At 40.8% G+C, this 72,089-nt stretch overlaps 2 protein-coding genes and 1 long non-coding RNA gene across 3 annotated transcripts; all 3 read right to left on the bottom strand.

Moving 5' to 3' along the window:
- Nucleotides 1-26,123: 26,123 nt before the first annotated feature.
- LOC307001569 lies at nt 26,124-27,654 on the bottom strand. Its single transcript, XR_013798267.1, has 3 exons — nt 27,551-27,654; nt 26,542-26,615; nt 26,124-26,190 (listed from the first exon to the last, which is right to left on the bottom strand). It is a non-coding gene; the product is annotated as an uncharacterized lncRNA (long non-coding RNA).
- Nucleotides 27,655-28,467: 813 nt separating this feature from the next.
- On the bottom strand, nt 28,468-47,956 carry LOC307010415 (uncharacterized protein; the record flags this gene model as incomplete). The annotated part of the gene is made up of 17 exons (XM_079635053.1): nt 47,836-47,956; nt 45,832-45,894; nt 41,595-42,419; nt 40,780-40,874; nt 40,574-40,615; nt 39,993-40,344; nt 39,734-39,886; nt 39,294-39,395; nt 39,047-39,211; nt 35,723-35,773; nt 35,289-35,416; nt 35,108-35,152; nt 31,290-31,626; nt 31,126-31,203; nt 29,698-29,756; nt 28,636-28,716; nt 28,468-28,521 (listed from the first exon to the last, which is right to left on the bottom strand). Exons 1-17 carry the CDS (start codon nt 47,909-47,911, stop codon nt 28,468-28,470), a joined length of 2,706 nt encoding a protein of 901 aa, XP_079491179.1. The 5' UTR covers nt 47,912-47,956.
- A 2,353-nt stretch (nt 47,957-50,309) lies between these two features.
- On the bottom strand, nt 50,310-57,091 carry LOC307010405 (inactive serine/threonine-protein kinase 19-like; the record flags this gene model as incomplete). The annotated part of the gene is made up of 6 exons (XM_079635043.1): nt 50,310-50,499; nt 50,925-51,072; nt 52,348-52,445; nt 52,562-52,797; nt 53,662-53,810; nt 56,935-57,091. The coding sequence occupies 6 exons, from the start codon at nt 57,089-57,091 to the stop codon at nt 50,445-50,447; spliced, it is 843 nt and encodes a 280-aa protein (XP_079491169.1). The 3' UTR covers nt 50,310-50,444.
- Between the last annotated feature and the right edge of the window lie 14,998 nt (nt 57,092-72,089).

Below are 72,089 nucleotides of genomic sequence, written 5' to 3'. Positions count from 1 at the left end.
TTCGGATCAGTGTTTCGAAACATCTACGCTTGTTTCGTGTCAGCCATCCCTAGTATTAGCAAACAATACTACAAACTCAGAGACAAGTGGAGAGCAAGGGCATGTGAGATACTGCAGAAAACTGGTTGAAGAGCACGATTCTCAGACATTGAGCGCCAGGTCAGAATCATTTCAGATCCAGTCTTTGGTGACATACAGGACACTTCACCTGTTATCAAAGGAGCTACAAAAGCAAGCAAGTCACAGGTGAAACCTCAGTTGGGAAGAAATAGCTTTGCAACACAGGTGGTCATTGAGGATGGATACAGCAAACCAGATAGTAACAAGAAGGAAAAGGCTCAGAATAAAGTGACATCCTTTACCAAGACTGATTCTACTTCCTGCCTGTATTGTGCTGCTGGTAATCATGTTTTGGTACAATGTTTTAAACTGGGGAAAAAGACACACAGGGAGAAACTGGACTATCTAAAGGAGAAAGGTCTGTGTTTCAGTTGCTTGTGCACAGGACCCTTGAGTAAGAATTGCGACAGACGCATCATTTGCAACAAGTGCAACCGAATGCAGTCAAGGTGGGGAGAGAACACCTTCTCTCCCCAGTGTTTTGCACGTAGGAGAGAAGGAAAGGGTTATTCAAAAGGATCAGAAGGATGGTGAGCAGAAAATTACCGAGCAGTCAAATACTTCTGACAGCTGTACAACATCCTCCGCTTGTTGTCTTTGGCTGGCCACTGCGATGGAATTCTTCCCATTTTGCCTGTTAAGGTGAAGTGCTTAAAGGGAAACAAGGTTATTGAAACCTATGCTTTTCTGGAGCCAGGGAGTACAGGAACTGTCTGCACCAGGAAGCTCATTGACAAGTTGAACATGGAAGGACGCAAATGCAAGATTCATATCCGCACTTTGGGCCATAATAACGCAGTTGAAAGCTACATTGTTGATGGTCTGGAAATTTCAGGAGTTTCTGGTAAGTGCTTTTATCCACTTTCTAAAGTGTGTACCCAGAAAGAGATGCCTGTCTCTACAGCCAACATAATCAGCGAAAGGGAGCTGAGAAAATGGACATATTTAGAGGGTGTAAATATTCCCCATATAAATGCTGATGTTGACCTATTAATTGGCACAAACGCCTCCAAGTTGATGGAGCCTTGGGAGGTGATTAACAGTTGTGAAGGTGAAGGACCCTACGCGATCAGAACCCTACTGGGATGGGTAATAAATGGTCCGTTACAGGGAAGTAGCGACTGTGGGAGTGACCACCCTTTAGTTTATGCCAACAGAATTGCCATTGACAGAATTGAAGAACTGTTAACCAGCCAGTACAACTATGACTTCAATGAGCAAGCTTCTGCAGAACAGGAAGAAATGTCAAGGGAAGAAAAGAAGTTTGTGGAGATAATGGCAAGCTCTGCTCAGCTTAAAAACAGACATTACACGTTTCAAATGCCTTTAAGGGAAAGATGTTTCGATGCCGAACAACCTCGGTGTTTCAATGCAACGTGTTCGTGGTCTAAAAAGGAGACTTCAGAAAGACGCAAGATTTCATGAAGAGTACAACAACTTTCTTGCTGATGTTATTAGCAATGGCTATGCCGAAGAAGTGCCGCAGCATCAGTTGGAAACACCAACAGAGAAGGTGTGGTATATCCCGCACCATGGCGTGTACCATCCATGGAAAAGAAAGCTACGAGTGGTGTTTGACTGTGGAGCAGAGTACAAAGGGATCTCGCTCAACAGTCAGCTCTTGCAAGGACCGAACCTCACCAGCTCGTTGGTTGGAGTTCTTATGAGGTTCAGACAGGAACAAGTGGCCGTAATGGCGGCTATAAAGACTATGTTCCACCAGGTTAAGGTGGCAGAGAAACACCGGGACTACTTAAGATTCCTATGGTGGCCTCAAGGTAACCTGGAGCAAGGTCTTGTAGAGCATCGCATGACTGTCCATTTATTTGGAGTGGTTTCATCACACAGTGTCGCCTGCCTTGCTCTTAGAAAAACCGCTGAAGACAATCAGGCCAACTTTCCAACAGAAGTGATTGAAACGGTCAACCGAAACTTCTATATGGATGACCTACTGAAGAGTCTGCCCTCTGAAGAGGATGCAGTCACCATGGTAAAGAACCGTATAACCATTTGCAGCAGAGGAGGGTTTCCCCTTACTCAATGGATTAGTACTAGTCGAGAAGTGCTTCAAAGCCTCCCAGAGGATCTCAAATCCAAGAACCTGCATGAGCTTGATCTGGACAGGGATAAGCTGCCATTGGACAGAGCTTTGGGTTTACAGTGGTGTATCGAGACGGACACTTTCAAATTCAAGCTGAAGGTCAAAGAGAAGCCGGCAACCAAGCGAGGCATGCTATACATCATCAGTTCTGTCTACGATCCATTGGGGTTCCTGGCACCTCTAGTACTCCCGGCCAAGCTGCTGTTGCAGGGGTTATGCAGGACGAAGTGTGATTGGGACGATCCAATACCTCCAGCTTTCCAGCAGAAGTGGAACAAATGGCTGACAGATCTTGAGAAGGTGCATATTTCAAGATCGGCAGATGTGTGAAGCCTGCAGGATTTGGGAGGATTGTCAGCGCCCAATTGCATCACTTCGCCGACACGAGCGAGAACGGCTATGGTACGGCTACTTGCCTGAGGATGCAGAACATGGATGAGAGGGTTCATGTTACTTTCTTATTTGGCAAAGCCCGAGTGGCCCCCCTGAAGACTGTCACCATCCCCCGTTTAGAGCTCACCGCTGCCGTTGTTGCAGTTCGAGTGGACAAGATGCTTCAATCGGAGCTCCAGCTTCCACTACAGAAGACTTGCTTTTGGACTGACAGCACATCCGTTCTTAAGTACATAAAGAATGAGGACCGAAGATTTCAAACCTTTGTAGCAAACAGGGTAACCACCATCAGGGTCAACTCGGAAATTGAGCAGTGGAGATACGTTCCCACATCCCTGAACCCTGCTGACGATGCTTCACGTGGATTGAAGGCAGAAAATCTTGTGAAGCAAAGATGGATAGAAGGCCCGAAATTCCTACGGGAACCTGAAGAAACGTGGCCAACATTTCCTGTGGATACAAGTGTCACTGCTGACGACCCAGAATTAAAGAGAAGTCTGACGGTCAATGCGATACTTGTTGACACCAACGCCACATCGCAACTGATGACCCATTTCTCTGATTGGCAAAGATTGAAAGTTGCAGTTGCATGGCTCATTAAGCTGAAAGGAACTCTGCTCAAACTGAAAGAAAAAAGAAAAGAGTTGGAGCGTGCAAACACCAGTGCTATTGGAGCAGCAAGGTTGGATGTGCAAAAGGAGATGCAAGCTTTCTCAACATCGCTTGGGTATCAGAAGGTGACGCTGGAAGATCTCTTGGAGGCTGAGACCTCCATAATTGCTTTTTGCCAGCAAGAGAGATTCCCCACTGAATTTACTGCACTAACCTCTGGCAAGCCACAAGTGCCGAGAAGTAGCAGGCTCCTCAAATTGGATCCTTTTCTAGAAGGAGGACTTCTACGTGTTGGGGGACGGCTGAAAAAGGCAGCAATCCCTGAGGACATTAAACACCCCGTCATCTTGTCAAAGGACCAACATATCTCCGATCTTATCCTCTGTCATGTCCATTTACATGGGATGGGAGCACATGATACGGATGATCAGGAAGATCTTGTGCTCGGTGCTCTGTCAACAAACCTTGGATGATGAAGGGTTCCATACCGTGCTCTGTGAGGCTGAAGCTATGCTTAACGATCGCCCCATCACAAGACTGTCAGAGGATCCCAACGATCTTGAGGCGTTGACGCCAAACCACTGCTCAAAGGAAACAGTCCCACCAGGACTGTTCGACAAAAGGGATGTTTACGTAAGGAGAAGGTGGAAACAAACTCAGTACATTTCGGATCTCTTTTGGAAGAGGTGGATCCGCGAGTACTTACCGCTTTTACTGGAGCGTCAAAAATGGAACCAGGAGAAGAGGAGTTTTGTTCCTGGATTTTGTCCGCTGATTTTTGCGCCAGACCATAAGATCCCGTTGATCCAACAGCATCTTGGCTCTCTGGGCTCCTCTGTCAAATCCAGCATCAGAAACCTGGGGGTTGTGTTTGACCAGGCCATGTCTTTGGAGACACACTCAAAACAACTCATCCGAAATTGTTTTTATCATCTTAGGAACATCTCTAAAATCCGTAAAATGTTGTCAAAAAAGGATCTGGAAATGATAATTCACGCTTTTATATCAACAAGACTCGACTACTGCAACTCTGTTTACACCTATATGAATAAGTCTGCTCTGAACAAATTGCAAATTGTTCAGAATTCTGCTGCTAGACTTTTAACAGCTGCCCCTCGAAGGTCTCATATCACTCCAGTCTTGTCGGCTCTCCATTGGCTCCCTGTAACCTTCAGGATTGATTTTAAAATTCTAGTGCTCACTTTCAGAGCCTTAAATGGTCAGGCTCCACAGTACATCTTGGACCTTTTGAAGCCGTATTCCTCCGGCCGCAGTCTCCGGTCTTCTGGCCAGAACCTGCTTACAGTCCCTAAGACTCGTTCCACAGTCCCAGACTGTGGAACGCCCTGCCCTTGACCATGCGTCTGACAGACTCTGTTGTCTCTTTTAAAAAGGATCTGAAAACATGTTTGTTTATGAAGGCTTTTGGTTGATGGGTTTTCACTAGTGTCACTTTAATTTTATATTGTATATTTTATATTGTTTGTTTGATCTATTCTAGTGTACAGCACTTTGTGATTTTATCTGTGAAAAGTGCTTTATAAATACATTTTACTTACTTACTAATTCGGGGAACAGACACAGTCTCTATATGATGATATCTAGGTGAAAGAGTCTCTATGTGATGGGATTTATCTGAACTGGGTGACGTGAGGCCGCTAGCAGACGGTCGGTTAAGCCAGTCTGTCTGCTTCCTGACCTGAGCCCCAGATTGTCATGGTTGAGCTCTAAGACTATATGCCATATTACTAGAGAGAAGAACAGCAACTTCCCAGGAGAGATGAATACCGTCTCTGTTCAACAGGTCAGGTCTGCCCCAAAAACTTTTCCAATTGTCTATGAATTCTATATTATTTAGCAGACTCCAATTAGACAGCCAGCCATTGAGTGATGACAATCTGCTAACTATCTCATCACTCCTGCAAACAGGAAGGGGGCCAGAGCAAATTACAGTGCCTGACATCGTACTTGCGAGTTCACACACCTCTTTAACGTTAATTTTGGTGATCTCCGACTGGCGGAGTCGAACATCATTAGTGCTGACATGAATAATAATCTTAATAATCTAAAAATGTACGTTTAGCATTAGCCAGCACTTTAAAATTTGCTTTGATGTCAGGCACTCTGGCTCCCGGCAAACATGTGACTATGGTGGCTGGTGTCTCTATTTTCACGTTCCGTGTGATCGAATCACTATAACTAGGGCACATTCAACAGGATTCTCAGTGGGTGTTTCACTGAGTGGGGAGAATTTATTTGTTGTGGTAATCGGAACAGAAGAGCGGTGTTTTGTCCCGCGACAATAGCGTCTCACGGTCACCCAGTTGCCCTGCTGCACGGGCTCTACTTCAGCCGGAACCGAACAATGTACAGTGTTCACTAAACTAGTCGCATCCAACGCCGTATCTAAAGCCCTTGCACTCTCACTATCCCCAATTAAAGTTTGGATGCGTGTCTCTAGTTCTGAAATCTTCTCCGTCAGCCTGACTATCTTCCTGCATTTATCACGTGTAAATCCTGTGCTGACAGAGAAAGTTATGCTATACATGTTACATGAAGTGCAAGTGACAATAAGAGAAGACATGACTTACCGTGTTTGCTGACTGATCACTACTTACCACAGCTTTGATGGATTTGTAAAAGGCGCGAGCGAAATAAATAAATAAAGAGCGCACGGATGGCACGCTAACAGGCTAGCGAATTACTAGTGTGTTGTACTTGAAGCTAGCGATGTCAGGTTAATATGTGATGTTGAGTAAGTTATATTTTAGCAGTATAAACAACAGGGAATGATAGTAAATAATGATTCAAAACGGAAAGATATACGAAGCTAAAGACGCAAACCAACTCAGCAGAGCAGCGCGGCAGACAGGAGCAATCGAGATCGGCCCGAGTGAGTGAGTGTGTGGGTGTGTGAGAGAGATTGAGTGTGTGTGTGTGTGTGTGTTTTAGGGCTGGGCGATATGTAAAAATTATGTTAGCGATAATCGCCTAAAAAAAACACCCAACACGCCCCGCCAGAGACGTCACTGCCGACATATACAGTTAACACAAGTCATGTTGAGTTTGGCTGCACGTTATCTATAGCCTGCGATTCAGTTATTTTAATTTAATGATTGAAACGTTATAGGTTTTACTTTGGTCATTAAAGTCATTAAACATTATATTTGGGTATTTTTTTTTGTTTTGTTTCTTTTTTTAATCTAAAGCAAAACTATAATGCTCCCAATATGTGTTTACAGTGGAAGTTCGATCATAGATTTGAGTTCGATGCATGATGTCTGTGGTTCGATGCGTCTGTACAGGCGCATAACATACGTCATAACTAAACTTATCTGATTGGCTTACGGGTAACCAATGATTTTAAACTTCAGACAAGCGCCCCCTAGCGAGAGAGAAAACACTTCTCCATTCCATTTATTATGCCATTCCAGACTCTGTCTATGAAGCAAAGTGAAGTAGCAGAGTCTGGTATTACCAGGCTAGAGCAAACCCACCATCATTTTACAAATACTACTTTTTAAGAGGTGTTTTTTTAGGCGAGAATGTAGTTGTTTAAACTTCAAATATGCAGTTTATATATAAAGATAGCACCTATTTTTACTGTTGATAACCAGGTGGCACCATTAACCCTTTAAATAAGCCTGTGCAAAAAAAAGGGTAGTTTCTGGCTTTTACATGGAGTTATATGGAGTATAATAGCATAATAAAGTGTGTGTGTGTGTGTGTGTGTGTGTGTGTGTAAGTGAGAGAGAGAGTGTGAGAACTCACCTTGATGCGTCTGAGAAAATCAAAATATGCACCTCAGCTCTCAGAACGACATGGAGTAAACAAAAACAAAGTAAGCGTATTTATGCATCCGTTGCCTTTTGATGGTGAGAAATGCAGACTAAACAAAAACTAAGCAAGTGGATTTAAAGGCTTGCTGGTCATTTGATGGTGAGAAGAGCAGCAAGCAACATGAGAAAGGGCTTGACTTGTAGTGAAGTGTTAGATATGATAATGCAGCCTGACCCTCCAGCGAGCGGCAGGATGACTTGTCTTCTCCCTCTGACTCCACAGACTCAGGAGAGGCAGATCCTGATTTGGATGTGGCACCCTCATCATCCTCTCTAGCTTCCACTGAAGGCGAGGAGGATTCAACTCCCTTTCTTCAGCCTGCCAGAGGCATGACTCCTAACGAACATAAGAAAGGGTAGTGAATTTGCCCACAGTGTACTGTTGAGTTTTTTTTTTAAAATTCAAAGCATTTTCCCAAAATATGTGTCAAAATAAGATGTGTCACCAAAAATCATTCCATTTGATGAAACACGGAGAAAGTTATGGCCAAATTAAGACTCAAAAATACCCCATAGTGGATGAAAACATCCCAACAGCAGATAAGGGTTAAAGCATTTAGAGGACATTTGCTGAAGTCGGTCTGGTTATTAATGCTGCACAGCAAAGTTAGTTAGGTTAAGAAACTCTAAGCCAGTTGTCGACTGTAGATGCAGGAGCTAGAGTATAAAGATGCATTGGGTGTCGATTGGAGACGGTCCAGGTACGTAAGAAATCTACCACAACACTTACTGAGTCAATCTCTCTTTCTCCCAAATACTCGACATGTATACTACGCTTCAATGAAGCGACTCCGCGTTCCTCCGTTGCTAGTTCTGAAGTGGCGTTTTAGAGTTCGTAATGGAGGCTTGGGCTCAAACTGTTAAACTGCCAACTTGAGATTTGTATAATACAATAATACTTTTAGACAAATAATACTTTTATGCACAAACTATTATTATTATTTGTTCTTGAAGACTCTGGGAGGGCCTGATGACTCTTGGCCAGTTGGAGGCTGTTGTTAAATGCAAAGAAGCCTTCAGACCCCTTTTCTGCAGCCCACAACAGCCACTTACTGCAGACAGACTTATTTAACATTCACTAACGTTACTCTGTTGCTGGAAGTAACAGGCGGGCAGAAGAAAACACTGCAGTAGCCTTTTGGAGGGACTACCTGTTCTACCCAAGGGGGTAATCCATCCGCCGGACACCGAAGCTTCCCCGCGGGCCGCCATTGTAGCAGAGCATCACCTGCTGTTAGCACTCCATTGACTCCCATTCATTTTGTCGTCACTTTAACAGCGAATAACTTTACTTGTCCATTATTTATTTATAAAGAAACACGACAGTGTATAAAAGGCTCCATTACTTTGTATCTTACGTTATGGCCCCGTAGAAGCCGCTTTTGTAAAAATAGGCTAACGATTGCGTTATAACCACTCGACTCTCTGTCGCACAGTCGAGAAATTACCGTATAGACCGGCGGAGAAGCTCACGGGCAATCGGGGGGACGCGGAGCATAACGTCTGATAAAGTCAAGAGAGAAGCCCATAGAGAGTGATGAAGCTGCTCCCGCTGCTAGCTCATGGACAGCTAATGCTCACGCTCTCCGTCTCTGAGAGATTCGGAAGGGAATGATTCAGATTTCTCTCGGCACAGCGACTAGAAGACTGACAGCTGTCAGACAGGCTCACGTCACATCACGTCTCAAGCTCAGTGTGAGTCTGCGCAGTTCGCCTGGCGATCAGGAAGTGATGCTTCTAATGGGCTTCACTTTTCTCCGTTGAAACCTATGGGGTCGCTGTGTCCATCTTATATACTGTCTATGGTTCTACCCCCGCTTCTGTGTGTGTGTGTATGGCGCGGCCTAGCCTGTTCGGCAGATAGCTAACAGTTTCCCCAAGACAAAGAATGAAGCTTGTGTATCCTTTCCAAACTTTACTCAGGGAGCACTGTAAAACTGCAAAGAACAATACATTTCAGTATTTCATTCGGATAGAGAAGTTGTTCAAGAACAATATTGAAATATAGTCTCTTAAAACGTATAAAAACAAATGCTCTAGCTCAATGCTAACCTCTATGGGAAATTACATTACAAAGCTAACGTTTAGCATGCGATCAAAATACACATTTAGAACGAACTCAACTTCATTAACAAAGGATTTCATTACTAGTATTCTTAGTGCTAGATGTGTTGGGCAAGCTACTTGGAAAGTTTAGTGAGCTAAGCTAGCAGTTACTCTTCATTAAATTCAGCTTCACTACACTGAAGCTAACGTTACCTCCCTGGGAAATGTAGCAAGCTAAGCTACAGCAATATGGCAAAAGTAGCTTACTACATCCAAGCTATTTTATTTATATATTCATTTGTATCATTTTTAAACATCATGTCAGTCAAACAGATAGGCAGGCATAATTTATCAGTTCAATTGTTTATTCACAAACTGTTCCAAACCAATTTGTAAAAAAAAGAAAAGAAAAAAAACATAACTATATATAAAACCATATAACTATAAAAAACTATAACAAAACCAGGTGTCGAGAGTGTATGTGTCTTTCCATTAAACAAATTTCTCACGTGTCAGCCCAAGGATTGAGATTGGTACGTGAGGTCCACATCCGGAGCAGAATGTGCTGGTAATGCACCTAAAGCTGGTTGAAGGGCCCTAGGATATATATTTTTATACATTCCAAATTATTTATTTTTTAATTTTTCTGTATTCTGTTTTTTTCCGGTTAAATATTTTTGGACTCCCATTTTAATGGATACATTCAATTTTTGTATTAAAAAAGTATTAATAGACATTAATAATTAATTCATGTCTAATTAATTGAAACCATGAAACTTATACAATTTTAAAATTCATCTATTAAAATTAATTAAATTTAGGGAAATTTATGATTTAAAAAAAAAAGAAGAGAATTTATCAAATATTGTTTTCTTTTTGTTTTGTTTTCTTGATTCCATTTTAATGGTTTAATTTCATTGTAATAACCAATGATTTAAGCAAAACTTTCTTCAAAGGTTAAACCAACCTTTTATTTTGACGGGTTGCCGTGTAGACCTTTGAGTCTCTGTGTTTTTATGATTTGACGATAGTTTTTCTCAAATCAAGCTAAAATGCTGCTGAAGTGACTCTCAGAGCGGCTGTGTGGATAAAGTTCATGCATTAATGTCCTCATATAGGCTGAAAACATCGCGAGCGTCATGCATGCCTCAGTGTGTGTTTGAGTGTGTGGTAAATGAAACCACGTGTTCATTCAGAGACACGCAGAACATGATTCCTCTTTATGCGAATATTCACATACACTAGTCTATATGGCGATTTTATTTAAATTTACTGACCTACTTTTCATCCAAGATATGACAATTCCGTGAATTTCCGCGTTATTTGGTAAATTCCGTTTTTATGCCTGGATTCCGCGAACGAGGCTGAATCCAATTACCTATTCGTTTGTTACTTATTGAGACGCGGACCTCCCCTTTAAATGACGCGACGCTTCCTTAAGAACCCTGTGTGTATTATTGCTCGCACCAAGCTCTGTTAGAAAATAATTAACAAATTCGGCATTTCTCAGCCACATGTAAGGGTGCGTTAAATCCGACTAAACGTATTAATAGAGCATATATTGATCTAGTGGAAAACGAATCCGCCTATTGCATTTTCTGCACATTTCGCGGCGCTGTTTCTCACCCGCCTCAGAGGGTGCGTTAAAGTGGACATTATCCCGTTATAGGACAGCTAATACTCTAACGAAATCCACATTTTGAGCAGTTTTTACTGTAGAATTATTGTTTTATGAAGCTTTGACTTTTTTTACTATTTTTTACTAATTTTGACTATTTAAAATCACACCGCTCCGCTCCTACTCCACGTCTGACCCAGGATCTGGGTGTGTGTGAGAGAGAGATTGTGTGTGTGTGTGTCAAGTCAAGTCAAGTCAAGTCAAGAATATTTATATAGTGCTTTTCATAATACAGATTGTATCAAAGCAGCTTCACAGTATTAAATTAAAATAATAATAAAACGTCCATGTTTGGTAATGCTAATCAATAGTATTATTCATTGATTAATTAAATTGAATATCCCCAACTGAGCAAGCCAAAGGCAACAGTGGCAAGGAAACGAAAAACTCCATCAGGTGACCTAATGGTGACCTAGAACTCCATCAGGTGACCTAATGGAGAAAAAAAAACCTTGGGAGAACCCAGGCTCAGTCGGGGGCCAGTTCTCCTCTGGCGGTTATGAACTAGAGGCCGGATTTAACTGTAAGATTAAAACATTTATATGAATGCCTGGCTGAAGAGATGCGTCTTTAATCTAGTTTTGAACTGGGAGAGCGAGTCTGAGCAACGAACAGTATCAGGAAGGCTATTCCAGAGTTTTGGAGCTAAATGTGAAAAAGCTCTCCCTCCTTTGGTGGACTTAGATATCCTAGGTATAACCAAAAGCCTCGAATTTAGCGATCTTAAAGAGCGCGAGGGATTATAGGGCGATAGAAGATCCGTTAAATAGACTGGAGCTAAGCCGTTTAGGGCTTTATAAGTCAGTTACAATACCTTATAATTAATACGGAACTTTATAGGTAACCCATGTAGTGATGATAAGATTGGTGTTATATGATCATATTTTCTTGATCTGGTAAGAACTCTAGCGGCTGCATTTTGGACTAACTGTAGCTTGTTTATTGAGGATGCAGGACAACCAGCTAATAGAGCATTACAGTAATCTAGTCTCGAGGTCATGAATGCATGAACTAACTTTTCTGCATCAGAAACTGATAGCATATTGCTTAGCACATTGAACGCTGATAGCATATTGAACGTTGCTTAGCAATGTTTCTAAGGTGGAAAAAGGCAGTTTTTGTAACATATGAAATATGATTTTTAAAAGACAGGTTGCAGTCTAGTATGACACCCAGGTCTTTTACTGTAGAGGATAAAGTAGCAGGACATCCTACTATGTTAAAGTTGTATTGTGAGAGGTTTTGTGGGCGTTTTTTTTAACCGATAAGTAGTACCTCTGTCTTGTCTGGATTTAATAATTATGCGTCATCCAATCTTTTATATCTTTAACACACTCTGTCAATTTTGATAATTTAGCGTTTTCATCCGGCCGTGATGAAATATATATTTGAGTGTCATCAGCATAACAATGGAAACTAATTCCATGTTTCCTTATAATATTTCCAAGTGGCAGCATATATATTGAGAATAATAGAGGGCCTAGCACAGATCCCTGCGGCACTCCATAATTTACTGAAGTTATGATAGATTTTTCTCCATTTAAATAGACAAAATGGTAGCGGTCAGATAAGTATGATCTGAACCAGCTTAATGCTTGTCCTTGAACGCCAGTATAATTTTGTAGTCGATCTAAGAGTATTGTGTGATCTATAGTGTCGAACGCAGCACTAAGATCGAGTAAAACTAGTATTGAGATACAGCCTTGGTCCGAAGCTAAAAGTAAATCATTAGTGATTTTAACGAGCGCAGTTTCAGTGCTATGGTGCGGCCTGAATCCAGACTGAAACTTTTCATACATGTCATTTTCTTGCAAAAGAGCACAGTTGAGCGGACACAACTTTTTCTAATATTTTAGACATAAATGGAAGATTTGAAATGGGTCTATAATTTGCTAGATTATGTGGGTCTAATTGTGGTTTCTTAATGAGTGGTTTTATAACTGCCAGTTTAAATGTTTTTGGAACATAGCGTGGACGTGCCGAACAATTGAATCGCCGATGATCACAGCATCGCGTTCCGTTTCGCGAAGAGGGGAGAAGCGGTTCTGAGTGGAGATCTCGAAAACCGGGAGGGGCGGAGAGATTCTTCGCGTCTTCCGCTGCGAAACCACCCAAGCTTCGTGACGGCGCGTCGGAGCCGGAGTGAATGAAACCATGGCTGATCGTGGCCTTGGCGCACGGGACCAATGCTGAGAAACGCACGGCGTGGACGAAATCGGAGTCTGCGGATTATTAACTGATTTGTGTGCATCGACGTGTGATGTTTCAAGAGCTAATCGCCGGTCCCTTAGCTCGGCTTGTCTCTCTAAAAGGTCGTGGATCTGCTTCTCTACAGCTTCCAGCGCAGACTGCACCGCGTCCAGCTCGAATGTGTCCTCACCTGCACCAAAAGGTAGACAACATACATTTGATATATTCGCCATTTAAACAGATGGACAGTAAGTTAGCAACGACGCTACCAGTGATGCTATCAATATTAACGCTAATTTATGACTGAAGTCTTGGATATAATCTGTCTTTTTTAATGCTACGGGTGTGATGTAGACGCACGATAGGCGAGAAAATGTTCGTTTGTAAGTGAGTGTAAAGAAGACGCGCTCAGCTGTGACCCACAGGTGTAACAGACCGGTATTGGGTCAATCGGTTTGAGACACGTCTACTCAACAGTCAAATCAAATCAACGGAGCTCAAACACAAACAACGCGTTCAGGAAGTGACGTGTCAACATTTTGTGTGTGTGTGTGTGTGTGAGATTGTGTGTGTGTGAGTGTGAGTGAGATTGAGTGAGTGTGTGAGAATGAGAGCGTGTGTGTGTGTGTCTGTGTGTGTGTGTGTGTGTGAGAGATTGTGAGTGAGAGAGAGAGAGAGAGTGTGTGTGTGTGTGTGTGTGTGTGAGAGTGAGATTGAGTGTGTGTGTGTCTGTGTGAGAGATTGAGTGAGAGTGTGTATGTGTGAGATTGTGTATGTGTGTGTGTGTGTGTGAGAGAGAGAGAGAGAGAGAGAGAGAGAGAGAGAGAGATTTTGTGTGTGAGAGTGAGAGAGTGTGTGTGTGTGTGTGAGAGAGAGAGAGAGAGATTTTGTGTGTGAGAGTGAGAGAGTGTGTGTGTGTGAGAGAGAGAGAGAGAGAGAGAGATTTTGTGTGTGAGAGTGAGAGAGTGTGTGTGTGTATGTGAGAGAGAGAGAGAGAGAGAGAGAGAGAGAGATTTTGTGTGTGAGAGTGAGAGAGTGTGTGTGTGTGAGAGAGAGAGAGAGAGAGAGAGAGAGAGAGAGAGAGATTTTGTGTGTGAGAGTGAGAGAGTGTGTGTGTGAGAGTGAGAGAGAGAGAGAGAGAGAGATTTTGTGTGTGAGAGTGAGAGAGTGTGTGTGAGAGAGAGAGAGAGAGAGAGAGAGAGAGAGAGATTTTGTGTGTGAGAGTGAGAGAGTGTGTGTGTGTGTGAGAGACACAGATTGTATCAAAGCAGTGTCTATGTGTGTGTGTGAGAGATTGAGTGTGTGTGTGTGTGTGTGTGTGTGAGAGAGAGAGAGACTTCACAGTGATAACATGATAATAATATATTGAATATTTATCTTGTTCCATCTGGTTGGAAGTCGGAGTCATCACGCCGGTGTGGAGACGGGTTTGTTGAGGATCAGTGCCGATGGCTGTCGTGTCGATGAGGCCTTCACAGGGCTGATGAGGGATGCGTCATGGATGGGTCCAGGTGCAGGTCCACCATCTGATCTGGATACGGCGGACTGCGGCAAACCTCAGATAAACAGAGAGACTAATATTAGCGTTGACGCCATCCTTCTTATGATGTAACGAGTACATCAGGATTTATGGGGAGTGTTCCCGGTTCCGGCTGACCTAATCTATGCAGCCTAACATTGAGTTATAGAAGTCTATAATGTGTTATGTGAATGCTAGGCCGAAGAGATGTGTCTTTAATCTAGCTTTGAACTGACAGAGTGTGTCTGCTTCCCGGACAATGGTAGGAAGACTGTTCCAAAGTTTTGGTGCTAAATAGGAAAAGGATCTACCGCCAGCAGTCGATTTTGATATTCTAGGTATTATTAACTGGCCGGAATTTTGAGATCGCAATAGATGTGAAGGACTATAATGCGTTAAGAGCTCGCTCAAGTACTGCGGAGCTAAACCATTTAGTGCTTTGTAAGTGATCATCAATATTTTAACATTTATACGATGTTTAATAGGGAGCCAATGCAGTGTTGACAGAACGGGGCTAATATGGTCATACTTCCTGGTTCTGGTAAGAACTCGAGCTGCTGCGTTTTGGACTAGCTGTAGTTTGTTTATTAAGCGAGCAGGGCAACCACCCAGTAGAGCATCACAATAATCTGGCCTTGAGGTCATGAACCCATGAACTAATTGTTCCGCATTTTTCATTGAAAGCATATGACGTAATTTAGATATATTTTCAAGATGAATAAATGCAGTTTTACAGATACTAGACACGTGACTTTCAAATGAAAGGTTGGTATCAAAGAGCACGCCCAGGTTCCTAACCGACGACGAAGACTTAACAGAGCAGCCATCAAGTGTTAGACAGTACTCTAGATTATTCTAGTATTCTATATATATTCTAGTATTCTATATATATTCTAGTATTCTATATATATTCTAGTATTCTATATATATTCTAGTATTCTAGGTTATATATACGTGAGGATGTTTTTTTGTAAAAAAATTAGAATCTCTGTTTTTTCAGAATTAAGTAGTAGGACGTTGCTTGTCATCCAGTGTTTTATATCAGCTATGCATTCAGTTAATTTTGTGAATTGGTAAGTTTCGTCAGGGCGTGAAGAAATATACAGCTGAGTATCGTCGGCATAACAGTGAAAACTAATGCGATGCTTCCTAATTATATCTCCTATGATGATTTAACGAGTTTAGAAAATTCTTCCTCTCCTATAGCAATAAATGAATCAAATTTTCCCTCAGGGAGACTACAATGCACTTCCTGATGCGATACTGTATTAGACGGTTGCATAGTTATAATTTTCTCCCTGATATTATCGATCTTATAAGTGAAGAAGTTCATAAAGTCATTACTGCTGTGTTGCTTGGAAACTTCTGTGCTTGAACCTTTTTTTTCAAATAAAAACCTAGGATTATGTTTATTTTCTTCTAATAGGGTTGAAAAATAAGCAGATCTAGCAGCTTTTAAAGCCTCTCTGTAAGCAATTGTCCTCTCTTTCTATGAGATGCAAAATACCTCTAGTTTTGTTTTCTTCCAGTTTCACTCTCTTTTTCTGGCTGCTCTCTTAAGGGCCTGAGTGTGCTCGTTGTGCCACTGAGCTGGACTATTTTTTTTTATCTTCTTTAAGCGCAACGGAGCAACTGTGTCTAAAGTGCTGGAAAAGAGAGAGTTAAAAGTTTCTGTCGCAATATCGAGATCTTCTAGGCTATCCGGGATGCTGAGATGATGAAACTGATCAGGAAGATTATTGATAAAGCAATCTTTAGTGGCAGAAGTGATCGGTCTAACATATTTATAACACGGAGTCGGCTTTGCAGCCTTGGCTAAATGAAGTTTACACGAGACCAGATAATGATCTGTGATGTCATCGTTCTGAATTTCAACGGCATCAACATCTATTCCATGTGATAATATTAGATCTAGAGTATGATTACGGCAATGAGTCGGTCCTGACACGTGTTGTCTAACTCCAATAGAGTTAAGAATATCTTTAAATGCCAATCCCAATGCATCTTTTTCATTATCTATGTGTATATTAAAATCACCAACAATTAGGACTTTATCTGCAGCCAATACTAACTCTGATAGAAAGTCCGCAAATTCTTTGATAAAGTCTGTATGGTGCCCTGGTGGACTGTATACAGTAGCCAGTACAAATCTCAAACATGATTTATAATTTTACACTAGATATTTTTACATTAAGCACCAACACTTCAAAATAATTATATTTGAAACTAGACTTCTTAGTAATTTTTAAAGTATTACTTTACATTTTAGCAACACCTCCTCCTTTGCGTTTCAGACAAGGTTCATGTTTATAACCGTAATCTTGTGGGGTGGACTCATTTAAAGTAATGTAATTGTTTGGTTTTAGCCAGGTTTCTGTCAAACAGAGCACATCTAGGTTATAATCTGTAATCATATCATTAACAATAAGTGCTTTTGAAGAGAGAGATTGAATATTCAGCAACCCGAGCTTTATCATTTGTACTATATCGGTTTTCTATTTGTTGAACATCAACACAATTTTTACCCTTAGATGGGTTTGGAATTTTTTTGTATTTCCAAATTCGGGAAACAGACACAGTCTCTATATGATGATATCTAGGTGAAAGAGTCTCTATGATGGGATTTATCTGACCTTGGTGACGTGAGGCCGCTAGCAGACGGTCGGTTTAGCCAGTCTGTCTGCTTCCTGACCTGAGCCCCAGATTGTCATGTTTTATCTCTAAGACTATATGCCATATTACTAGAGAGAAGAACAGCATTTTGCAGACTCCACTTAGACAGCCAGCCGTTGAGTGATGACAATCTGCTAACTATCTCATCACTCCTGCGAACAGGAAGGGGGCCAGAGCAAATTACAGTGCCTGACATCGTACTTGCGAGTTCACACACCTATTTAACATTAATTTTGGTGATCTCCGACTGGCGGAACATCATTAGTGCTGACATGAATAATAATCTTAGAGAATTTAAGTTTAGCATTAGCCAGCACTTTTAAATTTGCTTTGATGTCAGGCGCTCTGGCTCCCGGCAAACATGTGACTATGGTGGCTGGTGTCTCTATTTTCACGTTCCGTGTGATCGAATCACTATAACTAGGGCACATTCAACAGGATTCTCAGTGGGTGTTTCACTGAGTGGGGAGAATTTATTTGTTGTGGTAATCGGAACAGAAGAGCGGTGTTTTGTCCCGCGACTATAGCGTCTCACGGTCACCCAGTTGCCCTGCTGCACGGGCTCTACTTCAGCCGGAACCGAACAATGTACAGTGTTCACTAAACTAGTCGCATCCAACGCCGTATCTAAAGCCCTTGCACTCTCACTATCCTCAATGGTACTATCCTAAAGTTCGATGCGTGTCTCTAGTTCTGAAATCTTCTCCGTCAGCCTGACTATCTCCCTGCATTTATCACATGTAAATCCTGAGAGTGAGTGTGTGTGTGTATGTGTGAGATTGTGTGTGTGTGTGTGTGTGTGAGAGAGAGAGAGAGTGTGAGATTGTGTGTGTGTGAGAGTGAGAGAGTGAGTGTGTGTGTATGTGTGAGATTGTGTGTGTATGAGAGATTGAGTGTGTGTGTGTGTGTGTGTGTGTGAGAGAGAGAGTGTGAGATTGTGTGAGTTTGTGTGTGTGTGAGAGAGTGAGAGAGAGAGAGTGAGAGTGAGTGTGTGTGTATGTGTGAGATTGTGTGTCTATGTGTGTGTGTGAGAGATTGAGTGTGTGTGTGTGTGTGTGTGTGTGTGTGTGTGAGAGAGAGAGTGTGAGATTGTGTGAGTTTGTGTGTGTGTGAGAGTGAGAGAGAGAGAGAGTGAGTGTGTGTGTATGTGTGAGATTGTGTGTGTATGAGAGATTGAGTGTGTGTGTGTGAGAGAGAGAGTGTGAGATTGTGTGAGTTTGTGTGTGTGTGAGGGTGAGAGAGAGAGAGTGAGCGTGTGTGTATGTGTGAGATTGTGTGTGTATGAGAGATTGAGTGTGTGTGTGTGTGTGAGAGAGAGAGAGTGTGAGATTGTGTGAGTTTGTGTGTGTGTGAGAGAGTGAGAGAGAGAGAGTGAGAGTGAGTGTGTGTGTATGTGTGAGATTGTGTGTCTATGTGTGTGTGTGAGAGATTGAGTGTGTGTATGTGCGTGTGTGTGTGAGAGAGAGAGTGTGAGATTGTGTGAGTTTGTGTGTGTGTGAGAGAGTGAGAGAGAGAGAGTGAGAGTGAGTGTGTGTGTATGTGTGAGATTGTGTGTCTATGTGTGTGTGTGAGAGATTGAGTGTGTGTGTGTGTGTGTGTGTGAGAGATTGAGTGTGTGTGTGTGTGTGTGTGTGAGAGAGAGAGAGACTTCACAGTGATAACATGATAATAATATATTGAATATTTATCTTGTTCCATCTGGTTGGAAGTCGGAGTCATCACGCCGGTATGGAGACGGGTTTGTTGAGGATCAGTGCCGATGGCTGTCGTGTCGATGAGGCCTTCACAGGGCGGATGAGGGATGCGTCATGGATGGGTCCAGGTGCAGGTCCTTCATCTGATCTGGATACGGCCGGGATCCGGCGGACTTCAGGAACAGGGAAGGGACTGGCAGACACTTCAGGACTGCGGTGTTGTCGTTGTGTCCGGGCGCTGGTCCTTCATCAGATCTGGATACGGCCTGGATCCGGCGGACTGCAACAAACCTCAGATAAACAGAGAGACTAACATTAGCGTTGACGCCATCCTTCTTATGATGTAACGAGTACATCAGGATTTATGGGGAGTGTTCCCGGTTCCGGCTGACCTAATCTATGCAGCCTAACATTGAGTTATAGAAGTCTATAATGTGTTATGTGAATGCTAGGCCAAAGAGATGTGTCTTTAATCTAGCTTTGAACTGACAGAGTGTGTCTGCTTCCCGGACAATGGTAGGAAGATTGTTCCAAAGTTTTGGTGCTAAATAGGAAAAGGATCTACCGCCAGCAGTCGATTTTGATATTCTAGGTATTATTAACTGGCTGGAATTTTGAGATCGCAATAGACGTGAAGGACTATAATGCGTTAAGAGCTCGCTCAAGTACTGCGGAGCTAAACCATTTAGTGCTTTGTAAGTAATCAGTAAGTAATCCACTAATGCCAACATAATGTTTGAGTCTATTTAAAATAATATTGTGGTCGATAGTGTCAAATGCAGCACTAATAAAGCGATACAACCACGAGGTTCATGTTTATAACCGTAATCTTGTGGGGTGGACTCATTTAAAGAAATGTAATTGTTTGGTTTTAGCCAGGGTTCTGTCAAACACAGCACATCTAGGTTATAATCTGTAATCATATCATTAACAATAATTATAACAATTTGTATTATATCTGTTTTCTATTTGTTGAACATCAATTAAATGTTTACCCTTAGATGGGTTTGGAATTTTTTGTATTTCCTAATTCGGGGAACAGACACAGTCTCTATATGATGATATCTAGGTGAAAGAGTCTCTATGATGGGATTTATCTGACCTTGGTGACGTGAGACCGCTAGCAGACGGTCGGTTTAGCCAGTCTGTCTGCTTCCTGACCTGAGCCCCAGATTGTCATGTTTGAGCTCTAAGACTATATGCCATATTACTAGAGAGAAGAACAGCACCTTCCCAGGAGGGATGAATACCATCTCTGTTCAACAGGTCAGGTCTGCCCCAAAAACTTTTCCAATTGTCTATGAATTCGATATTATTTTGCGGACACCACTTAGACAGCCAACCATTGAGTGATGACAATCTGCTAACTATCTCATCACTCCTGCGAACAGGAAGGGGGCCAGAGCAAATTACAGTGCCTGACATCGTACTTGCGAGTTCACACACCTCTTTAACGTTAATTTTGGTGATCTCCGACTGGCGGAGTCGAACATCATTAGTGCTGACATGAATAATAATCTTAGAGAATTTAAGTTTAGCATTAGCCAGCACTTTTAAATTTGCTTTGATGTCAGGCGCTCTGGCTCCCGGCAAACATGTGACTATGGTGGCTGGAGTCTCTATTTTCACGTTCCGTGTGATCGAATCACTATAACTAGGGCACATTCAACAGGATTCTCAGTGGGTGTTTCACTGAGTGGGGAGAATTTATTTGTTGTGGTAATCGGAACAGAAGAGCGGTGTTTTGTCCCGCGACTATAGCGTCTCACGGTCACCCAGTTGCCCTGCTGCACGGGCTCTACTTCAGCCGGAACCGAACAATGTACAGTGTTCACTAAACTAGTCGCATCCAACGCCGTATCTAAAGCCCTTGCACTCTCACTATCCTCAATGGTACTATCCTAAAGTTCGATGCGTGTCTCTAGTTCTGAAATCTTCTCCGTCAGCCTGACTATCTTCCTGCATTTATCACATGTAAATCCTGTGCTGACAGAGAAAGCTACGCTATACATGTTACATGAAGTGCAAGTGACAATAAGAGGAGACATGACTTACCGTGTTTGCTGACTGATCACTACTTACCACAGCTTTGATGGATTTGTAAAAGGCTCGAGCGAAATAAATAAATAAATAAATAAAGATCGCACGGATGGCACGCTAACAGGCTAGCGAAGTACTAGCGTGTTGTACTAGTAACGATTTAGTTTGAAGCTAGCGATGTCAGGTTAATATGTGATGTTGAGTAAGTTATATTTTAGCAGTATAAACAACAGGGAATGATAGTAAATAATGATTCAAAACGGAAAGATATACGAAGCTACAGACACAAATCAATCGGCCCGAGTGAGTGAGTGTGTGCGTGTGTGTGAGAGATTGTGTGTGTGAGAGTGTGTGTGAGAGATTGTGTGTGTGAGAATGAGTGTGTGTGTGTGTGTGTGTGTGTGTGTGTGTGTGTGTGTGTGTGTGTGTGTGTGTGTGTGTGTGTGTGTGTGTGTGTGTGTGTGTGTGTGTGTGTGTGTGTGTGTGTGTGTGTGTGTGTGATTGAGTGAGTGAGTGAGTGAGTGTGTGTGTGTGTGTGTGAGATTTAGGGCTGGGCGATATGTAAAAAATATGTTATCGATAATCGCCTTAAAAAAATACCGCGATATCCGATTATATCGTCTACCCAAGCCCCGCCCCCAACACGCCCCGCCGGAGACGTCACTGCCGACATATACAGTTAACACAAGTCATGTTGAGTTTGGCTGCACTTTATCTATAGCCTGCAATTCAGTTAGTTTAATTTAATGATTGACACGTTAAAGGTTTTACTTTGTTAGTTTGAGCTTAAACGAGCATAAAACATTAGCTTTGCTTATGTTAGTGTTGCTAATAATTTCCACACTGTTGACTGTTTTACTTTCTCAACCGTTTAAGACAAAACCGACTGGTTACGGGCATTTGAACTTGAAAAAACGCGTTTAGGCTACTGACGTCTTTCCGTGGTTGAAACAACAATTCTTCTGATGTTTATTCATGTTTATTTGATGCTATAAATTCACTAGAAGGATAATTGTGAGGTATAATTCTGTGTATTTGTCCGTGTACTATATGAGAGACGGCTCTTTGTAAGAGTGCAGCACAGAAAACAGCGCGCGACATGTTCTCTCGCGTCTTGCGTTTAAAGAATGCTATCAAGAAGAATCGGTTTTCTATTCCTAATCCTACTCATTTTTGGATATTGATGATTATCGTCTGTAAACAGACTGTTATAATCGGCATTGCGATAATTGCGAGACATCATCGATATACGATAATATCGTCATATCGCCCAGCCCTAGTGTGATTGAGTGTGCGTGTGTGTATATAATTCAATGTTAGGCTGCATAGATTAGGTCAGCCGGAACCGGGAACACTCCCCATAAATCCTGATGTACTCGTTACATCATAAGAAGGATGGCGCCTACGCTACTACTACGCGCCTACGCTAATGTTAGTCTCTCTGTTTATCTGAGGTTTGCCGCAGCCCGCCGGATCCAGGCCGTATCCAGATCTGATGAAGGACCAGCGCCCGGACACGACGACGACACCGCAGTCTTGAAGTGTCCACCAGTCTCTCCCCTGTTCCTGAAGTCCGCCGGATCCCGGCCGGATCCAGATCAGATGGTGGACCTGCACCTGGACACGTATTACAACAACAACAACTTTATAATATTTGAATGATATAGTACGCCTCACTTATTTCTGGTTATGTTTACTTTCAATGTACTGTGGTCAATGAGATGTCAGTGTTCGTCTAAACTGGCGAGTGTGTGAGAACAGAGGAGTAACATCAGTGCGAACCACCAACATTTGTTTATTGGGATTAAATATTTTAACCATTCTGTGTCATTTTTCAATGTCAATCTTTTCACTATTTACACGTTTGTGCCCAAAATGCTATAATATTCAAAGTAGTTGACTGTGATTCTCCTCTAAGCTGTGTGCGTTATTGATTAAATAGCCTAGCCTGTTTAACAATGGTACATTAACATGGGAAACACTGACCAACAATGCCCTGATTTCAGTTAAAATGGCAAATCATTGGCTCCATGTTGCCTATAGGCGGATCTTTTGTGACGTCATTGTTTATGTTTGTCACGTTGCATCATGGGAATCGTGTGGCAAGAAACACCGCTAGATACCTGTAATTTGATTGTTTTGCACGTTTGGAGGAGGATTTAGAGAAGAGGATGGTTCACTCTTGCTGTGTGGTCGATTGTACGGCTCGTTGGAGGCCTGATAAAAAGTTTTTTTTAATTCCCTCCGAAAAGGATCGCGAAAAACGAAAGAAATGAAGTGGTTGTGTGCAATTAGGCGATTGAACCTGGACGCTCCGAAGAAAGCCTGGATTCCTGCAGCTTCTGATCGAGTTTGTGAGGCTCATTTTGTTCATGGTCAATCTTAGTAACTATGTATTTATAGAAGATTGAATAAAAAAATAAAATAAAACTGAGTCAAATCAACCGAGTCATATGTTTTCGCGTTCTGATTCAGGAGTCTTTTAGCACGATCACTGCTTTCTGTTTGGCAGAAAAGATCGGCCCAACTTTTCGAGAAACAAAATAATCATAGGCCTCCAGACTTTTGAAAGCCTTTAATCTTTCATGAGTGAAGGGTCCAGGGGTTTCTATTAAATAAGAATAAATGTCTCCCCAGCAGATTGGTGGCCAAGACACGGGCGAGTCGGACCAACGTTTTTTGTCATCTCAGATCTCATATGGGCTTTGAATAACTTTGATTTTGTCACCAATACAAAATTTTGAGCTTCTCTCCAAACCTCCTCCGGTCTTAAGATGTTAAAGTGCTTATATATTGCGTACAAAGATGTCAACAAAGATCCTCCTATTGTTTGAGTCTCGAGACTGCGTTTGTGAACTGTACCTCACTACTGTGTCTATAGACTGGTGTTTGCATAAACTCTGATGATTGCTGGACTGACCTGCTCTCACACACGCTCCTCAAGTTCCTCATTCACTGCTACTCCCCATCAAGCGGACGGCAGCAGGCTCAAGACTGGTGCTCATCTCGGCCTCGTCCTGCTTGACACAGTAACACAATTAAATAATGTTTCAAATATCAAGAATCATTAAAACTGCTCGACTGAAGAACTGGCTGTTGTGACAGTAATTTCATCTATTAAACAAATCAAGTTATTTATTAGTCTGCAGACCTGCCAACCTTGAAATTATGTTTGAGGACCATCAGTGGGACGGGACACGGGATTGGGTGGGGTTATATATTCACACAGTTTTGAGAATGCAAGACATACACAAACACACGCCTATCTTCATAATTCTAGTTTGACCCAAATCAAAAAGTTCACTTGCACCGCACTGAATGGGCCACATTATAATGCACACTACATTATAATAAAGTGAAAGTTTAAGTTTCAATACGGCTCAAAACTATTTTTATTCATGATTAATATTGCATTGCATAATGTTTGCTGGTCAAGTCTAAAAGTAAGAAACCAATAGAAAACAGTAAAAAACAAACAAACATAAGAACATTGTGTGTACATGCGATTCATTTAAAATAGGCTACTTAATGTATTATTCCAATATCCAAATATGACACTAAATCCCACAGAAATAGGTTTTATATTTGTGCTGTCTTTGCATTTGATCATTGCACATTATAAACAGGACACGCATTAGCTGAATAAACGTTAGCCAATACACACATACATAGAAAACTGTAGACAGGACCAATAGTAGCAAAACGAATCACTTATTCTAAAAAGAATATCAAGTAGGCCTATATAATGAAGGGTTTTGTTAACGGTATTTTAAAGATTTTTACAAATGGATAATGATGGATAATGCAAAATGCTTTCTGATATTTTGCTACGAAAAAAACACAAGCAAGAACAAAATTTAGACTACAGTTGCCCGTCTTCTCTCTCTGTGCGCGCGTCTGTGAGAGAGCTCGCGCGGTACTTTTAAATCCATAAGTAATTACCACGCTAGTTTTCATACTGAATTAATATGTAACATGATTAGGTACTTTAGTTATTTTTAACACAATAACATTACACATTCATGCTACATTTCTCAACACTGAGAATGAATAAAGAAATGCTTGTTTCTCCAGACTCGCAGTTGTCAGTCCTCCACAAGGCAGAGCACTTTCATAAAGCCAGAGCACTTTCAAGTTTATTTAGATTATATTGTTCAGAGTGATTATGAATGACAGAGCGTATTTTTAGAGTCAATCCATGCGATCACGCAGAGGATAAAGTTAACTCAATTCAATATTTCCACATCTCCCCCAGCCTGTTGACCGTGAGGAGTCAGACGCACCGAGACTACTGTACTGTCCTCGCTTCAGAAACCCGTCAGACGGCGGGAGTGGAAGGGGGATCGAGCGGGATTCTGTGTTGCCGTCTCTATTCAATCATAAGCCTTACGCATTTGTCAATCATCCTGGCGTGCTATTTGGGGAATGAACCAGCGCTATGATCGGTCGAACTCTTCTTCTTCTGCTGTTGCTTGATTTGAGGACAGCGCTTGCACTAGGTTTTTGTGTAGTTTAGAGTGACAAATCGTACCAGCGTACTTTGAGGTCAAAATGCGAACAGGTTGGCAGGTCTGAGTCTGTTCTCTCTCAAATAATGTCTTTTTGATTTAAAGGCCTGAATTGATGAAACAAAAAAACATCTCTTTTCCTTACTTCATTGGCAAAATCTGCAAACATATCCATGTTCTCTGTAGTTAAGACTTCTTCTTCTTATTTAAGTTCTGCATCATCACCCGGCAGATTTTCTGTGAAAGTTTTCAGAAGAGAGCGGATTAATCACGTTTGATCTTTCTGTAGTAGGCGAGTACACGTGAGGTGTTCACCTTGACATACAAAGCCTTTGTTGCTGTTACTATGACATGAGCATTTAATCACTGCTAACATTCATTATCAGTCCCCTGTGTTTTACACTTTGCTCATCCGTCATCAAGCTTTGACACTTCTTGAAAAATGTCAGTGCAAGTTGCTTTTAGTTAAAACATGTTCAGTTCAAACATGCATTTTAGTCTAATGGCGTGCTATCAATCATCATCAAACCTGGATTTGTGGACGGCGCTTGCAAGAGGAAATAAACCGCTCCCAAGCTCTTGGCTCCAAGACGAAACGCATCTTTCCTTTAAGCTGAAAGAATGCAAATGGAATTATCTTTCAAGATTTAATTTCTATAGTGGCACCATGTATCAAATGTGCTGTCACAACTCGCAACACATAATCTCACCTGCACTCCCTTCACATCAAATTTCATGGAGAGCATGTTTCCGTCTATAGTGGCATTCCCCTCGTAACTGAAAAAAGATGTCGGAGAGGACACGTTAGGTTTGCTTTTAACTCTTTACAAATAAATTGAACCATTCTGCTGAATTTATTCCAAACAACTCAAACTTGATGGAAAACTAAACAAAAATGGAGTCTCTAAATAGGATATACACTCATGTTATGTTACAAATCTGAGTTGGCTGCAGTTTGACGGTCAGGTTTTGTCAGCTTGTGAAATACAGACACAATATCGATTACATTAGACTTTTAAATCACTCCCTGATAGACAATAGACAATTGACTCATTATAGGGCCTCATGATTGCATGAGAAGCTCAAATATATCTCAATCTCAAATCAGTAAATAGATATATGCGTCACCTGATGTCCATTTCTAACACTAGGTTTTCATCTCCATCGTTTGACAGAACCTTCACTCGAGCAATCTCAAACGGCTGTAAAATGAAGAAAGGTTAAGTTGTAGAAGATAAAAATGTGCAGCCAAAACTCTAATACAGGGCAAATCTGTTGTTTCTTTATGCATTTATTATTCCATAACACTGCAATATAGTCGTTTTTTAGGTCAGTAGATTTTAGGTTAATATTAAAGTAATTTAACAACATATTTGCTTGTTCATGGTTCTCTGATGTCAGCTAATGGTCACATGACAAACTATCTTTTTAGTGCTTTAATTTGATTGTTTAGATTTTACAATTCTTTTTTTAATTTGACATTTTATAATTTCATTATTAGCATTTCATTATCAGCTCATAAACACCCGCAGTAATAATTCAATAGCTATTTTTAAACATCAGAAATGTAAATGAGCTACATTTTTTACAGCCTTATGTATGAAGGTAAATAAATAAAGCATGATTGCTTTACAGGCTGTGCACCAGTAGGCTGACTATATGAGTCCGTACTGAATTTCGAGCTGATATGTTAAGAAAGAAAATATTCAGTCTGTGTATTCAGTGCATGTGTCCTGCTCATATCAGTTTGTAATGTTGATGCTGCTGAATGTAGGCCTAGTATCTGCACTACTGCATGCATAATTTCACCCGTCTACTGATCGAGAGGATCCCAGAATTATTATTATTATTTTACTAAAATGAGTTACAATAATATTGTTTCCCTTTAACGTGTATTTTAAGAGCATCTCTAAAAACAATTTCTCACCTGCAATGCCATCGCGTAACCACTAGATGGCTGTATAGCCCTATATGTGTACATATCAAGATGCTGTTTTTCCCCAGGATGCTGGGTTTTTATATACAGACATAATAAGTTACTTTTTGTCAAAGTTGAGTTCGTTGATTTAGAACCAGTTTTTTTGTATTACAGGTGTGTGTGTGTGTGTGTGTGTGTGTGTATGCTTTCATGTATAACCTTGTCAACGTCTATGTTGGTTAACCACTTCCAGCCTGGAAGGAATTCCGTGATCTTCTTCTTTAAACATGCAGCTATATTTGGCCAGAGCCGCTTGATTATCTTGAGAAATAGACAGAAAGAGAAAGACAGTGTCATATTTTTAGTTGATATTAAAGTCACCATGAAATCGAGAATGGACTATTATTATCTTTAATAGAATATTGTAGTATTTATTGTAAATTGCTCATCCGTGCACAACTTTTTGTTTAAATTCATGTGCCCTCATTCATATTCAAAATCTCATCATTCATCCACATCTCATCTCTTCTCTGATGATGTGTTCACTGGCGTGAGGCCGCTCTACATCTTCTCTTGTTCGAGAAGCCGTTTCTCTTGATATACGTCACAATTAGGGGTGGGACAAATAGTGTGATAGGAGAATATATACGATGGTGCCAAATATTGATATTTTAATTAATAAAATAAGGCGCTCTAAATAGATTTCCCTGCTCCCAGCTTTGCTACTTCATGTCTCCTCGAGTTGGCGCTCAACACATGAATAAGGGAAACGGGAACATAAGTTAACTAGCCTAAGAAAAATAGCTTTTTAACCCTTTAACGTGCATTGTAACCGTGCGGTTGACCTTTTTTCGCGGTCTAATTCCTGTAATTAAAACTCAGCAAACCGCATTTTTAGCTGTTTGTTGTTCTTCCTCTCACTGAATAGAATGTGTAATGGCAATTATATCCACTGGGTGGCAATGTTGTAGTAAAATATTTTGTGCTGAGCCGAGCTGAATCGGAACCGGAAGTGTATTGTATGTCAGGAAGGGATATATCTCTCTCTGCTCCTCCTTTCATCTTATGTTATATTGTAGTATTTTGGTGCTTATTGTGTAATGTACTTGGAGAAATATATATTATTTTTTTTTGCTTTAGATGCTAGAGATGCAAAAAGACATAATCTCCTGGCTTGTATAGAGACTGATCTAATAATTGAAAGGCAAGAAACATATGTTTGGTGTAATTAGTGTTTGGTTGAGAATGGATGTGTAATAATGGTATATAAAGCTTTTGTTCAGCAGGCGTGTGTGTGTGGTCACAGGCAGCTGTTGTGACATGAGGGAGGGGTCATTCATTACCTCTTTACGCAATTTGGCGTTGTACACACGTGGAGAGTTGACCTGAAATCATAAAGAAAAAACAATAACAGACTTTAGTGCAAAGACTGACTATGCTTATGAGCTGTACTACAAACTTTAACAGAGGAAGTGGTTAAAAAGAAGAAACAAAACAGCACATGCAACCACCTCAGTCTATCATGAATGTGTTTTTTTCTCCATTTACATAATTTTCTTCTTAAATAATGCATATGCAATGTAGAATTTGATTTGTCTTGGATAATGTCCCCCCATTAATAACATGCCTAGCTTATTTTACCACATGATATCCACGAGACATGACCACATATAGTAGAAACTCTTTTATGGAAGCATACTGTGCAACTGGGGAGGAGATGACAAAGCAACAATGTGTTCAGAATGATTTGGACGATGGGAAGTTCATCAAGTACGCAGTTACTAGTATTCATTACACTACCGATACAGCGCCACCAACAGGTCTAAAAGTGTCCTCTAAATCTGCAGACCACTTCTACTCTTCAGCAGCGTTGGGGAGTCAGATTCATTCGTTATCGAATCGATTCATTCAAACAATGAACTGTTTAAAAATGATTAGTTTCAAAGAGAGGTAATCACAAGGTCTTTTGTGTGTGTGTGTGTGTGTGTGTGTGTGTGTGTGTGTGTGTGTGTGTGTGTGTGTGTCGGTAAAAGAGGTTTTTCTGTAAAATACTGCTGTTCACGCTATGTTGTAGATTAGGCTGTGTCAAATATTGTGGTTGTTTATGATTCTTAAATGTAACCCTCCTCAGTTGGAGTTTTATGCGAGGAGGTTTCAAAAGCCGCACGACTATGATTCATTCAAATGAACCGATTGGAAAAACTAATCGTTCACTATTCAGACATCGCTACTTTACATAAAAGTTTACACAAAAACACTGGATGTTCCTCTCTTAGTATAAACAGGGGTGGACTTATTCGGACATTATGCATTAATAACAGTGCTGGAGTGTTTATTTTCGTTCACCTATCAAAAGACATTCTTACCTCAAAAGGCAGGTCCTCTCCCAGGGTTGGTCCCATGGCCGCGGGAACTGCAGCATCCCCTGTTGACAGAGAATTCAAAATGATATGACTTGAAATAAAGTTTTTGTTTTTCAGCAGGTTTTTATTTTCCAACTTTATTCATAAAATTGTTAGAAATATAAAAAACAATTTTTATATGATGTCAAATGTGGTTTGTAATTTTGAGAAATAAATATATTTCAAAAGTGGATTTGGCGTGAATAACGTGACGACGCTAAGATTAGACTATTCAAACGAAAATCTCACCTAATGTAAAAATAGGCTACAGAGAGCCCTGTCATCTGGTATAATTAAGGCTAAAAATAACTACTCAAATTAAATATAGGCCTAATGCGGATTTTATTACAACAACAACAACTTTATAATATTTGAATAATATAGTACGCCTCACTTATTTCTGGTTATGTTTACTTTCAATGTACTGTGGTCAATGAGATGTCAGTGTTCGTCTAAACTAGCGAGTGTGTGAGAACAGAGGAATAACATCAGTGCGAACCACCAACATTTGGGATTAAATATTTGAACCATTCTGTGTCATTTTTCGATGTCAATATTTTGACTATTTGCATGTTTGTGCCCAAAATGCTATAATATTCAAAGTAGTTGACTGTGATTCTCCTCTACGCTGTGTGCGTTATTGATTAAATAGCCTAGCCTGTTTAACACGGGTACAGGCACCTTGGGCACCCCATTTTAAAAGACTGGATTAAACACCAGCGCACACAAGCAACCCTTTTAATACTCAATTTCATTTAAACATGTAAACCCAATATGACATGTCAGAAAGATGAAAACACTGTTCACGAGAAGACGAGCCTATAAGACGGCTGCAGCTTAGTGGATAAATATATTTAGCTATTTATTATTCAGAATGCACAGTTGGAAAGAAAATATATTTATAGGAACATTTCAGCAGGCTCAAGATAATTAATACAGAGATTATTATTCACTGTTTTAATCAATTGGCAGCCATTAAACACAGTGTGGAGGTGCGCTGAACGCTGTAAGCGGAAACTCCCGATCTGTACTAACTTAGAACGCGGAAGTAGTTGAGCAAGCAGACCATTGACGTGCTACATGTAAACGATATTATTTCTATTGTCCTGTAAAAAAATGCAGTTCATTTAAATTATTCAGCCTTTATGAGCAAGAAACTAATGCGCAAACGGCAATCTCATCGTTTTGATTTCATCATCCAGCAGACTTTCTGTGAAAGTTTTCAGAAGAGAGCGGATTAATCACGTTTGACCTTTCTGTAGTAGGCGAGTACACGTGAGGTGAGTGTCATCTTGACATACAAAGCCTTTGTTGCTGTTACTATGACATGAGCATTTAATCACTATGAATAACGCAATGTTATTTCCACTTTGTTCTTGTTATCGATCTTACCCAAGAACTGGCTTTGGCGGATACATTCCCATGTGAATAGAGTGATGCATTCGTAGATCTCATTTGTTTCTTCAATTTCTGCAAGCAATACATTTCCAGTGATTAGTAAAACATCAGCAGTCATCACCAGTCATCAATGATCCGTGTTCAAAAAGCTAACTCACCTCTGTAGTCTTTTTTGCCAATGTATGCATATTTGATATGCAGGGTTTCTGGGTTGATCAGTATCAATCTCTTGAGTAGTGGGTAAAACATTTTAGTATTCATGCAGTGACGCATTGCAGCCAAGCTTTGGGACATGATGCGGTTCGCTGTCTCTGCAGTCAGGCACCCTCCGTTTCCTCTGGTGAACTCCCTCAAGGTCACGTAGGCAGGAAGATGCTCCATTATCAGGATGGTTCGGTCTTCCAAGATGAAACGGTCATATATCCGTACGAAATGGTCGCAAGTGTAAGGCTTTTGCAATTCCAGCAATGCAGTGCCCTCTTCGACAAACTCAGGCTAAAGAAAAGAGATTGACAAAACACTCGCTAATTTCAAATCTCCTATTTAAAGAGTGAGGGAAATGAAAGATGAAAGCATTAGCTATGTTTCCATCACCCTGTTTTTATGCACATTTTGAAGTCTCGCATCAGAAACATGATGGAAATGGCAAATGAGAAAAAAATCCCTTATGTCGCAAAAAAGTTTTTGACTCGATCCGGCATCGATCCGATATTCAGTATCGGTATCGGCTCCGATACTGCCATTTTTGCCGGATCGGGTATCGGTCAGACGAGGCCGATCCAAATCCGATATTGTGCGTATACTATTCTGTACTATTGTTAAGCCCCACAAAAGGCACAAAAACATTATAAAGCACCATAAAGTTGTCCTGCACTATATTATAAGTGTTCGGAAGCCTTTATATAGTTTAATGTGAGATATAAATTAATATTTAAGTCATTAAATTCAAGATCACGTAAACTTTTCCCTCCGCTGCGGCTGTCAGTCATTCTCCATTCAGCATCAAACAGCGCGTCGCGTTCGGTTACGACGGTCAACACGAAGAAAAGCTCTCTCCAAGATGATTCAAAGTTACTATAATTATACTTGATCTGTAGATAAAGGTCTATGGTTTTGCATTAAACAACTTTATCTTGCTGGACTTTATTGCTGCACCTTAATCATGCTACCTTCTACCGGGTGTCTCTCACAACACTGGAGTCAGAGCATTATTGTTCTTCACGCGCACAGTAACTGACATTTAAAACTGTTAAAAGAAAATGCTCAATAAACTATTGCATAGATAGATAGATACTGTATAATACACTACGCATCAATATGTCTTTCCTTTGTGATTTGAACTTTTTAATGCGGACTCGAAGCGTTGACTCGTGTTGCTTCAAGCGCATCATTCTGCGCTCGGGATGCGCATAAGCATTTTGTGCCGCACTGTATTGCAAATATCATAATACAGCGACGCAATGAACGATTATTAATAGCCTTTTTTCTAGTTCTGTCCTATATCATATGTTGCTGCCTCATTAAACCGCTGTGCTATACATTTAAAACATGTCTCAATTTTATAGTAGGCCTAGGCCAGGGGTCGGCAACCGCATGCGGCTCTTAAGCGCCGCCCTAGTGGCTCCCTGGAGCTTTTTAAAAAATATGAAAATGGAAAAAATATTTTTTATTATAACCCTTTCGCACGTACGATCACACCGGTGTGATCAGTCTTGGCTGGTCCCTGGAGCGTCCGATCACACCGGTGTGATCAGTCTTGGCTGGTCCCTGGAGCGTCCGATCACACCGGTGTGATCAGTCTTGGCTGGTCCCTGGAGCGTCCGATCACACCGGTGTGATCAGTCTTGGCTGGTCCCTGGAGCGTCCGATCACACCGGTGTGATCAGTCTTGGCTGGTCCCTGGAGCGTCCGATCACACCGGTGTGATCAGTCTTGGCTGGTCCCTGGAGCGTCCGATCACACCGGTGTGATCAGTCTTGGCTGGTCCCTGGAGCGTCCGATCACACCGGTGTGATCAGTCTTGGCTGGTCCCTGGAGCGTCCGATCACACCGGTGTGATCAGTCTTGGCTGGTCCCTGGAGCGTACGATCACACCGGTGTGATCAGTCTTGGCTGGTCCCTGGAGCGTACGATCACACCGGTGGGATCAGTCTTGGCTGGTCCCTGGAGCGTACGATCCCACCGGTGTGATCAGTCTTGGCTGGTCCCTGGAGCGTACGATCACACCGGTGGGATCAGTCTTGGCTGGTCCCTGGAGCGTACGATCACACCGGTGTGATCAGTCTTGGCTGGTCCCTGGAGCGTACGATCACACCGGTGTGATCAGTCTTGGCTGGTCCCTGGAGCGTACGATCACACCGGTGGGATTAGAGCGCTCAGTGCATCACGTGATCAACTGCTAAATTCAAACGTGCTTTGGCGCTGAGCCAGAGACGGACGCGCTCAGTGCTTGTCATATATCACAACTATTCAGTGATTTCAACCACATAATGTTTATTTTAGGTTTAAGACATTTAAGAATCACATAAGTACTAAAAAAACAATGAATTTGATGTTGTAAAATTGATGTCTATGGAAGCGGCAATAATAATCCTTTATAATATAAATAGACGACACGTTTTATTCATATCAGATACACATTGTGTAAGTAGCTTTACATTTTACCCTATTCTTCTCCCAGTTCACCAGCCACTTACTTTCATGTATTTCGGGAGAAGTGGATGAATTGACGTGTTGTAACGTAAATCCAACAGATAAGTTAGCTCAACTAACGCGATCGTTATAAAGGTGTTTATACAACAAAACACATCCACATGCACATATTTGACAATCGGAATATCAGTGTTTCATACTATAAATAATAAATGTGTGAATATTTTTAATAAAAAAGGAAAAATTACATGAAAGCAGATCATCATTCATTCAGCGCTGTGTTGTGGTTGCGCTGTGTCACGTGAAAAGGCAATGACGCGTAACCATGGAAACAATAAAGTGACAGATTCGAAACAAAGGTCGCCTTGCTCATTACCGGTATGTATTTGTAGCATACTTATAATTTTGATACTAGGGGGCTAATAAAGCTAATATAGACATTAAAAGTATGTGTTGCCTTCATTATAAGGCTTATATAAGGCTTTAAATTTTTTGCGGCTCCAGACAGATTTGATTTTTTTTTTTGGTCCAATATGGCTCTTTCAACATTTTGGGTTGCCGACCTCTGGCCTAGGCTATAAAATAATTAATCTTTTTGATTTTTGTTATCTTGTTTTTCATGAATGTATTTTACAACAATACAAAGAGCAATGTGTAACGTTTTACCACATTTAGTGTTACACTTATTGTCTCATATTTGTTCCCCACTAAATGTTTTTTCATGTTCAGATTTAATACAATTATTGTGCACTTGTGATTTTTTTCTAGACTAAATTCTACTGCTGAATTATCCACTAATGTAGTTTATAATAGCATTTTTGTCACAGATTATGATCATCTTTTTTTTATTTGTTGTTTTCCTTTATAATGAAGTTGTCTGTATTAAGTAGATTGTGTTTAACACACAAAAGAGTGATTATCAGTTCAACACAGAGTTATAGAAATTCTACTTGATTAAAAAGAAAAAACTGTGCTGGTATCGGATTGGTATCGGTATCGGTCGATACTCAGAATGTTTGGTATCATTCTGGTATCATAAATAATTGAACATGCACATGTATTGTAAGTTCTGGTAAAGAGGGGTGGGGTCACATTTATAAATGGACTTGAAAGTAACTTTCTGAAGTAACTAGTTACTTTTAAAATTTGTAACTGAGTAACTAATTTAGTTACTTTTTGGAAGTAGTAACTAGTAACTGTAACTAATTACTTTTTAAAAGTAACTTGCCCAACACTGGTTATATATCATACTATCTATATTACCGAAATTTAACAAACCAATTCTTACTAGAGAATTTCATGAAGAAAAGTCTTGTCAACTTACCGATGCTTCCCAAAGTCTGCACCTCTCAACAAATTTGATGTCAACCTAAAAAAAAAAAAGAGAGACTTTTTTTTGTACATGATCATCTACAGTCTTTAATTTTTTTAAACACTTTTTGATCAAAACTGTTAACACTGATGTTTATGGCAAGACTCAAAGTTCACAGAAGGAAACAACATACTTTCTGGCCGTCCGATCTTCTGATTCCTTCATAGACACCATCATCATATCCCTGTTTCTTTCCCACTTTATAAAGAGACCGAAAGTATTTGTGCCGCAGTGTCGGTTCATCAGGAAACATTAATGTCACTGAAAAACACACAGCAACAACGTGTTAACATACAGCATGAGACTGAACACACCAGTGCAGATCAGGAGCCAGTATGAGTGGAGATTACAAACAAAACCAGAACAACAGATTGAAATAGACATGAATCCAGTGGTACGTGATACCTCTACTATAAGTAGAAGTAGCATATAGGTTCTCATTAACGTAACCGTGGCAGCAGGAGGTTGTTGCTGAATTGAATTGTCTCTAGAACTAAGCGTGTAGAAATCTCAGTTAACTGGCTACAAAAAATAGACTACAGCACTGCATGATAACTGGAGACTCACGGTATGTTGGCCCGGCTGGAGGCGGCTCTTGTCCAGGTGTTTGACGATGCTCTTTGAAAGCAAAGAATATTGATTAGAAACATTTATTAGCACAGATTACAGCTGAATGATTAACGTAAAACTGTCCTGATGTTCATGTGAATAATTAGCAGGTTTAGCATTGAAGTTCATGTTAAAAAAGATAACTTAGTCCAGTATCCAGGCGCTGTTTGACAGGCTTTTAGTGGCTGTGAGCGTCGGGTGTGTGTGAATATGAAATGTTTAGCCGGCAAGGCTTTCAATCACATGCAAATAATGAACTTTTGTAAATGGCAGTGTCCCGTGAGTGTAACTCTACCTCTGCCTTAACATGTGATGTGAATGTAACAGAACTGCCACTGATAGCAGAAGCAGATCGTGGAGACATTTTAATCGTCCACGATCAAATATTGTGATATCGCACACCCCCATGTGTTATTTCTGCTCACAGTTGGTACTCAACCAGAATAATACTTTTGCGGCCGCCGTTCCCCCGCGGTGGCAAATTGGGTTTTTGCTGCCCTTTACCGCTGAGTGGCGCTGTAGACTTTGAAAAGTGTCAGTTTATCCTCTCTATGGCGTAATCTGCAGCGGCTCATTGAGGGCTGAGGTCGCAGATAAATTCAAGTTAAACACTTGAGTATACTATAATAGCCTACTTGTCTTTTACTTCGTGTTATTTTAATTTGTTAGTAGATTTAATAACTGACATAACAGTGAACTAAATTAAAATAAATGATCGTAAAATGAAAACATTGTCAGGACTTGCTAACCGATGTTAGTCGGCAGCATTTGTGTTTTAGGATTAATTAAGAATGAAATAAGGCTTACAGTAGGTTATTATTATTAGCATACTTTTCTTTAATAAATAATTAAAACATTTCAACATAAACATTGCAATAGAAAAATGTCACATCAATGAGGCTTTGCATAAGGATAAGAGGTTAAGCTCATGTTCATAAGACAGCGTTCAGGCGATAGCTGTGTTTGAATCTCATCTTTATCATATTCATAACTTTGTTTCTTGTTTAATATGCTATTTGTCAAAAATAAAAACTTTTGAAATATGAATTTATTGATTCGAAACACTTTTCGGAGCATTGTTCTATTCATTGTCTGTCATTTATATGTATAGGCGTTTGGATGATAACATTGAAGCCTGTTAACCGATGTTAGCCGACAGCGTTTGTTTATTTATTGACGCCCTTGACATGCGCGAGTAAATCACGCGATATGATCAAACGATTTTTTCTAACCAGTCTAATCAGTCGGGCTGGATCTTTGGATCCTTAAAACCAGGGAGCGATTTGTGAATTAAGCAGATGGTGGTTAATTTAATTTTTTCAAATAAATCACGAACCACAGTGGGTATTTCCACCACAGAAAACATTTTGTCGTTTGTGAGTGTACATGAATAAAAGTTTACAGTTTTTAATGATTTACTCATATCTGTAAGACCAAAATATGGCCTACGTAGCCTAGTCTATATTAAGTTGTTTTATGAGAAAAATAAATCAAATGAAAGCGCCGCCGCGTCTGTCGAACACATTGAACATGCCAGAATAAAACCCGATTTTAGAACAATGCGCTACGCCAGTTGGCGTGGTGTGCCAAAATACTTCATTATAAACTTCAATATTTCATTCAAAACAATCCCAAAACGACATTTTGAAAAGCTGTGCGTGCATTAAGGACACCGGAACCAGGATCGAAACTGAAACGCACTGCATGTTATCTCGCAATAGAGGAGCAGACGCGCTGGTTCTGACTTTATTGTTTGTTGTTTTAAAAGTGCGTGTTGCATATCTTTATTTTATATATTTTATATAGTCTATTGGTGAAGTATAGCATTGATTACTGGGGGGGTAAAAAATGATTCAGCAAAAGCAGGGATATTTAGACCAAATGGAAATCCCCGTCCCCCTGGCAAATCGCACCTTGCACAACCATATTTTTAAAAACTCTTTTTGTATAGGGAAGACCATAAAGTTTTTTTTCTGTTTCTAACAGAACTGCTTTTGAAATTATGATCGGAATAATTATACAAATTCAGTCATTCTGTTGGATAATATTTGTTCCTTAGTGTAAAATGGAAATGCATGGTCATTTGATTTTACAAATAAGCACAAAAAAAACCTAAATGCTCTAACAGAGTTTTAGACCTAGACAAATCTCTCTCCATTAATAATGTCTTCTACATCAATGAAACCTAAGTTCTCCCACCCGAATTTACAGGACAGAAGTGCAGTTGCTCAGCAGTCAGTGAGTGTTTGCTCACACGAGAGAAAAGCGTTCTTCATTCATTCCTCAACAGAATAGTAAAAATAATCAGCATCATTACAGCTCATTTATTTTCACTGACTGCGAGATATGCCTATAATGGTCTTTTGGTGTATTTTTTGTTTGTTTGTTTGCTATTGCGCTGCTATTCGCGCTGAATAGGCTTCTGTTGTGCTGTTGTGACACAGCTTTTGTAACATTATTGTACAGGGAATGTCAATAGCTCTTTTTTATTTTTTTATTTTTCATGTTTGTTGTAGGCTTATTTGGAGATGACCATAGTTGTAGTATTTCATCCTTACTGTTAATTGACCCTTCGCAGGGAGCTTGAGTGACAGGTGATCTGACCAATCATACTTCACCAACCGCCATTTTGTCCGAGAAAGCAGTCAGGAGAGTTAGTAGATTAACATGGGAGGATTTGAACTTGAGAAGCGGCGTGTACTGACGCCTTTACGCGGTTAAAACAACATTCATTCTGATGTTCATTCATGTTTATTTGATGCTATAAATTAATCGAAGGAAGAGATGATCGGTTCACGAGTAGCTTTAACTGATGCTACAGCGATCTGTCACACACATTAAAGAGCCACAAAACGCTATTTATTGTTTCAATTTCTTTTAAAAAATGACCAAATTTGAAAGATGAGACTGTTTAATATGTTTAATATCAAAAGTAAGCTGGTTGTCAGTGTCCTCTCTGCTCCGCGATGTGTTTTTCACTGCGTGAGAACATGGTGTGTGGCGTGAGAGCGGCGTAGCTTGTCGGACATAGCGACAGTAACTAAGGGGGGCGGGTCTTTGCGAACGGTCAATTGACATTAGCCCCACTTACGTTTACAAATGCGGCAATAGCTGCTGTTTTGCTAAATGTCCCTCTGCGCCACCTGGTGGTCATTCGCGAATGACTTTGAAATGCGACTGGTTTAGTTTTGCTGCGGTGACTTTGCCGCGGCGGTAATAGGCATTCTGGTTGACTACCTACTGTACATGTGAGTTTTGATGTGTATTAATGTCCTCAGTTACCTGTCGGGTTGTTCTGCGCTGGCACATCTGTTGGGCTGCTGCTGGGGTTTCTGGTCGATGTCGATGGTTGAGCACTGCTGCTATCCACTCCCTCAGGTAAATACTCATATGAGTCCACGAAGACGTCGCTGCTGCTGCTATCCACTCCCTCAAACTGCATGTAGCCTAAGGAAAAATGAAAACTAACATCAGAAACTGATCAGGCTGAAGCGGACATGAATCAAAGAGGTAATAACTAGAGACTCACCGTCTGTGTCTGGTGTGTTCTTAAACCAGTCATGATCTAAAATGTTCTGTAAGCTGATCCCTGACTGTCGGCCACGAAGTTTCCGAAGTAGATCCTGGCATTCTGTAAACGTTTTCAGAAGAGAGCTGATTAGTCCCGTTTGATTTTGAGATATCATTAGTTTCTTGGGCAATTTTTTGGGCAATTATGCTATGAGGCTAACGATATGTCGTTTATGCAAGTAAGGTAATGCTAGCATCAAATACACTGCATTTGTTGCTGTTACTATGGCATTCACTGGATGCCCATGAACATTTATTCATTGCTAAACTTCACTGTCAATCCGCTGTGTTTTACACTTCGTTTATTTGTCATCAAGGTAGTTTTACTGTCACTTGTGTAAGAGCTTTACATGTTTTCAAGCAATGCTATTTCCATTTCGTTCTTGTTTTTGGTCTCACCGTTGGACAAGCGTGTATTTTTCCAACCAAACCAAAGTTTCAAATCCAAAAGACATTTTCCTCCGACCATCCCCTTCAGCGCTCTGTGTAAGCCTTCATTTGTTGCCATTAAAGCCTGAATTCTCCTCTCTGCCACTGATTTCACTTTGGTTTCTGTAAGCAATACGTTTTCAGTGTTAAAAAAAAAACTTTAAAACGCCCTTATTTCCATATCCTGTGCATAATAAATCAGTGACTTGTGCTCAAAAAGCAAACTCACGTCTTTCGCTGATGGTCAGTGCTCTGTAAAAGCCGGTCAACTTGATCTGCATGGTGTATGGGTCGATGAGCACTTTTTTCAGGCTCATGTCTTTATAATAAACACCCTTTTCACTGCAGTCCCGTAACGCAGCGATGAGTTTCTGCATGATGTCTTCTGCTTCTGCTTCCGTCAGACGACCTCCGTTTTCTTTGATGAAGTCACACAAGGTTATGCTGGGACCTGGATGCTCCATAATTAACATGTTCTGATCTTCCATGTCAAACCAGTCGTATAACTTCACGACACGGTCGCTGTGTTCCATCATCCGCATTATAGCCGCCTCTCGACACAAAGGTTCGGAGTGGCCAATCTAAAAGAAGAGATTGACAAAAGGTGAGTTGACTCCGAACCTCAAACCTCCTTAATAAAGAGTGAGGGAAATTCAAGAAGAAAACAACAAACTGTACATGTACTTTACAACTGATGCTTCAAGGCTTTGATCGTCCGTTTCAGTTTTATCTTATGCAGAATTATCAATTACATATTATAAATCATTCTTAATAGTAATTTTCATGAAGAATAAAATCATGGCAACTTACGTGGAAATCAAACCGGCGCTTTTTAACAAATTTGATGATCACCTAAAAAATAAAGAAAATATTTGCAAACGTAAGTGAACTGATCCATTTTTGTTGTTTACATGATAATCTACAATCTTTTTTAAAACATGTTTTGATCAAAACTGTAAACACTGATGTTTATGTCAGGACTTGAAAGTTTGGTGTATCCAGGAAGAGAAACATACTTGTTTGCCGTCTGATTTTTGAATTCCTTCATGGACAATGCCATGGGACTTCGATGCCAGTTTCTTTCCCAGTTGATAAAGAGAGTCAGAGCTTCCTGAAAAACACACAACACATGATACTGAACTGCTTATGACTAAACACACCTGTGCCGATCAGGCGAGGAACCAACCGGTGTGAAGATTACAAATAAAATCAGTAAACAGGCTGAAATTATAATATCGCACAGCATATTTTAGAATGAAGGATTTAAAGTTTTCCGATGGCTTCTCCTGTGAAGCTGATCTTCTGTCCGCATTCACTCACTCCACACGGCCGTCACTCGCAGGAACACACTTATGCAGGCTACACACACTTCACAAGATATCACAGCTGGATTCGAAATTACATATATCACTGAATTGTGAAATTAAATGTTGATATGATATTCATAAACTTGTTTAAATGATGTAGATGCAGATTTGCTGAATGTTGACGGCAGATGAGAAAGTATCTTAGCCTGATTGTTTGCCTTTTCTGTTACAAATAATATGAAAGTAAACGCTTTTTCGCATACCATTAGCTTTCTTTGTTTACCAGTTCTGTCTAAAAGTGTTATATCACTGACAGAGATGGTAAACTAAAGAAGACGGAGAATGTGAGCGAGCGCTGTGTGATCACGTTTTCTTCTCCGGCGCTGGTGTTCTCAAAATAAGAGTCCCGCTTCTAATACATCGGCCAATCAGAAAAATGTATCGGCCGATGTTTTAAAAATGCCAAATATCGGTCGACCACTACATGTGAGTTTTGATTTGTATTAATGTCCTCAGACAGTTACCTGTTGGGTTGATCTTCACAGGTCCATCTGTTGGGCTGCTGGGGTTTCTCTCAGATAACACCGCAGCGCTGGTCGATGGTTGAGCGTAATCCACCACGGGCTCAGTCTCAAGCACATCTGTGTCTGGAGTCGGCTCCTGTCCGGGTGTTGGTGGACCCTCCTGTGATAACACCGCAGCGCTGGTCGATGGTTGAGCGTAATCCACCATGGGCTCAGTCTCAAGCACATCTGTGTCTGGAGTCGGCTCCTGTCCGGGTGTTGGTGGACCCTCCTGTGATAACATCGCAGCGCTGGTCGATAGTTGAGCACTGCTGCTATCCATTCCCTCAGGTAAATACTCATATGAGTCCACGGAGACGTCACTGCTGCTGCTATCCATTCCCTCAGGTAAATACTCATATGAGTCCACGGAGACGTCACTGCTGCTGCTATCCATTCCCTCAGGTAAATACTCATATGAGTCCACGGAGACGTCACTGCTGCTGCTATCCATTCCCTCAGGTAAATACTCATATGAGTCCACGGAGACGTCACTGCTGCTGCTATCCATTCCCTCAGGTAAATACTTATATGAGTCCACGAAGACGTCGCTGCTGCTGCTATCCATTCCCTCAGGTAAATACTTATATGAGTCCACGGAGACGTCACTGCTGCTGCTATCCATTCCCTCAGGTAAATACTCATATGAGTCCACGGAGACGTCGCTGCTGCTGCTATCCATTCCCTCAGGTAAATACTCATATGAGTCCACGAAGACGTCGCTGCTGCTGCTATCCATTCCCTCAGGTAACGTTGCATGCATGATGTTCACTTTCTGCATGAAGCCTAAGGAAAAGTTCAAACTAACATCAGAAACATCAGGCTGAAGCGGACATGGATCAGTGTGGTAATAACTAGAGACTCACAAACAATAAGTGTAAGCTATTGTGATTGTCAGAACATTTGGTCGCCTAACTAAACACTATTGTATTAAGTTTAGTGGCAGCATGGTGCAATAATTGGTATAGGCTACTGCTTTTATTATTGCTTGATACAAATTTTACAATTTTTTTATTTAATTCTTGTGGTTTTATTCCGATCTTGATTCAATTACGTGTTAGGTACAGTAGATGCATGTTGATTTCCAGAAGTCCGCCAGTAATCGTGTCCCACCCCAGCTAGCCAGCGGATCGCACCGTTCGCGGCCGAGTGTCGGCTCACTCGCTGTGTACTGGCAGCGGCTCACCGGAAGAGATGGTTGCCAGATTTGGCTAGGTTTTGGCTGTGTGGAGCTGGGCCGATTGTGGTTGATAAATGGTGCATTAGGCACATTAACTTGTTATCTGTTTCATTTAGAGTTTTGTTTCCTACGGTTTTATCTAATATGGTGTTTTAATGGGTCTTTGAACTCGCTGGAAATAGTGTTTTAAGTGTGCTCAGCATATGTTGAAAGAGTCCCTCTTTTTGACTAGACATTTGTTGGGAAGTAATGACATGGTGTCCATGAGAATGAAGGATTGCTGAGCTGTTTGTTTAAATGTGTTTTTGTTTGTTGTATGAGGTTTTTCCCAGGCGGTTGCACTTGTGGGCGCACGTGTGGTGTTTACTTTCAGTGGAGGCAGTGGTTTGGTGTGAGGGTGTCACATATAGGTAAATGCTGTAGAGAATTAATTGTTTGTTTGGAGTATTATTCATTTCTTCACTCCAATTGTACTCAGTGCACTGCCTGGGTTGTGTTATTTTGTTCTGTTTGATTATTAGGTTTATTTTATGTGTCCATATGGACGGGGCTTTGTTAAATAAAACTGCTGTGTAAAAGCATTTATCAAAATCCTGACTGCTGGTTCATTTTATACATCAAACATGATTTACCTGTGAGCTCTTTAAGTGGGCTAGCTTGCAATTAGTTATAACCGTAATTCACCTTTGGCTAAGCCCCGCCCCCCTTATTTACTGTTGCTACCTCCGACAACTTCATCTGGGCTCTGGTTTGGTATCAACATGGCTTATGCTGTGACAGCTCTTCCTGCTGAAATTTTATCAAACTTTTATAAAGCAGCAAATAAAGTGTCCGATAGAAGTAGGCAAAAGGGGCTCAGTGTGCGTTCGAAGGCTTTATTCAAGACAAACGGTGAAACGCAAGCAACAACAAGGCATCCAAATAGAGGCAAAAGCATAACGGTCACAGTCAAAAACTGAACCACCGCATATCCTAATCGATACGGAGGGTGTGACTAACAATATCAGGAGAAACACTGTCATGCAAAGCTGGGTAGGTCTCTATTCACTTCTATAATCGTTATTATTTACAAAGCAAACGGACTACGCGAGTATAAAGTTGTATTTATTAGCAGCGTGTGCTAGCGTAACGTTATCAACATTAGGGCAGAGAACCGAAATCATAACCTAAACCAGCATAAAACTGTCTAACTAGTATAACTTCACAGTAAGGTTAAAAGCTAAATATATCTTAGAGCACAAAAGTGTGCTTGTTGATCCTTGAGGGGTTTCGCTGACTGAGAGGACGTCCACACAGTTTAATCCAAAGACGACACTTGTCAGTATTTAACTTCGGTTTTGGGAAGGGAAAAAACGGACACCCCCTCCACCCTCTCTGGGAAACGCGTATCTGTGTTACAAATGCCCCAGGCACAACGTTTAACCATATTTTTTATAAAATGACGACGTAATAGCCTGCCGAGACCAAAAATATGAGCCTCCTGCGTTGAAGTCAATGGAGCGCTGTGAAAAAGTGTCGGAGCCTCTGTGGAGCTCGTTCTTGGCTGCGCTGTGATTGGTCAATCTACATTCTAGGGCGTGGCTTAGCCAAAGGCGAATTAAACTAAACTACACCTGTTCTGTCTCCATGCAGCGTATATTCTCTGGCTCTGTACACTGAAAAAAGTGCACATGGCTTGTCATTAGTTTAAAGAACTTTTTATACTTGATCTGACTTTTCTGGCTTGTCGTTGTAGACCAACGACAAGCCAGAAAAGTGAATTTATCAAGAAAAATTAGATATGTACACTGAAAAAAAATATTTTTCTTGTTTGAATGATTCTGCTTGTTATCATCAGGTGTCTTCAATAATGCTCAATCATAACTCAATTAATCACTTAATTATCTCATTAACTTTAACACTGCTTCAGTGTTCATTTAATACTGGGGATTTTGCTGTGTAAAAAGTAGTTTTTTCCAAAATAAATAATAAATAAATAATCTGGCTCTGCATTATTGCCCGAACAGATAATGAAATTTAATGAACATAAAGGTCCATGTTTAATAAAAATGTTCATGAAATTAAAAAATATTTAGGAGATTGATGTTTCATTTAGTTTTATACATGTTCTCATATTCATTTATTTTGTTATAATGTCAGTAATAATCAAGGTTATTACACGATTCTTTGGCTCTTCTGTAGCATGGTTTTAGTGAAGTGTAACACAAATATCGTCATGTGTGTACTCTACTTCTCACGGCTGCTTCCTGATGGTTTAGAGAACAATTACTCCGAGTCGCCCCGTAGTTTCAAAGAATAGTACATCGGCGAGCGTGTAAAGTATAAACGCCTCGTCCGTTTAGGGGAGGCTCACTGTGCGGAGCCAGGCGGAAGTATAAACAAGGCTTTAACATTTAACGTGCATATCAATACTTCTTTATGGATGCGCGAATCATGGGCGCTCACTCAATCCCTTGAAGAAAAGCTAAACATCTTTGCTAGAAAATGCTACCGAATCATGTTGGGAATCAATCAAGCAGAATCTCACATGACAAATGAACAATTATACAGCACAACAGGTCAACAGCCAATTAGTGATATCATTAGGAGAAGACAGCACCAGTTCATTGGACACTGCCTTCACATGGGGGACAATGAACCAGCACAAATATATGTTTTTTACAAGTCGGAAGTCGCATCGAACCGGCGGGGTAGACCAAGAATATCATACAGGGACTACGTCTATCAGTACTACGAACACCTAGACCTAGATAAGGAACGACTACATGAAGAGCTGACCAGCATATCAAAGGAAAGAGGACTGTGGAGAAATATCATCGCGCCTAAAAAGCCCGCCCGATGATGATGATGATGATTTAACATTAATGTTAAATGTTTTCACACATCAAGTATCTGTATTTTGCTCATGTCTCATTGCAGCCTATAGGTGGTGCCAGAAAGTGGGAACACAGGTCAAAGAAATGTGTTTTAAACTCTGTGTAAATGGAGAGTTTCTCTAAAGTATTTAAGGAGTTTTACCTTGAGACTGACGCTTCTTAAAGAGAAACCAGAGTCCAGCGGTGATCAGAACCAGAGAAGAGCCTGAAAACACAGAGAATAATCAGAGAATATGGTCACTTTGAGATAATAATATTACAGTTATATCTCTTTGTGTGGAATTAATTCATTAAAGTATGAGACTAGTATTTATTTTTGTTTTTTTTGATAAACCTTTCAAGGTCATATAATGTACATTACTTCTGCTTGCTTTGGGGCCCTAATAATTTATGTGTTATTTATGAGAACACTGGCTGAATGGACATTAATGCACTTATTACATGGCTACTTGATAGTGCAACTGACCGATAACAATGGAGTATTCCAGCAAGCCGTGTTTTAATGTGGTGCGTGTATTCTTCTCATTTCAGCTCTGAGTCCATTTGGGCTGAAGGTCAAGACAGACCCAAATCAAAGCTGGACTGTAACCTACTGGCCTTTATGATTGACAGACTTCATACTGATAACTACTGGCCTGGATGCTGCATCACATGTTTTTGAGCAAATCTTTTTCACCTAGAATTAAGTGTGGTGGAGTATTCTGGCCTAATTAAAAGAGAACGTTTCTGAGCCAAATTAAGATAAATAAGTGTTCTGGTGACTGGCGTGTTTATTGAACCAATCAGAGAAGAGTAAATTGAGAGTCAGCGAGAAGCTCATTTGATTGGCTACATGAAGAAGGTGGACCCGCCCTCCTCTTCTCGCTTGCAAAACTCACCCCCAATTTCCACCAATATCCTATTTATTTTGCGTTAGCATGAAGCTGCAGTTTTCTTACACTTGAAAGGCGATTTACACCTTTACAAATCTTCTCTTGAGCATGCAGATTTAATTAACGCTCGGCGCTCACAATCCTATGTACACTTTCACAAATCTTACTCTGTGCATGCGATTCTTTATGACATAATTTAACCTTAACCCTTAATCACTGTTAAAAAAGGATAACACTTAAGACTTTTAAAGAGCGATGGCATAAGGAAATATACATTTGTAAATTTGTAAATGCATTTGAATGCCACTTCAGATTCGGCCTCTGTGTTTATGACATAATTTAACCTTAATGTGCCTCTGTTTTTCCTCTCTATTGCAAAGATTTTGTTGATACAATTTGATTGGTAACAGCTCTATTATTATAATATTATTGTGTCTTATTATTATAATTTGATTTAATGTATGAAATTGACACAAAAGTATATGCATGCTTATAATTAGGTTTAAAAATAAATGTTTAAAGGTAAAACTGCCCATAAAAGGTAAAAGAAATCAATGTCTGTCACTGCTGTGAACTGACCGACACACAGAGTATGAAGATTATCAAAAACTTCCTAAACATGCCAAGCTACCAGCACAACAACACACACTGCTCAATATTTCCTCTGTGTAACGGTACACATAGCGCTATATCCTTGCAAGTACAATTTTGCTTAAGTATTATTTAAGTAAAAGTATTGCAACCATGGTGAAATTTGTAGTTACGGGTTTACTACAACAATCACAGATAAACCAGTTGTAGTGAAACCATGGTTCATTGTGTAAGTTGATGGTTTTACTGCAAATACTGTGGAATGATGGTGGTTATATAACACTTTATTACATGGCTTGGTTGAATGCTAATGTAGAACAACATTCAACATGATAACACACCGTTGCTAACTATAACAGAGCGTTGCCATGGACGCAGGATTCTAACCGTAGACGGAACGGACTATTTTCTTTAGCGGAAGCCATATAAATCGTTTTTAAAACAATAAATTCATTTTTAAATCAATATTGTGTGTCAAATTATTGATTTATTTGGTAGGTAGCCATGTAATAAGCGGGTATCGAATACACTCCTTCATTCAGCCTGCATTCGCTATAACAACCGCCTCGCTACATTATCCCTTAACGTTACATAACAATGATGTTTTCTAGAGCACCATCTTATCTTTAACAATAATAATAACATTAATCATATCTAGCCAAGTTTCAGAAGTTTCTCCTTACAGAAAATGGGAATCCAGTCGCTTGATGAGTCGGAAAAAATCCGCAAGAGCGCATCAACGAAGCTCAATGGCGCCATCTTGTAGACTGCGTTCGGTAGTGACTAACGTCCTGGTCAGGTGAGCTGAAGATATCTCAATTTATGTTGTATATTAAAGTATACCGTATTCTCTCAGACAGAAACACAGCTAACGTTAGTGACTGATGGTAATCGCTGTTGAACAACTCCACCTGTGGCGTCATGTGGAACTCTGACGTCACGGCTGTGCTCTCATAGACATGTATAAAGGCTGCTCTGCTAGCGGTCGAATATGGGTCAATATTTTTCTTGATTTTTGTAAGGCTTTTGACTCCGTAGAGCATCAATTTATTTTTGAGTCACTTAGAAAATTTGGTTTTGGAAATTTCTTCACTAGTGCAATTAAAACCCTTTATAAGAACAACAACAGTTCAATTAAATTGTTGGGTGGCACTTCTAGTAGGTTTAATTTCTCTGTAGGCAGGGTTGCCCTGTCTCTCCTTATTTATTTCTGATAATAAGTCAACTCCTTGCAAATCATATTAAAGCTAGTACGATTAAAGGTATGACTATTATTGATAAAGAACTTGTTATAACACAATTAGCAGACGACACACACCACCCTCTTTCTCCAAAACGATAATCAAATACCCATTGCAATTAAAATAATAGAAGAGTTTTCTAAAGCATCTGGTGTTTATCTAAATGTAAAGAAATGTGAACTTATGGCGGTCAAAGAATGTTCAGTGGCATCTTATTGTAACATTCCAGTAAAAACAGAAGTCAAATACCTACGGTAGGAATTACAATAAATAAGAATCAAAAGAATAGAAGTTCATTAAACTTTAATCCTGTTATTCAAAAAACTCAGAGGACGTTTATCAATGGCTTCTAAGAGACTTGTCATTAAGAGGGAGAGTTCTGATTTCAAAAGCAGAAGGTTTGTCCCGGTTAACTTATACAGCTATGGCTCTTCAGGTTGATGATAAAATATCGAGGGAGATTGATAAGATGCTTTTTGGTTTTGCTTGGAAAAATAGGATACATTATAAGAAAATCAGTATTAATGAACTCGTATGAAAATGGTGGTCTCAATTTCCTGAACTTTGCTACATTAAACAATACGTTTAAAATCAAGTGGATTAGACAACTTGTTAGGTATCCAGCCTCTATTTGGAATATAATTCCCCTCCATATTTTATCTAGTTTGGGTGGCATAAATTTCTTCCTTGTTTCCAATTTTGATATTAACAAAATACCAGTGAAACTTTCTGCATTTCATCGTCAAGCTTTTCTAGCATGGAGTTTAATTTACAAACACAACTTTTCACCACACAAATACTTTATCTGGAATAATAGGGACATTCTTTTCAAACATAAAACTATTTTCTTTGAAAATTGGTTTCGAAATAATATTGTTTTGGTAGACCAATTATTTAATTCAGATGGCCTTCTGTTTACTTATGAGGAATTCATGTTCAAATATAATATTCCTATACCACCAAGGGAATTTGCAGCTGTTTTTGGAGCAATTTCTTCTAAAATATGTATGTTATTTAAACAACAAAAAAGATTAGATTACCAGCAATTTCCACCCCTCTCACCAAATCAATCCCCTGTAGGTAAAATATGTTTCTCCTGTTATCATAATTGTAACGGGTCAATAAGAGCCCTTTTCCAGAAAGATGTTGTTTCAAGACCAAATGTTATTGCGTACTGGAGTCAGTTTGTGAGTGATGTTGAGTGTTGACTGGAGAAAAGTCTGGCTTCTACCCAATCGCTATCTCTTAACAAACAAGGTTAAAGAAGTAACTTTTAAACTCCTTCATAGAATATACCCTGCTAAGCACTATTTAACCACATTTAAAAAAGATATTGATGAAAGTTGTAGTTTTTGCAAAAAGAAGCCGGAGACAGCTGTTCATTTATTTTTGCACTGCCCATGTGTCTTTTTTTGTGTGGCAAAATGTACTTTATTTCATTGTTGGAAATGTTGAGGAAAATTTTACATTACTGTGGAAAGTTGTTCTACTAGGTATACAGATAAACAACCCCGCACTTATTTTATTAATGTTTTTATTTTGATGGCTAAATTTCACATTCATCAATGTAAATTTTTAAGGGAAAAAGCCATGTTTTGTTGCATTTAAAAATGAAGTGAAGCTTTATAATTATTGAGTCAATATTGCTCTCGAAGAAACAAAAAGCTATCAGAAGCATGTACACTCTTTAAAGTATCCCTATAATACTGTCTGTACTTCCCCCTAGCATTTGAAATATATTGTATTTCTATTGTTTGTTTTGATATTTCTTAAATAAAAAATAAAAATAAAGTCTCTCCCGTGGCCTCATGGGATAGTAAGGAATCCATCGAATATGGGATAGTAATGAAGTGTGTGATTTCGTGACCGTCCTGAGATGTGATGCCAAAGACAGAGAACAAAAAAAAAAGTCCATTTGATGGTGATTTCAAACTTTTATTAAATACATTGTGCACCATTAATTCTGCTGTGTGTAACCAAAATACTCTGGCAATAAATACATGATACGGTTTATTCAATTCTGTACAATCCAAGGCAAGCGTGTGAAGCTGTTAGTTGTCGTTTCCGTCCACGTACCGTAATAATGTCCCTGATGTTGTCTGTATGCTACGAACACACACAACACAGTAATCAGGGTTCGTACAGATCAGAGATCTCACCTATCAAACACTATCTTTATTATCTTTCAACTTCTAAAAAAAGTAAATGGATAAATTAACTAATAAAACACAAATGGTACAACCATTTTTAACCATTGATAGGATATTTCTTTATTCAAACTGATGTTTTCTATCAAAACACTATCATATACGTAGATATTTATGAGCAATATAACGCTCATAGCCATGAAAATGGCTGCAATGTTAATTGTGTGTGTGAGAATATTGTTTTATCAATAAAATATAGCAATAATCAAGGGTTTTCAAGGGTTCACATTTCAAAAAGTCAAATTCAAGCACATTGTATGAACCCTGAACAATCTCTTAGACATCAGATTAACTCAAATATATAGTTTCACACAGCGCTCTTACCACTCTACTAACTCTGCTCCGACTATATCATGAACGTGATACTTCATCTGGAATTTAACATGTGAGGTTGTGCGGCGTCCCTCAAGTTCAGTCTTCAGGATCTCACCATATCTGGATTTCTTCACCATGCCAAGAACCGCTTTGCGCCCTGTTAAAGAATCAGAAGTAGCGATTTTTAAAGGTATGGTTGATTATGATTTAACTGTAGTTAGTGTGTAATGTTCATTCATGACATCTGCAAAGTTACAACGCTCAACGTTCAAAGCAAAGGGAGATATTTGCTTTTAAAGAAAAGGACGACAACAAACGGCTGGTAGGAACTACACGACATTCCTCCCGGGTTAGTGACATCACCAACCCTATAATTTACATAAACCCCGCCCCCTGAACACGGTTTATAGATTATCATGACAGAATATGCTAATCACAGACTAGAAGATAACTACACATAAGCTGCATAAATTCATCAACTAACCATTCAGAAATGTCCTGTTCTTCTACATGTTGTCACTTCTTCTTGAGTCTCTCCATCTTTCTGACTCCGGTTTGAACATAAAAGGCTAAAAGTTTTTGAAATGTTCAGTGCATGTGTGTGTGTGTGTGTGTGTGTGAGAGAGGTAAAAGGACACAAGCTCTTGAAGCTCCGCCCCCTGTGCCGGGAGCAGCAGCTCATTTGCATTTAAAGGGACAGACACAAAACGTTGTGTTTTTTCTCACCCTCAAAAAGTGACAATTTTAACACGATATATACAAATATCTGTGGGGTATTTTGAGCTAAAACTTCACACACACACTCTGGGGACATCAGACTTATTTTACATCTTGTGAAAAGGGTGAAGAATAACACATTTTAAGAATCTATTTCATTTTAGGTATAAATGATGATTATTGAGTTTCCAGCAGTAGATTCCTGCAAGACTTGTAAATGAGTCAGATCATTGAGACTCTCACCTTTTGTTCTGCAAAATACTTTCGGAGCCATTTGCCCAAGCCCATCGGAGCCCAAGCCCATTTGCCTTTTGTTCTGCAAATAGCTCTCGAAGCAGCTGATTACGTTAGCAATACAATAGAGCGAATATTCTGATTGGCTCTGTTTCTCTTGAGCAATCTAGATAATCTGCCATGCCAAACTGTTTTTTGCTGGATAGAATCAACTCCTCCCTGCTTTCGTATGATTTGTTTGAATTTGTCTCCACCCCCAGAAGTCCCTCCTCCTAAAATGCCAATAAAATACCAGGTATAAACTGTTTAGATTAGATTGTTTTGAAAGAACTGCAGCCGCGCTCAATAAAGAATAACTTCTGCTTGAACGTGATCCAAACGTCTCCTGGTCGTTGCTTAACAAGAAGGAAAAGTTTCCGACAAGGACATTAAACCACCCCTTTAAAGCGCTGACCGTGAGTCTTGTGGTAAACACACCTACCCTTAATGAAGTACTTAATGAATTTGCCAGAGTTTGGGATTGAAAGCCACCAGCTGCCCGCGTCCCTCACCGTGAGGACGCCCGACTTCACCAGCCGCCTGCAAGCCAGAAACCATCTTTAGATAAAGTGCCCGAGACAATGGACGACATTTGTGTGCTTTTGTTAACTTGAAAATAAGAAACATTTATATATATTAAAATATATTGGCCTTACGTGATCTCAGAGTCCGTGAAGAGGAACTCCTTCAGCATCTTTTCTTTGTTGAAGCTCAGATCGGAGCAGCCGGGAATCAGTTTATCCAGGAATTTCTCCACAGTTTCCAGCGTTTCTCTTCCGGCTTCCCCCTGCAGGACTTTGGCTCTGTAGTCTTCAGCAAACACCAGAGCGAAAGCCTCCGAGTCGAAGCCCAGCTGGAACATCAGCAGCTCGCCGCTCGCCCTCAACTCATTCTGGGCAGGAAAAGGAGAAACCAGTTGCAGAAACACTGTTAAGAGCTAGTCTGACCAGCTAGCAGTTAATCAGGCTTACTTTTCAGATTCAAATTAGACAAATCACAAGTTTGAGTGACTTACTTAACCCTCGTCCTTCCCTCGGGTCAATTTGACCCGAAACTAATTTTTTTAAAGCTTTTAAAAATTGTTCATAAGAGGGGTCCAAGACCCCAGGACTTTTGTTGCACTTAAACCACGAATACACACAAAAACAAATTGTATGGATTTGAGGAGTTTTGTGCTTGAAATGTAAGAAAGTAACAAATCCTTCCCTCACGGGTCAATTTGACCCCCATAGGAATGAATGGGATGCGAACAATGCTTCAGTACACACAGAAAAAACTAAAAATGCTAAAACATTACCAAAAAAATATTTTATAATGTTTACATGTGTATCTGAATGCATACTGAAGAGAAACTGACTTTAGTACACAGAGGAACAGAGATATAACGCCATCTAGAGTCATGAAATATCATGTTATATATTATTATTTTTCCACAAGAGGTCGGCAAACACACCCGAAGTTTAAAGGGTTAATTAAATTAATTAAAAGGGTTAATGCGTGAAATTGTGAGTTATTTTAAATTTAAGTTGAAAGAATGTGAGGGATGTGCTTAAATTACTATTTATTATAATTGTTGATCAAATCTAGCAATTTAAAGGTAAATAAAATAAAAAATAACAAAAAATCTCAAAAAAATATTGCATAAAAAATTTGAAAAATATCATAAAATTGAAATAAAATAATCTTTCTGGACAAATCATGGCTTAAATCATGTAGCACAGTGTCTACTTTGTGAAGATGAACACAAGGCTCTCACCAGCTGCTTGTCCACGGAGGTTTTGTCGCTGTGTAAACTGTACAGCTGGTGTTTCAGGACCACTGGAGGGAGACTGTCGTTGAAGAGCTTGCGTGAGAACAGTGTCATGAGCTTCTGCAAGCTTGAGCGGATATCAGCGGCTCCTTCTGCTGAACACACACCTGCATTTCATTACTTACATCAGATTCACACATTTGTGTTAATTTCACTCAGAAATATGTTGTATAAAACGGTGTGTAGTATTTTAAGCCTATAATAGCAGGTGTTTGTGTATACCATATTAATATATTATTTACATATTTTTAAACGTAATCGTAGGTGTTTATTTCACCTAAAAATGGAAATGGAACACAAATTAAGATATTTTTTAATAAAACTTGAGAGCTTTCTATCCCTACATTTCATAAAGAGATCGTAAAACTAATCCATATGTATTGAGAACAAATGTAGAGAACAAGAACAAATGTAGGGCGGGGCTTGATTTTGTCCATGGGGAATAGATTGGATGGTTGTGGTTTACTATTGGTGGATCTCATGTGAGTGACAGGTTGCCCCGCCCTCCCGCCAGAAAGCACATCATTATCAGAGACGTCACTGCAAGAGGAAGTTCCCTTATCGAGTCGGTCCCTCGACATTACGTATATCGGGAAATCCATTTTCCTCTAAATGCTGAAGCCTGATTTGAATAACTCTTTTGCTTGCCAATAGCCAATGGCGCCCGCGCCCTCACCTGATTGCCTGACAGCCTCCAGTATAGGTGACGTCGGATGCCAAAAACCTCCGAATCTTTCTTCTTCACCTGGAGCCTGGTTTTGCCGTAGATTCACGCAATTCAGAGTGGACAACGTGGAATATCTACTCTCGCGTTCCGGCGGATTTTTGCTAGGAAACCAACAAAAGAAAGAAAATGTCTCTTTGCCGCGTGTGGTGTGTGTGTGTGATGTGTGTGGGTCGGGCTCACGCGGAAGCGGAGCTTGAAGGATCAGGTTGTCGGACTTGCAAGGAACTCCTCATCAAGATCCTTCGTGACCCGTATCGGTGGCCTTATGACTCCTGCCTCTCCTCCAACCGCGCCGGAGCTTTCTGCGGCCGGGAGACTGCAGAAAGCTCCGTCAGTGGACTCTGTCGAGGAGTTAGCGTCGGCCCAACGCCCACGCCGCCCTCACGCTTCAGAACCTCTCACCTATGCTGAGGCTAGTTACCGCCCTCCGAATGGAAGAGGATACGGTGAGGACGATACCATGTCCACGAGTGACCCGGGAGCCTGGTCTGAGGTTCTGTCAGAAGCCAACCCCGACCTTGCTGGATGCGGAGCTCTTGGCTATCCTCATGGAGGCTGTAGCGGACCTGGAGGTGGATTGGGCAGCCCCCAAACAACAGCCGTCTAGGAAGTGGATGGACGGGTCCTTCCCCGGCGCGGACCGCCAGGTGGCCGCGCTCCTTTTTTCACTGAGCTCCACGAGGAGCTCACCCGTTCATGGCGCTCCCCTCATTCAACCCGAGCCCATGCACAGGGGACCCAGTTGCTGACGACAGTGGAGGGGGCAGAGAAGTTAGGTTACACACGGCCGCCTCCCGTCGCGGCCCACCTGGGTCCTTCTCCCGGATGGAAAACCGCCTCATTGCCTTCCAAACCATGTCGAGGCTCACATTGCTGAGAAGGCATATATTTCGGCCTGACATGCAGCATCTGCCCTCCACACGATGTCAATCCTGCAAGTCTTCCAAACTCGAATCTTAGGGTCCCTGGACGAGGAAGGCCTGGACCCGGAGTCCCTCAGGAAGCTGCGCACGGCGGCGGATCTGGCTCAGGCCGCCTCGAAAAAGGTCGCCCAGGGAATCGGCCACAATATGGGCAGCCTCGTGGTTCTGCATGGCCATCTGTGGCTGACGCTGATGGAGATGCGCAATGCAGAGAAGCAGCAGCTCCTGGACGCACTGGTAAGCCCGCTGGGTCTTTTCGGCGTCGCGGTCGAGGCTTTCTCGAAGAAGTACGCCGAGACCTTGAAGCAGTCATAAATGATGCTGCATCTCCTGCCAAAACGGTCTCATGCCCCCCCCCCCCCCAGAGAGTGAGGTCTAGATCGTCTTCGGCACAGCGTCCATACCCAGACGCGGCTACACACCGAAGGTGCTCTCAACGCCATTCAGAGCCCAGGTGATTACAATTCAAGCAGTTTGTCCCACTGAACTAGACACAGAGGCGTACCTACATTTGAAATAACTAATTTGCATGCGCATATGTGAACGGCCCCTTATGGCAACGTGACATTAGCCTAATCTAAAATATTTCCATATGTGGCTCTTTCCTCCTTTCCTGTCAACAAGAGGATTCAGAGCCACCGCATTAGCAGCGCCGCCGGTCGCTATGTCTTTTTTAGGTGTGTGAGTGAATGTCGTGATATTACTGCGCCACTGCTGAATACATTGTGGGGGAATACATAGTCTGGGTGCTTAGTGCTTGTGCTCTACAGGGGCTCGATCGAGCCGGGCCGTCCAAATTTCCACACGGCGGGGGTTTTATATGTTCCCCACACGTAATGTCGAGGGACCGACTCGATAAGGGAACGTCTCTGGTTACTCACGTAACCGTAGTTCCCTGAGGAGGGACCGAGACATAAACTGCCGTGTGAAAAGCCTTTCAGCCTCAATAGCTCTCGTTCAGTCGAAAGATTCGGAGGTTTTTGCCGCCAGTCGTCACCTATATTGGAGGTTGTCAGCCAATCAGGTGAGAGCACGGGCGCCATTGGCTATTTGTAACCAAAAGAGTTGAGAAAGAGAGTGGCTTCAGCATTGAGGAAAATGGATTTCCCCATATATGTAATGTCTCTTGTTCCCTCCTCTCAGGGAACTACGGTCACGTGAGTAACCAGAGATGTTATTCTGATTGAATATTACGAGGGACATGAATTAAAAAAACTGAATATTCCATAAAAAATAAGAATTGTCGAATTTGATTTCATGGTGACTTTAATCATAATGTGGTAGAGACATTCTTTTGTAGCTTCTTTACAGTTAGTGGAACTTAATATGCTTAAACATTATGGATTGAACAAAAATACAATATTAATTTGTCACAAAAACTGATTAAACAATATTGGCGGAATAATATTATAAACGTCTACTTTACGTCGTAAAATTAGAAAATACTTTAATGTATGGTTTTTTTATGCATACTGTAATGTTTACTGAACGCAACATGAGGGTATGACAGATTATATGAAGCGTCGCGAGTCTTACCGTGACTGTCTCCGGTAACATGACAGATCTTACCGTGACTGTCTCCGGTGACATGACAGATCTTACCGTGACTGTCTCCGGTAACATGACAGATCTTACCGTGACTGTCTCCGGTAACATGACAGATCTTACCGTGACTGTCTCCGGTGACATATATGACAGATCTTACCGTGACTGTCTCCGGTAACATGACAAATCTTACCGTGACTGTCTCCGGTAACATATATGACAGATCTTACCGTGACTGTCTCCGGTAACATGACAAATCTTACCGTGACTGTCTCCGGTGACATATATGACAGATCTTACCGTGACTGTCTCCGGTAACATATATGACAGATCTTACCGTGACTGTCTCCGGTAACATGACAGATCTTACCGTGACTGTCTCTGGTAACATGACAGATCTTACCGTGACTGTCTCCGGTAACATGACAAATCTTACCGTGACTGTCTCCGGTAACATGACAGATCTTACCGTGACTGTCTCCGGTAACATGACAGATCTTACCGTGACTGTCTCCGGTAACATGACAAATCTTACCGTGACTGTCTCCGGTAACATGACAGATCTTACCGTGAATGTCTCCGGTAACATGACAGATCTTACCGTGACTGTCTCCGGTGACATATATGACAGATCTTACCGTGACTGTCTCCGGTAACATGACAGATCTTACCGTGACTGTCTCCGGTGACATATTACAGATCTTACCGTGACTGTCTCCGGTAACATGACAGATCTTACCGTGACTGTCTCCGGTAACATATATGACAGATCTTACCGTGACTGTCTCCGGTAACATGACAGATCTTACCAAAAATAAGCTTCTAAGTGGAAAAATAAGCGAATGTTAGTGGATAATTGTGTAGGATAGAACTATTTCTCCTAGTCATCTGGATACAAGACGAAACCAATCAATCACAGAGAGCGTTCGATGCTGGTGCTTCGCTGAGCTCACTGCCCAGTGCGTTTGGGAAACAAAGCCTTGCTTAGATGACAGAGAAACATTTATTTTTAAATAAATTTGGCAATAAACAAAACCAAAAGTGTACATAACGGTTCAAAATGTTGACGTCAGTAAGATTTTTTTAATGAAATTAATATTTTTATTCAACAAGGATCGATGCATTAAATTGATCAAAAAGTGACACTCAAGGGTTTTACACTGTCAAATTTGTTTTACTTCATATAAATGCTGTTCTTTCAACTTTATTCATCAAATAATTCTGCATAAAATGTATCATGGTTTCCACAAAAATATGAAACTGTTTTCAACATTGATAATAATAAGAAAGTTTCCTGAGCAGCAAATCAGCATATTAAAATTCTCATCATGACTTAATGGTGCCGAAAATTCAGCTTTGATCACATGAATAAATTACAGTTTACTATGACGTAAAAAACCGATAGCCCATGTTAAATTGTAATATTACAGTTTTTACTGTATTTTTGATCAAATAAATGCAGAAGAGAATTAAAAATCTTACAGACCACACACTTTTGAACAGCAGGCTAGTGTACAATAGTACATTTACTATAATTATGGTAGCTTGGTAAAAGTCACTGACTAATTACAGACGGGTTGAGCGCATTTATTTAATAAAAAAATATTTAGTAGTCATGCAAACGTATTCAGATTTAGCATATTAATGATGCATTCAGCTCATAAATCATGACACACTGCTCTAGCACAGGAAAGTGCTACAAGTTCAAGTGCAGGCTTTTAAAATAAAAAAGTATTGGTATTGGTATCGGTATCGGCGATACTGACCCTGTATTTACTTGGTATCGGATCGATACCGAAATTTTCAGTATCGCCCACCCCTACCGGCCATTTCTCAATGCGTTCTTGACTGTACTTTGCGTCAATGGCGGAGGAGATAACCTGCGTAATATCAAAATACTACTGTTATCGTGTCACGAAATGTAATTCTAAGAGTGTTTCAGTCGAGAATGTAGTTGTTTAAAGCTCAAATCTGTGGTTTATTTATAAAGATAGCGCCTGATTGAAAAATGTATCTGATGTTTTCGGAGTTGTGAGATCCAGGCGATCACCGGGTGCTCAGCGCTCAATAACCCCGACTGGACCAGCCTCACCTCGGCTAGCTTCTGATGTTTGCCGCTGGCTCTGGTGTCTCTAGTCTAGCGGTTAAACATGAGATATAATTCGTCTTGTGTATATCTAACGGGCGATCTTTGCTCTCATTAATCTATAATTTGTTCCATGGCAAATCGTTTTGGCTGAGGGCAAAGTGAAGTTTCATAATTGTATATATTTAGGCTATTTAACTTGAGCTATAGGCTATTTTAAGCTGACTTATGTTTGACTGAATTGTTTGCTTTATTTATTTTTATTTACTTATACTTTTATACTGGATATCAGATCATTAAAACTGACATTTAACCAAAATAGTCAGGGTTGTGTAATTTTATTTTAGGCAATATATTTTAAAATAATATTTTGTATATTTATTTTATTATAGCATTCTCTTCACTGTACATGTATAATAAAATAAAATGACACAACCCCGTCTCTGTTTTTTAAATGCCAGTTTTAATGTTCAATAATGTTTCATATTTTTCTAATTAAAACAAAAAGAAGCAGGGTTGCGTTTTATATTTCGTGTTGTTATAAATATATGCAGTGAAGATAATCAATGTACACGTTGCCTGAACCACATTTGTGTGGCCATTTAATGTGTTTAAGATTTTTTTTAAATGAAAAGAGGCAGAGTGTTGTTTTATTCATTTTATTGTTGCCTGAAATATACATAAAGAGATAACCGGAGTAGCCAGAGCGTGCTGAGTGCGCGATCAAGAACTAATAGAAGAATATAACTATTTAAATATCGCTGATTACTTACAAAGCACTAAATGGTTTAGCTCCGCAGTACTTGAGCGAGCTCTTAACGCATTATAGTCCTTCACATCTATTGCGATCTCAAAACTCCGGCCAGTTAATAATACCTAGAATATCAAAATCGACTGCTGGCGGTAGATCCTTTTCCTATTTAGCACCAAAACTTTGGAACAGTCTTCCTACTATTGTCCGGGAAGCAGACACACTCTGTCAGTTCAAAGCCAGATTAAAGACACATCTCTTTGGCCTAGCATTCACATAACACATTATAGACTTCTATAACTCAATGTTAGGCTGCATAGATTAGGTCAGCCGGAACCGGGAACACTCCCCATAAATCCTGATGTACTCGTTACATCATAAGAAGAATGGCATCTACGCTAATTTTAGTGTCTTTGTTTATCCCGAGGTTTTCCCGCAGCCTGCCGGATCCAGACCGTATCCAGATCTGATGAAGGACCTTCGCCTGGACCCGATGACAACGCAGTCCTGAAGTGCCAACTAGCCTCTCCCTATGGAGGATCCCTGTACCACTCTTTATACTTTAAAGCATTGTGGAAAATTCACGTATCTCCCCCGTTGTGATAAATTAAAATAAAATTCTGTATCAAATTTATAGGCAGGACAAGTAGTTTACTGCTTGGTTTGTAGGGAATTACAAACATGCACACATGTATTCAAACACACATAACTATAGAATTAATTCTTGATGCGCACGTGAGCGCCATCAGTGTTTCTCACAGGTTCAGTTTAAAGTCTGTGTAGAGAGAGCTCTGTCGTCTTAGCGGTCTCTAATTTAATAACTAATGATCCTTTCGACGGAAGTGAATCAATCAAAACTAACTTTAGCTGGAAAATTACTTTATTCAACAACCGCTATAAAGCCGAAACAATCTGTTACCTTAAATTATACGTTTATCTCTGAAAAAGCAGCTTTGAAACAATACACATTGTTAAAAGCACTATATAAATGAAGATGACTTGACATGACAAATACATACTGTACACACACACACACACACACATACATACACACACACACACACACACACACACACACACACACACACACAAACACATATATATACACACACACACACACACACAAAAAAATACATACTGTATACACACACACACAAATACATACTGTATACACACACACACACACACAAATACATACTGTATGCACACACACACACAAACACACACACAAATACATACTGTATTCACTGTAAAACCCAACAAGTTAAGCTAACTCATTTAATTTGAGGAAACTTATTACCTCAATTTAATTAAGTTTATAAAAAACAATAGTTATGAGTACTCTGAACTTATTTTAATCGAGTCCACTAAACAATGATATTTCTTAATACGCAATTAAACTTTACACTGCATTTAAATACTTTATATAGCTGAAACCTCACTATATTGAGTAAAAAAATTGAAAAGACTAACTTTAAATGAACTCAGAGCCCTTGCAGTTCCTGCTAGCTCGCAATATCATATACAAAGTCAAATCCAATGAGTTAAGCTAACTCATTACATTTGAGGAAACTGATTACCTCAATTTAATTAAGTTTATAAAAAATAATAGTTATGAGTACTCTGAACTTATCTCAGTTGAGTTAAATAAAAGTATACATTGCAGTCAAGAAATTAAGTGATTAATTAATTGATGAATTAAGCGATTAGTGAGCATTAGTTATGAACACCTGCTGTTAACATGCAGAATCACTGAAGGAAAAAGAAACACAAGAACTACAACTGACTTCCAACCACAGCCTTAGATTAAATCAACTTAAGATCAAATATGTTTAAATCTCTCAAGATCTCAGCAGAAGAGGGTTAAAACCATTACACAAACAACATTAGCAGCTTCACTTATTACTAACCAGATTTACTTTTGTCATGCATCTACAGAAGTTGTTATTGAGAATGAACAGAGGTTTAGATGATGATGATTTATTGTTTCATTTAAAGACACCATGATAGTGGTCAGTGTTTGCTTTAGTTGGGCTCTTGACCCTTGACTTTATAACACCAGTTTTTCTTCTGGCTGCTGTAACTGAGTGTTTATATAACACATTTGTTATGGCACAAAAGCCAATAGAAAATATGAACATGTGGTTGCGTTTAGATGATGCAAATCAACATTTAATGACTTGATTCTCTGATCTTTTCCAGAGCCTAATCTCTGAGTAAACAGGTGATGTGTTACTTGTATTATTTGTTATAACAGAACTCTGATTTTACTGTAAGGTCCATTGTAGTGACAATATGATTTTTAAAACCTCTATGGTTTCATACTGACTTACACAGACATCAAGAATGAGCATATGAATCTCAACCACGGTGACCAATAAAAAAATATTCATGCCGCAATGTGTGCTGGGAGCAATGGATACATTTTGTATTATGCTAGTACCCAGCATGCATTGCAATATGAATATTTTTTTAATGCTCACCATTGTTGAGATTCATATGCTGAATCTTGATGTCTGTGTGAGTCTTTGAAATGAAAAACATTTTTTGAGAAACATTTTGTGCACATTCATTTTGTAAAATTCTTCATATTGTGTGATGAACACAGAATTGCTGGTGCTTATGCTGTTGAAACACAGTTTTGAACAAAATTATCAATATGTTGCCCTTTTTATCAGGGATTAGACTCTGAATAAGATCAGTGAATGAAGTCACAAAATGATTGATTGTCATCATCAATCCTCAACCATCTATACTCAATCAAAAATTTTCCATGACTTTTGTGCCATTAGAAATGTGTTTTATAAACACACAATATAGCAGTCAAAAAAAATCTTATGTAGAAAAAGTCAAGGGTCAAGAGCCCAACTAAAGCAAACGCTGATCTCCATCATGGTGACCTTAAACGAAACAAATCATCAACATCTAAACCTCTGTTAATTATAATAATTCAAACTGGTTAATAATAAGTGAAGCTGGTAATGCTGTTTGTGTAGTGGTTTAATCCTCCTCTTTTATCTTCAGTTTATTTCATCTAAGGATGTGGCTGGAAGTCAGTTGTAGTTCTTGTGTTTCTCTTTTCTTCAGTGATTCGGCTTGTTAACAGCAGGTGTTTATCACTAATCCTCAAACCATCACTTAATTATACAATTATTATTCAATTATCATTCTGGGATCTAGAAATGTTCTATAACATTCTATAACTCATTCAGTTCTGTTTCAGTCATTCAAGTTTCAATAATATTTGAGTGCAGTGAACTCAATTTGATTTAGTACATATTACTGTTAGGTTTTACAGTGTACACACATACATACACGGGGCCCTGAAGTTCTCCTCCACCATCTCACCAAACAGCTGCTGGCCACAGGAATCGTGTGGAAACTCAGCATAGAGTTAAACTTTGAGGAGGCCTCACACAACGGGACACAACAATGTTCAGCCGAACTACTGTCTTGCCTCCGTTGATATTTAAACTTTCGGGAAACCATCACTACAATGTTTAACTATATAATACTATATATAATACTTACATTTTAAATCGCTGCCAAATAAATTCAATTTAGTTTCGCCACTAGAACAAGTCGCCATGGAATGTTCTACGCGGAAGTAAAGACACTGGCTAACAGTCTACCGGACATACGTCAGCCCGGTTCTATCAGCTAGCATAATATAAGCACAGTAGTGCATCGTCAGCTATTCAGAATCTTACTTTCACCACGTGATCAGGGGAGAGCGCGAACGCACACACACAGAAAATTAGGTAAGTTTCAATGCATACAATGTCTTGTTTTTCAACATTGATCACTGTATTCTCTTCTACAAGACAAGTAGGTACTCTACTCACAAAGGCAGGAGGGTTGACAGTAGCAGTCTCACTGCTGATTAGTGTAATGCGGGGCTCGACAGCAGGATGGTCCTCGTCGCTTTGGTACGCCTCGTCTGCTTCGCCGTCTAAGTCAGCCAGCGCAGACTGAATGACCTCCTCCTCCGGCCCAAGACCATCATTGACGATCCCCTCAAGAGAGAAGGCCTCCCCCGTGCTCTGGTTGAAAAGATATTCAAGCCCAAGCAGCTCGCCTGACTGGACGGCGGTGGGGGCCCTGAAGTTCTCCTCCACCATAGGGCTGGGCGATAAAACGATAACGATAATTATCGCGATATAATTTTTCTCGATAAAACGATATCAAGAGTTCGATAAATGTTCGATAATGTTTTTGCGCCAAAAGCGGAACGAATCTCATTTGAACCGCGCGCGCCACATGGACCGTTTATCCGCTCGGCTCAAAGTCCAAACGGCAGCGCGAGCGCGAGTTCACTAGAGCAGACGCGTTTACTCGGATCGGTCTCGGTCACGAGATCCAGTGAGAAGCGCTTAAATTCAGCGAAGAACACAAATGTCTCAGTGATTTAAACCAGTTTAAAGGCAGATGAGAACGCGCTGACGAACAGGAGAAGCACTGTGTGCAGCTATACAGTCAGAAGCTTCTCCGTCAACACATTCCCATCATTTACCACGGATTTAACGTTACTGTAACGTTAGCCTAGTAATATTAACTCCACCATGAAATGTGGGATATATATTGAATTGTATAATAGTAACTTATTAATGTAGACAATGTATTAAAGGACTAATGGAATATAATTACAGTTTTTAATAATGTATTTAGGCTACTGGTTTTCATAAATACCATAGAAACCATAAAGTTTATCTGTGGTTATCATGATCTAAATGCATGATGCTGGATGACCAATGGTTAATTTTAATAAAACTAAAGAATATTACATTTTACCAAATAAAAATAATGCTGTTACTTTTTTTTAACAGATATTACTGTTTTTGTTAATGAACATAAATTGTATAAAGTAAATCTGCATCCTAACTCAAGCTAATACTACTGAAATAAAGATATTTATTTTGTTAAGGAAAAATGACAAATGTTTGAATGTTCTACCTCGGATTTGTGAATGGTCCCCTGTTTGGCAAGTGTTTGTCATGATATGTTCTGACAATAAAGAGTAGTTTAAAAACACAACGCTCTGGTTTCTACAACTTTCACTTAGGAGTACAAATCTGTCTTTAAACTTGAAATAAATAAAGATTTGACATTTATCGATAATTATCGATATCGACTGATATAAAAAAAAATATCGTGATATTTTTTTTTGGCCATATCGCCCAGCCCTACTCCACCATCTCACCAAACAGCTGCTGGCAGCGGGAGTTGAGGCGGTCAATGAGCGGTGCAGAGTATATTCGGTTGTGCCGGCCTTTGCCCCCAAACACGGCGTCCGAGCTGCGGGCGGAGTTCCACCTGGCGATCCCACTGATGAGGTAGACCTGGTAAGGGCGTGCCGCACAGTGGGGACCTGAACATCACAACAACAGTATTATCAGAATGATACTAAAGGGACACGTGTTGTTTGCTGTTAAAGTATTTTTTCCTCCTTAGATTACCTGGAATCATATGGGGCAGCGACTTATGGAACCCCTCCAGGCTGTTGCTCCCACGCAGGCCCTTGTAATACGGCAGGTCCACACCGTTGATGGTCGTGGTGCGGGCAACCCGGTACATGGCCATGCCTGGTGGGTCCTGGATGCATTCCAGGTGTCGCTGCTGGCTGGCCCACATCTCATCAATGGCTTCTGTAAACACAAAAACCCAAAGACATGCATGAGCTCTTGTCATTTTGCACATATTGTGTGTGTGTGTGTGTGTGTGTGTGTGTGTGTGTGTGTGTGTGTGTGTGTGTGTGTGTGTGTGTGTGTGTGAGGTGTGTGTTTCTTACCAGGGGACTTGAATAGACTGACCCCGCTCTCGTCGAGCCCTGCTGGACCCTTGAGCTCTTGAATTACCAGGTGGACAAGACGAAATGTCTCCTGGGCACCGAGGGTGAGACGCCGGACATGATGCTTGAGCTGGTCCCGGGAGATGTAACGCCGGACAACATTCTCGTCTGTCACCACCTCCATTGTGGCCGGGTCTCTGGCCCTGACAGCCGTGATGAGGAGCTGGAGGTCCTCACGGTTATAGGCCAGCACTGACCCGGCCAGCGCAGACTTGAAGGCGGCGTACTTTGCGTGGGCCTCGGTCCGCAGAGCAGCATCGAAGCGGTCAAGGTCAAGGTCACTTTTATTTATATAGCACCTTAAAAACAGCATTTCTGCTGACCAAGGTGCTTCACAGAAACACAATAAAAGCACAAGTAAGAAAACAAACATCATACAAATTACAAAGTAAAGAATTTAGCTCATAAATTCTACATCCACAGTTAAGGATAGGCCTGAGAAAAAAGATGCGTTTTTAGTGCTGACTTAAATGCATATAAAGAAGACGACAACCTGACTGATTTAGGTAACGAATTCCACAGTCTAGGACCAAACACGGAGAACACTCTGTCACCTTTGGATTTCAACCGAGAGTGCGGGATAGTTAATAAACTCTCCGATGATGATCTAAGAGATCTTTGAGGAATGTACGGACAAATGAGGTCTGAGATATAGACTGGACCAAGACCATGCAAGGCTTTAAATACAAAAGTCAAAACCTTGTACTCAATTCTAAATCTGACCGGTAGCCAATGTAAATGCATCAAAATAGGGGTGATATGCTCAAACTTTTTCTTCCCCGTTAAGAAAGGGGCTGCAGCGTTCTGTACCAGTTGCAGACGCGACAGTGAAAACTGGTTGATACCCGCATACAAGGCGTTACAATAATCCAGCCTTGTTGAAATGAAGGCATGAATTACGGTCTCTAGATCACCAAACGATAGGATAGATTTCAATTTCCGTAAGCCCCTAAGCTGGAAGAACCTGCCTCTGACAACAGAGTTTATTTGCTTATCAAATTAACTCCGAGTCAACAACAACACCCAGGTTTTTTACATGAGTGCAAATATTTGCTTTCAGCGGTCCTAAATCAGAGATTAAACCATCTACCAAATGGGGAGGGCCAAACAAAATAACCTCGGTCTTCTTTTCATTCAGCTGGAGAAAGTTTTTATCCCATCCAACTTTTTATGTCACCTACACAGGCTAATAAATCAGATAAAGATCCAGAAGCAGGTTTAATTGACATATACAACTGGGTGTCATCCGCATAAATGTGATACGGAACCTGATGAGATTTAAAGATGTAACGAAGAGGGAGCATATATAAAGAAAATAAAATCGGTCCCAAAATGGAGCCTTGCGGGACTCCACATGTGACAGGAACAGCTGAATCGCAGATTCCAGCTTCAGTTTTTAGCCTGTTTAAAAGAATGCAGTGATCTACAGTATCAAAAGCTGCACTTAAATCCAGCAGCGGTGGATCCAATGGAAAATATCCAGCCTCACCACCATCCCGTCGTCCACCCAAGGCTGAAAAAGCGTCTCCAGGGCCGTCGGACCCTGTGCCTTGCAGCATCCCCGGTCGATGTACAGGATCTTGGGTGCCGGTTGATTGGCGAGCCGGAACCGCTCCACCACGCCACGGCACATGGGACCCAGCTTCTCTACAGACTCCTCGCAGGTGAGGACAAAGGACACGATCTGTGAGAACTCGTTGCCGATGCTGGTGAACCACTCGGCCGAGCCCTTGCCCTCCCCAGACAATTTCTTCACCACCTACAACAAAACAAACAAATACAAAACAGTTTAGTTTTGCATGATGTTGTGTTTCCCTGTGAGTACTTGTATGTCAACACTTGCCTTCTTTGTGGAATCCATTTTCAGGACTGTGCCAAACGTGGAGAGGATCTGGCTCCGGTAGTCCTGTACGTTGTCTGCTTCGGCCAGGAGGAAGGCGTGCCGCAGGAGCCGCGCACTGGGTAGCTTGCTGGGAAGAGGTGCCGCCTGGAACTCCCCGTGACCCAATGCAGAGACGATTCCTCCGGGTTCCACCAAGGCCATGAGGAGCGTGGTGTAGAGGTCCTTCCTCTGATAGTAGTCCTCCATGTGGTTCTCCTGCACCTGCCGCCACACCTTGATCATGGTGTTGCCCTCTGTGCGGTCACGCAGGAGGCGAACTACTGTTTTGTCCATCCCACGCATTGCAGTCAACACGGCCGGAAACCTGGCCCGATGAGCCTCGCTCAGCTGCTGCAGTATTAAATCGTCCCACGCCAGCCACCGACCCATGGAACCACTTGCTCCCCTCCTGGCAGCCTTAAGGCACGGTCCACAGGAAACCACCTCTGTTGCCATGGTGTACCAACCGGACACGTCACAGATGTGGCGTATCTAAAACACACATCGGAGAGAGCGAGATCACACATCAATCACAGATCTGCATTCACAGGTTGCAAACTCCCTTCCCGAAACGATAACAAATATTCCAAACATAGAGGTAATGTGCAAATTTACCCTGGCTGTGTTGTGTGTTCGAAGATGATGGTTGAAAATAAGGTAATGAGGTAAATAATGGTTAAATATTTCTAGATTCATCATGGCACAGAGAAAAATTAATTAATTCTTCTAGAAACCAGGCAGCCAACTACCACAGTTGAGAGGTTAGGGATAGAAGAAGAATATGTAAATGCATATGTATGCAGAGATGGGTCTAGGGATCAGGCACAGGCCTACAATTGTATTGAAGGAGGTATGCACTTTTATCAGCCCATTGAAATATACACTAATTGTAAAAATTGTACTAATTGTAAATCAGAGCGTTATAATGTTTGTAGCATTTTACATTGTGATTAACAATTATTAATAAATTAAAAATGTATTTCAAGACTAACATGATGCATATTAGCATTATTATTGCATTATAAACTAACAATAAGCAATAGAAAATTGTAAATAACATTAAGAAAGTTAGTAAATGCTGTAACAAAAATAGTTAATTGATTGTTTTAAAATTCCCAAAGCATTTACTCATGTCAACAAAAGGGACTTTTTCATACGTGGATGACTGTTTTCTAATAATTTATCTTCTACTTATGTTACTGTAGTTAGCAGTCATATAGGAGGAGGGCAGAAGGCCGATGGTGTAAGTAAGAGCACATGTTTCTGTGTGTTGTGGACACTGTGCCCCCTTAAAAACAAAAATAAATAGGTGCATGATGCCCCCTGTCAGCATTCATGTGTGTTAAGTAGTCAATAATTATGTATGTATTACTCTAAACACAGGTGTGAAGAGACTGAGCCTTACCCGGGAGTGGTAACCAGACTTGGAGAGGTGTGTGTTGCCTCCGGCCCCAGCGCACTTATCACCACGCGGACACTTCAGTGAGCACCGCCACACTCCGATAGGGCGCCAAAAGAAAAACCGGCCGCGGAAAAAGGCCTGTGGAGTGGGGATGCCGCCGCTAACAAAGCCGGGTGGCTCGGGGGGATAAAACCACATCCTGTCTGACTTCAGGACGCGCCGCCTTCTAATGATGCCCTTGATGTCCTTGTGGGTTTGGACGGGCGTAAAGAGGCCTCTCTCGCCGTCCTCCTTCAGCCAGGGGATGTCTGAGGACGGGATGCCATGGGAGTCTTCCCAGCCTTCCAGCTCCACCTGCAAGACACAAGACATACAACATTCAATCATTTATTTTCCATAATGTGGTGGGGGTGAGTAACCAAAGGGATTTTGTGAAATGCTTGTGTATGTTATGATTTTACACTTACAGGAGAGTCACTCTGCTGCAAGGTGGTGGCAGACGCAGGCTGGCTGTTGGAGGTCAACGGCGGTTCCTCGGGGCGAGCATCAGGGGGAGACTGACCAGGCGCTGAGGACGGGAGGAGCGTCTGCTGCTTTGGCTGCTCGGGACGCTCACTAGAGGCAGCCTTGCTGGTGGAGTGAAGCGAGGACGGCATGGGCTTCCTGTGCTTTGCCTTCTTCCCGGTAGACAGAGGAGACTGCTCGGGACGCTCTGCAGTTGCTGGCACGCTGGTGGAGGGCGGCGGCTGTTTGGGACCCCCGGTGGACACAGGCTGGCTGGTGGAGATGGGGAAGAGCTCCTCTTGGCTCTCAAAGGTGTCGAGGGCATCCACCAAGACGGAGTCATCCAGAACGTCATCGGCCCATGGCGAGTGGGAGGTGGCAGCTGCTGCTGGGGAACCTTGATTTATTTAACACACCACACTTCTAATTTACATTATTTTTATTTACATTTCCTTGCATTTGTACATACCTGTACATACCATCTATTGTCTACTTTTTTGTATATTTTCTTTTTTTTAAATAAACATTTTTGTATATTGTGTATTTCCTTTTTGTAATAAATGTGTTTTTTTTTTTAGCATATTGTGTATTTTACTAATTCTAGTTTTATTATTTTTATTATCTGTGTCCTGTCACTGTTATTCTGTTTGTGCTGTAGAAGCTTCAGTCACCAAAACACATTCCTCGTATGTGCAAAACATACCTGGCAATAAAGCTCTTTCTGATTCAGATTCTCTTATTGAAGAGCTGGAACTGGCGGCGACAGGAGTGGCATCAGATGGAGGCTTCTATGAATGAATTACAGCTTTGTGCTCTTGAAGTTTGTCAACATAGCTTGTGTAGTAACAATCACGGCTGTTTAAAATCACCTCTCTATCGAGAATGTACAGCCTGAAGCGCTTCAGGGATTTGGAGGTGATGTCCTCCTCCTTCATCACCAGCCACTGCCGCACAGGGCAGTACGCCTCCTGAGACATCTTTCGCTCTTCTCCGGTCCCAGTTTGCGGGTAAGCCTGAAGCACCTTGTGCAGACTGTACCACTGCCACATCTCCAGGAACGTGAACGACCTGAACCGCCCCTGCCCGTAAATGGCCCTGTCCACGTTCATCTCGAGGTGGCAGGAGACCTGTGGAAGCAGCTGCACGGACCTCAGTAGGTAATCCTTTATCCACTTGTCGTTGATGGCTCTTTTATCAGGATGGCTGCTTTCTTTGACGTGGCGATCAATGACACTAAAATGTGACAAAGCATAATTAATTAATGAAAAACATACTGAACATAGTTTGATTCTGTTTAGTGCAACATGCTTACTATTTAATGTCATTTTCCACCAGCCATTTGAAACTTTTCCCGTTGTATTTCCCGAAAGGGATGATCAGCTGACCCAAACACTGACCAGCCGGCATCTCTCTTTAGCTGAAGACAGAAATTATTAGGCCTTTGATAAAGTGCAAGCACAGACGCTCTAGTGCACAACAGTAGGTTATCATGACTGCAGTGGAAAAAACCTCCATGACCCTAATGCCATGGTATTACCTTTTTTATAAGCCTTTTCTCGTCCCTCAGCTCGCTGTCGTCTGTGGTTTGGCATGGTTTACACGCCTTGGCCTCCTTTGTTGCCTTAAGAAGGCATTGTTGCCTATTCTTTGGCACACATGAGTCAAGAATACACAATAAGGGGTCCATCTCTGGTCAATTGTTTAAAAATAAATAAAAAACAGTATACTCCAGAAGCGTTGTTGGAAACTTTTCCTTCGTCAAAGCATAGACCAGGAGGATGAGTAAGGGAACAACTTATATACATTTAGGAGCAGGGATTTACATTCTGATGAGAACAAAGCATGTAAATGGGGTAGCCATGAGTCAGCTCTTATACAGAGATTTCCTGATCTCATCAGCATTGAACAGTGATTCAGAGCATTGATGTTAATCCAGTCAGTCCCTGATCTCAACAGCATTCATTGATTCAATCATCATAACTATTCAAACGCTGAGATGCGAAAACAGGACTGACTGGACTCTCAGCTGATATCATCATCATAATCTTAAATGCTAAATTCAATGTACAGAATTTTATACTATTGTATTGGAATCTAATCTAAATGAAACATTTCATAAATGTGTAACCCAACAGCGTAATGTTTGCAACATCTCACCTACCCCAGTACCTATCTGAAGTCTTTCGGCTCTCTGATTGGCCTAGAGTCTACAGTGAACGTAGACTCTGGGCCAATGACGGGCCGTAACTGTCTACGGCCAACGCAGAGCCATATAGAGAGATCTGATATGGCTCTGTCTGGGCCAACGTAAAGATCTCGACTGCATAATTTGTGGTAGTGGTGTACATGGGTGTACCCATAGACATGTATAAAGGCTAGATGGCTCAAGGCGGAGTCAGCTGTGTCGTCACTTGGCGGCCATCTTAGGTCAGGAGACTGCGCTGCTGCTCCCTGCTGCTGTGGATGGAAGGTGAGTGACAAATGCTCGTAACTTGCTGAATTCTTGACGGATTTACAAACGGTTTGGTTTATTACAAACCTTATTAACGTGGCTATGATTTGTGCTGATGCCGATTTTTTAATTATTTTTTCACAAACTATGCAGTTAAATAGCCGCATCCCTGACGTTTATGACACACCAAGCCGTTTGAAAATCGGTTGAAAATTGAGCAAAATATAGTTATTTCAGCAATACATGCACAATAG

Source organism: Phoxinus phoxinus (assembly GCF_949152265.1).
Source record: "Phoxinus phoxinus genome assembly, chromosome: 1".
NCBI lineage: Eukaryota > Metazoa > Chordata > Actinopteri > Cypriniformes > Leuciscidae > Phoxinus > Phoxinus phoxinus.
Note: the sequence above shows the minus strand (reverse complement) of the source record. Positions and strands in the feature narration are given on the sequence as shown.